General features: G+C 40.1%; 1 protein-coding gene and 1 pseudogene across 1 annotated transcript; one reads left to right on the top strand and one right to left on the bottom strand.

Annotated features, from left to right (window-relative positions):
* Window positions 1-26,380: 26,380 nt before the first annotated feature.
* GSC (goosecoid homeobox) lies at window positions 26,381-28,520 on the bottom strand. The gene is made up of 3 exons (XM_027856595.1): window positions 28,143-28,520; window positions 27,185-27,444; window positions 26,381-26,789 (listed from the first exon to the last, which is right to left on the bottom strand). The coding sequence occupies exons 1-3, from the start codon at window positions 28,480-28,482 to the stop codon at window positions 26,637-26,639; spliced, it is 753 nt and encodes a 250-aa protein (XP_027712396.1). The 5' UTR covers window positions 28,483-28,520; the 3' UTR covers window positions 26,381-26,636.
* A 3,689-nt stretch (window positions 28,521-32,209) lies between these two features.
* On the top strand, window positions 32,210-68,756 carry LOC114038987 (annotated as a pseudogene).
* The last annotated feature ends 3,333 nt before the right edge of the window (window positions 68,757-72,089 follow it).

Raw genomic sequence — 72,089 nt, 5'->3', positions numbered from 1 at the left:
AATGCTGGGCAGTTTACCTCGAAAAAGGACCCCAGTGTCCGGTATCTTACCCTGCCAGGCAATTTTCAGGATCTTCCTAAGGCAATTCAAATGGAATCGATTCAATCTCTTGACATGGTGCTGGTATACTGTCTAGGTTTCACAGGCATACAACAATGAGGTCAGCACAACGGCTCTATAGACCTTCAGTTTGGTAGTCTGTCTAATACGTCTTCTGTCCCATACTTTCCTTCGGAGCTTTCCAAACACTGAGCTAGCTCTGACAATGCATGTGGCAACTTCATTATCAATGTGCACGTCTCTGGAAAGGACACTACCAAGGTAAGTGAATCTATCCACAGCATTCAAAACTTCCCCATTTGCTGTGACCAATGGTTCACATATGGATTTTGTGGTGCTGGCTGATGGAGCACCTGTTTTCTTGGTGTTGATTGTTAGGCCAAACTTAGTACAAGCAGCAGAAAATTGATCCGTACTTTGTTGCATCTCAGCTTCAGAGGCTGCATTGAGTGCACAATCATCTGCAAACAGAAATCATGCACCAACATTCCCTCCACTCTGGTCTTGGCTTGTAGTCTTTTCAACTTGAAGACTTTACCATCAGTGTGGTAGCTGACTTTGATGCTGTGGTCATCCTCACTGAAAGCATTTGACAAACATGACTGAAAACATCATTCTAAAAAGCATGAGAGCAAGCACACAGCCTTGTTTCACTCCATTGGTAACTGGGAAAGCATGAGAGGATTGTCCATTATCCAGAACCTGGGCAAGCAGGCCCATCATGAAATTGATGTACAATGCTGATGAACTTCTCTGGGCAACCAAATTTTGACATAATTTTCCATAAGTCCTCATAACTGACAGTATCAAAGGCCTTGGTCAGATCTACAAATGCTGTGTATAGACCTCTATTTTGCTCCTGGCATTTCTCCTGGAGTTATCAGGCAGCAAACACCATATCAACGGTTCCTCGGCCCTTCCTGAAGCCACACTGGCTCTCAGGAAAATGACCATCTTCCAAGTGAAGGATCAGCCTATTAAGGAGGACTTTAGCAAGAATCTTGCCAGCAATGACTAAGAGAGAGAACCCCCCCCCCCCCGTAATTGTCACAGGTCAATCTATTTCCTTTACCTTTGTAAAGATGGACAATGGAGGCATCCTTGAACTCCTGGAGGATAACCTCCTCTAGTCATAAAACCTGGAAAATTTCAGTCAGCTTTTATATGAGCAATGGACCCCTTAGCTTGTAAATCTCAGCTGGAATAGAATCAGCACCAGGTGCTTTGCCACACAAAAGGAACTTAATGGCATTCCAAACCTCTTCTTCAGTTGGAACTTCAGCTGGGGAGGGATTGACTTCCACCTGAGGTAAATGGTCAATGGCCTCAGCATTGATTGATGATGGTCTGTTGAGAACATTATGGAAGTCTTCAGCCCATCTCTCCAGGATCATGTCCTTATCACTAATCAATGTGGCTCCATCAGCACTGAGTGGTTAAGAGGCATCACAGGTCCTTGGCCCCTAAATAACCTTCAGGGCATCATAAAAGTGCTTTGGATTGTTACTATCAGCATAAAACTGAATTTCATCTGTCTTCTTACTGATCCAAGAATCCTGCATCTCTCTAAGCTTCTCTTGTACTTTACTTTTAATGGAATTAAATGCTGCCTTCTTAGAGATGGAAGAACTATCCTGCTGGTAAACCCTGTGGAGTTCTAGTTTTTCATTTAGCAGCTTCAAATTTTCCCATCATTTTCATTAAACCAGTCTTGGTGTTTGCAAATGTTCTGAACCAGATGAGCAAATGCAGTGCTATACACCCGATCTCTGAAAGCTGCCAACTCCTTTTCTGCTCTGCTGCTGTCAAATGTGTTGACTCAACGCCAAGTTAGCAGCAAACTGTTTCTGCCCAGAGAAGAGCTCTAATCTGTTGGTATTGATTCTTCTGGTAGTCATTTTGCCTTGAGGATGCCACTCTTGTTAAATTCAAATATTTAGCTTAAAGAGGAAATCTATGTTTGGTTCAGCACTCTGCGCCACAAGTTGCCTTCATCACTCTCACATTCTGTCTGTCTCTTCTCCTTACAATCACATAATCTAATAAATACCAATGTTTGCTGCGAGGGTGCATCCACAAAGTTTTATTACATTTAACTAAATGGAAGACAGCATTGGTGATGAGAAGGTCATGAGACGCACAAGTCTTTAGTAGTAAGTGACCATTACTATTGCTGTTTCCAACTCCATTCCTCCCTAGGACTCCCTGCTAAATCTGGTAGTGTGAGTCTACTCTAGCATTAAAGTCACCCAGAATTATAAACTTGTCCTCTTTTGGCACATTGATGATAAGGGTCTTCAGGTCTTCATAAAATTTTTCTTTGACCTCATGAGGGTTCATGATGGTGGCAGCACAGGCGCTGATGATGGTGGCATGACATTTTCCCGCAAGTGGCAATCGCATTATCATAAGCCTGTCATTCACTCCTGTTGGTAGGCATACAAGCTTGTTGACTAGATTAGTTTTGATTGTAAAACCCACACCAGCCTCACAGCACTCCTCTTCACTTCAGCTACTCCAGAAAAACGTGCCTCCAGCTCTCACTTCAGTAAGCTGGCCTTCATTCGCCAGCCTTGTTTCACTCCGGGCTGCAATTTGAATGTGACACCTGCTGAGTTCTCTTGCAACAAGAGCTGTTTGTCTTCCAGGTCTACTATATTTTGTGTTGTCTGTAAGCGTGCATACATTCCATGTGATGATGGTGAGTGGAATAGTCTTTACAGATGTTTTTGTACATTTTTTTGTGTTTTGACCTCAGAGTGGAATTCCCTGCCTGCTGAGGTAATCAGGCCAGGGTTGGGTAAGCAGACAATTTTTAAAGCACCTTTTCTAGCCCTTTTCTCACACCAGGAGGTGAGCAGTGCAATCCTTAAAAGATTGCTCAGGGGCAGCTAGGTGGCGCAATGGATAGAGCATTGGGCTTGGAGTCAGGAGGACCTGAGTTCAAATCCCAGCTCAGACCAGACACTTGACACTACATGTGTGATCCTGGGCAAGTCACTTAACCCCAGTAGCCTCAAAAAAAAAATAAAAAAGTCTGCTCAGACACCCAGGGAGCTGCCGAATTCCACTGCTGCTTCCAGTGAGAAAATGACCCTATGGCCTGGGCCACCTGTGTGTAAGATTGTGACTACAGCTCCCGGTGTGTCCACACCTGCTGCTTTGTCACCTGCCTGTTGCCACAGGACTTTGAAATAGCTAAAATGGTAAAATAATATGGGTGGTGTCTTTTGATGTCTTTTAGTCCTTTGCCATATATGATCCCTAAGTCTGAGTTTATCTTCATAGAGGTGAGAGACTGTGTCACAGATTTTTTTCAGGGGGAGGGGAGGGAATGTCATATACAAACTGCTCTTATTATATTACCTTAATAAATACCCCTTTCTAAAATCTAATTTGCTGCCTGAGTCACTCATAGTAACTGACAATCATGGTAAGAACTAAATTTAGCACTAAAAAGACACTACTGGAATCCCTCAGGCTACCCTGAGAGGAGACACTGGGGGCAATTGATTCATCCATGGAAGTAAGAATTGGAATAGTACCTCACCCTTCCTTTTCTCAATTTAGGTAAAATCAGGATGTGGAATCCTTCCTGCCTCACTCCACTCCACCCTACCCCAGGGAATCTCATCATACTTTAGTGGCATTAATTTGTAATGCCCCTTTCCCAGAAGCTCTTTTCTTACTCTTTTTCCTTTCTCCTTCTAGGATACTCTAGGATCTACTCCTAGGAATGTGCATTCTTCATGGAGTCAGTGATACAATGGGGAATATTCTGTATCCCTGGTCTGAGGGGTCCAATCTTGGTCTTTACCTTTTCCCTTACTACTTATCCCTTTTTGTCATACCATCCTATGACCTTCTGTCTAGCCTTCTCAGATATCTTCTGGGGGTCCCAATCACTTTCTCCCCTCTAATGGGATTTAATACTAAGATTTGCAGCCCTTTATCATAGAAATTGATCTCTTAAAGTCTTAGCCTCACAATAGAGTTCATTGCAAGGCACTGGTTTCACATCCTCTCCCCTTTGTGGAATCATTTTTGTGATGCTGCCAAATTGTTTACTTTCTCCTAGGTATGCCCAACTCATACTCTTCCATCTGTGATATGCTTCAGTATTCGTCCATCTTTATTCTCCTACTACCGCCCAAACAGGAAGATATTGAAAGCCCAGTCTTTACCTGAGATTCTTTGTCTTCTCTCAACTGAGAAGACTATCTCTTTATTATCCTACCACCTATAATATTGACTTACTAATGAAAGAATACATTTTTCCCACTAAAATTCTAATTTACTACTTCATCTACTCTACTACTGATTCATGGCCCTATTACATGAAAATAAACATTTCATTTTTGGATCTTTCAATGATAGCTAAAAAAATTTTAATGATGGTGGTGGGGAACCAGTTTGCAGGTTAAGTAGTGTAATTGAGGGGAAAGACTGTCTTGCTTGTGTTTATGTCACCCACACTTAGCACAGTAGTTAACACATAGTAAGCACTTAATACAGGTTCTCAATCTACCTATTTATCTATCTATCTATCTATCTGCCTATGTATTTATTCCTTTTTTGGGGGGCTAGGCAATGCGGTTAAGTGATTTGCCCAGGGTCACACAGCTAGTAAGTGTTATGTGTCTGAGGCCGGATTTGAACTCAGGTCCTCCTGAATCCAGGGCCAGTGCTCTATCCACTGCACCACCTAGCTGCCCCTCTATGTATTTATTCTTCTACTTAACTACCTACATTCCTGCACAACCTATCTACTAACCCACCTAACTAACCTTCAGAGGTGAAAAAAATAATAATTGGATTATTAAAGGAGCAAGGCAGTTACTGAGGAGGTAAAGAAGTCCAGAAGGTAAGTTAGTTGGACTTTACAAGAGAAGTTATCATGCCTGCAGCCCCTCCCAAAATGGTGGTCTGGGAGAGGGAGTCACCAATCAAGAGAGTGGGCCTCAGGGCATAGTTTTCTCAAGGGTAAGAATACAATTGTCAAGGAGTTAGGGAAGGAGTTGTGAGAGCGATTTGTGTCTGAAAAGAAGTGAGTATGGCTGGAATATTTTTTTTTTTGGTGGCATACCAACTGATATTTCCTCTTTGGAATATTTCCTTTCATTTCTTTCAACCACTGAGAAATACTATACTATGTTGATTAGCTATTCTTGTAATTTAAAGATTTTATTTTTTCCCTTGTTGCCTGCAAAATGTCTTATCTGATGTTATAGTTCTGAGGTCTGACTTCAATGTTTCTAAGTGAGTGAAACTTGGGTTTCTTATGGTTTGTGTTCTCATTCTGTAATTTACTATATGCTTCCAAAATTTCTGTGCAATTTCTCTGTATGATTTCCTGATGTGTAGTATTTAAGTTTTCTTTTCATTATGTTTTTCTGGATGACTTACACTCCTTAGCTTAATTCTCAACAGATCTTCAAGTTCAATATTCATGTTTGGCAGAGCTCTTATATATTCTTCCAATCTTGATTTGGAATTTTTTTTTTTACTTTGCTTCACATTTTTCCTTCTGCCTCCAAATTTTTGCATTCTAATTCTGTTGTTCTCTTTTTCAGAGAAATGTGTTATTATAACATAAGTTTTCTGTCTTGTTTTAAATTTTCTAGTCTTTGATTAGACTTGATGATTTCTTACTTATGAGTTCTCATGTCTTAGTCTATTTCTATCCTTATCTTTTTGACATTTTCACTTAATTCTTCAACTGTTCTTCTGAACAGGATTTCAAAACAGTCACTGCATTGTTGTTTCATTGGTCCTCACAAAATTTTTTGTAATACCTTCAACTTCTGGGAATTTTGAGTTAATTTCTTTAGAAAGTGGCATGGTATAGTGATTTAGTAGAAAATGTGAAAGAATGAAAGTTGGAGAAGCTAAATTCAAATTGACTCTGGCCACTTTCTACCTTGCCTGTTCTTGGTCACTTAGGTCACTTAATTTTGTATAGACCACAGTTTCATCATCTATAAAATGAGGGATTGATATAAAAGGTCTCTTTGATCTCTGAATCTATAACCCTGTGATGCTTGGTTACAAAATACTTGTCTCTTGAGATTTCTCTTTTCTTTAAATGTCTGCTCACTTCTCCTCCTCAGTAAGCTTTTGGCTGTTTTTTATCATTCATTCTGTTGATTTTTCTATAGTAGCCTTGCAGTTAACATGCTTTTTTTCCTGTCAATCCTTTTCCTTCTGAGTGCCCAATACTGTGGGCCTTCTCCAAAACTTGCTTCCTGATCAGTTTTCTCAGACCAGGTCTATGTCACTCATGGGGAGAGGGTGACCAGCTAAGACACTAAAGCAGAGGGATTCCAAACAGCCCCTGTAATTGGGGCCCTCCAAGATGTAGTTCTCCCCTGAACTGGTCCAGGCCAAAGCTATGAGAGAAGGGGGAGCCAGATGAGAGACCGGAGAATTTGTCTTTAGTTATTTTATCCATAAGGTAAAGATTACCTTGTGACATGTTTTTCACTATTCCTTTATCCATCAACACCTTAATGTATGTATACACACATAGGTATACCTATATCTATCTATGTATATGTGTATTATGTGTGCATACATGCATATAAAACCTTAATTATAAGTAGTTAGTAGGTGTGATGTGTTTTAACCTGAGTTTATGACTTTATCTATTTATGTAGAGGATTCCTAGTGTAAAAACTCCCTCTACTGATGGAAGTTAGCAGTGTTTCTGCCACTTTTAGTCTTAGAAAATCATGCAGAGAACCAAGAGGTTGAGACTTATCCATAGTCACAAAACTAGTTTGTGTTGGAGAGGGAATTTGATCCAAGGTTTTCCTAACTTGAAGATCAGTTCTCTATCCACTATGCCATGCGGTGCCTGCACAACTACATTATTTGGGGAGATAATTGTATACTTTTAAGACGTCTGTATATTTTTTGTGCAGTTTTCTCATTTTTTTCTATGTTGTTTATAGGAATTATAATACTGTTATTTTTTTAAACAATATCTTTTTTCTTTCTGGATGCTTGGAGAATCTTAGCTCTGAAATTGTAATTGTGTAGTTCAACAACTATGTGCCTCTGCAGAATCAGTTCAGGTTTCACTAAGGCAATCTTTCTCCTATGGAGTGTTGCCTAATCTTGAACAGTCTCAAATTTTTTCTCTAATTTGGCCTTTAAATATAGTGTCTAGTTGTTTATTTTTTCCTAGTGCTTTTTAAGATGCTAATTAATTTAGTGTTTTCATTTCTTTCTTTGTCTCCCAAAGCTATTACTTTGTTCTGCATGACGCAAGACTCTTAGGATCATAGACTATGTTTAGAGCTGTAATGTAAACCAATCTAGTCCAACTCCTTCATGTTACAAATGAACAAATTGAGGGGCAGCTAGGTGGTGCAGTGGATAGAGCACCGGCCCTGAAGTCAGGAGGACCTGAGTTCAAATCCAGCCTCAGACCAAACACTTGACACTTACTAGCTGTGTGACCCTGGGCAAGCCACTTAACCCTAATTGCCTAAAAAAAAAACCAAATGAACAAAATTGAGGCCTAGAGAGGTTATGTGACTCATCCAAGCTCACACAGTTGCTTTTTAAGTTCTGATACATCTTGGCTTTGTCTTCAGTCTTAATTTTTTTTCTTCTCAACTTCATTTTATCATTTGCTCCTTCTATTGATGTGTTTAATTTTTAGATGTTACTGTGCAATTTCCCTAATTTTTCTTTTACCTTTTCATGTACATTTTATTAAATTCAAGTCTTCCTTTAATTCCTTAATATATTCATTATTCAATTTAATTTAACTTGATATTTCTTCCTTCCTTCTTTCCTATCCATCAATGTTTGAACTTGCCTTCCTGGGGGGAAAAAGTTTCTTTCTTAGATCTTTTAATAGAATTTGCTTATTATATCACATTATTAAAATTTTATTCATTTTTTTTTTCTGTTCAAAGATTGGACAATATAGCAATGGTGACTCAACCAAAAGAAGTCAGAGTTTTAGCTCAAGAGACTAGGGGACAGGGGGAAAGAAATGGGGAGAAATCTCAGTCTTTTGATTTAGGATGAAAGGTACAGCCATAAGGACCTCAAAGAACTTAAGCCTCTGAATTAGGACCTGGAAATGTGAGTTGTGGATATGAACAACCAACCTGGTTGACTAGCAGCTTCTGGTTCCTAAAGCTATGTAAGCGTAAGGTTGACATTGTGATTACTTTTTGAAGCTCTAACAGTCAGCCCGGCATAGTTAGAGACAGTACTTTAGAAATAAGCTGTCAGTCTGATGGTTAAACATTCTGGAGCTGAGATACGGGATACCGGACTTGGTAGATGTAAGAATCTAGAATTATGGTGGTAAGTAGTTGTCACAATCATTACTGGAGTCTGAAACCTGGCAAGTATATAGCTGGTCTAGTGAGTGTTGGAATCTGACACCATAATGGCATTCAATTGGTCTGTGAATGTATTATTACATATATCATCTTACTAAATTTTCATAATTACCCCGTGAGGTAGACAGGACAGGAATTATTCTCTCCTCTGCCCCATCCCACTTTAAAGATGGGAAAACTGAGGTTCAGAACAATTTAAAACACTTGCACAAAATTAAACAACTTTTTAATTAGTAGTAAAGCAAGTACTAGAACCTGGATTTCCTGATTCCTATCCAATACATTTTCCACTCTACTTTACTACATCTCACTAATACTGTGATTGTTTACTGCATTGTTATTACTACTAACATAAATATAAACACCTAGAGTAAAGATTTGTAACTCAAAGATTCTAGAATCTTAAGGTAGAGAGAGAGATCTCTAAGATCCATTTGATTTACTGGTCTCCAACTTAGATTGAATGTTTGTTTTACATTTTTGTAAGAGAAGGACAAAGAACAAAAAAATAGGATATGACCAGACACTGGAGACTTCAATTTCCAATATATTTTGAAAAAATGTTCATTCAGGTCCTGGATGAGATCAAATGCTAGATTGTGGGGATACAAGGATACAGGTTGTCCTCATAAGAAACTTACAGGAGCAGCTAGGTGCCGCAGTGGATAGAGTTCCGGCCCTGGATTCAGGAGGACCTGAGGTCAAATCCGGCCTCAGACACATAACACTTACTAGCTATGTGACCCTGGGCAAGTCACTTAACCCCATTGCCTTAGCCAAAAAAGAAAGAAAGAAAGAAAGAAAGAAAGCAACTTACAAACTAACAGGGGCAGGCATGCACACAGATACACAATACAAATAAACATAAAATAGGAGGACTGAGATGTATGCAAAAAGGTCTAGGAAAAGTGCCATGAGCAGTTTGAGAAACAAAGGCTCCCATTTCACAAATGAAAAGTTGCTCTATACAGTGTCTGAAATTATTTTGATGTAATTCAATTCCCTGAATTGATAGATGAATCCTATGTACATCATCTCTGCCATTTGGTCATTTAGCCTCTGGTTGGAGGTCTACAATAACAGGGCACTCATTTCCTTCAGGGCCAGTTAATTTCATTTTTGGACAACTCTTAATTGTTAATTGAGATGGAATCTGCTTTCCTGCAATTTTAAATGGGATCATAGATTGAGAAAGGAAAGAGATTTTATGGATCAACTCATCTAACCTCCTCATGTTACATACAGGAAAATTAAAGTTTGGGGAGGCTGTGTCTTGCTCATGGTCACATAGGTCATGATAGTGCTACTTATTTTCCAAACGGACTTTCGCTGTATCCCCAAATCTGGCAACAAGTTTCTTCATTCACGATTTTGTTCAAACCTACCATTGCCACTTTATATGCTCACCTTACACTGAGAAGGATGTGAAGATTAGGTTCAGGAAAAGGAGATTCCTTTTCACCAGCTGAAGCTGCTTTATACCATGGCTGAGATTTTTGATGTAGTTCGACTCCTTGTATTGATGGATGAATCCAATGTACAATTCAGCAGTTATCCTATATATCAGGGTTGTGTTGTATAAGGAATCAAAAACCAAAACCCCAAAGTGATTTACTTGGCTCGAAATGTAAATATTTATTCCCTAAATGCTAAAAACAATGCCATCCTTGCAATTCCACTGCTATTTCAGCCATATGGCCTGTACTGGTATGAAATTTTTGGATAAACAAAGTATCTGTGACTGTGCCTTCATAGTGCTTTTATAACTGGGGGTAATAACAGAGGAATGATTCATTCAATTGACCTTCAGGAGTTTTCAGGGAAGAGCTTTTGGAAGTCCAATATCTCACTTTCTAGGGGGCTTTAAAGGAAAGATTAACCTCCATAGCCCTCTCATACTGAGGGCCTATTAGATGTGCCACCTGAAGTAAATAATTTGTTTTGGATACAATAAAAAGCATGTGTCTACCCTCCCACTAGCTAAAATAGTGCATTGTTGGAAGCCACAGCTGTGCCTTGCCAGCTGCTTTAATGAGGTGACTATAATGTTAAATGCACAGGCAGGTACCTATCTGGTATGCCTCTGAAACCATAAATTCCCATGTCCCCCCTTCCAAATGCACAAACCTCATCCTTCTCTGTAGGCACTGGGCCCTTGACAGCACATCTCAGCCTTGTCCAACACCAGGAGAGTGCTCCCGTGTGCACTGATGTACAAATGAAAGTGCTTTTATGGCAGGTTCCCCCGCACCTGTGGCCATACACAGCCCTGACTGTGACCCTCAGCCCACCAGGGGTTGACACCTTCTGAAACAAAAGGGAGAATAAGGAGGAAAGGGAGAAAAGTGGGGGAGAAAAATCAGAGGGAGAGAGAGATGGTGAGAAAGAGAAGGACAAAAAAGAAAGAGAAAGAAGAGGAGACACAGAGAGAGAGAGATCTAAGTCTATTATAACTATATGCCATATTCCAAAGAAAAATCAGGAAATAATAGCACTGAGGAAGAATTTCAGCCTAGACTTAAATTTCCCTTCCTGTACCTGACACAACTGGCACTTAATATAAGTCCTCATTCCACTAGTAAAGCACTCAACACATCAGTGGCTTTTAATCTTATTTATTACAGCTCAAATTGTTACTACTCAAACTATCATCTGTAGATCTCAAATCAGGTTAAATGATTGCCCCAGAGTGCTACAGATTTTTGACAAAAACCTGATCTCTAGATTCAGTCGATGGACTCTTAAGGATTTTAAAATTAGGAAAACATAAAGCTTGAATGGACTGAAATCTTTAGGGATTATAAAGAAAAAAATTCCCCAATGTTCTCATTTTTTCTGCGCCTTCTTTCTTTGCAGTATAAAGGCATGGGAACAAATTGATGAAGTTGGAATCTGAAAATTATAGACTCTCTCCTCAAGCTGTGGCAACCTCCCAGAATTCACACTCTTTCTTGACTGGGTCACTTGAACAACAGAGATGGTGTCATTTATTTTCCTCAGGCTCAGAACAAAAGTTCATATCAAACAGAGGTTGGCATATTGTGCCAGATGGTCATTGGTATAAACACTATTTGTGTGGCCCCTTTTGTTGCCGAACCACAAAGAGATTGACCTCTTTGGATGAAAAGAGCTCTGGACCACGACAGAAGAGACCAACATTCACATAATGTAGTAGAGAAAACATTAGATTGATAATCAACTCTGACTTTGCGATTCAGGCAATGCAGAACCTTAAGTAAGCTGCTTCCCTTTCCAGGGCCTCATTTTCTCTTTTTTTAAAAAACAGAGATTAGACTACATGCTCTTTAAGTTTTCTTCCAGTTCTATGCTATTATGATCCTTACTTTGTATTCCACAAATGATAACAAAATACAAATGACCATTTTTTATGAAAGACTTGATTTTTCTCTTTTTCCATACCTCAGAAACTCTCTCTCTGTGTTCACACTTGTCCTTTCCTCCTTTGTGGCCATCTCAGAGGAAGAGATGATCTTCTTCTATGCCAACATCAACCTTTCCATCTGGGCCCTTCATCCAATGACTCCAACTCAACTTGAAAGGAGATGCAAGTATTGCACCCTATAGAACTGTGCTTAGTCCTATGCTTAGAAAATTATTGGTTTTTTTAAATCAATGACAGTGATAAAGTTATCTATGCTATCCTTCTATTTGCAAACCAAGGTGGGATAGGTACCCTATAGGATGACAGAGTTAGACTCCAAAGAAATATTGACCATCTTTTAAACATAGGCTGAATCTATCAACATGAAATCAAACAGTAATAAATGTGAAGCTTAACATTTAGGTTCGTGAAATTTATGGGATTGGGGAGGGATGGTTTGACAACAGTTTGTTTGAAAAACAGCATTAGGGTTTCTAGTAGCCTACAAGCTCAGTATGTCAACAATATGTATGATATGACAGCCACAAAAGCAAAAAGCATCTCAAGTTGCCTTAAGAGAAAGGAACCAATCCCAACAATTTAGGGATCCCCAAAGGCTACCTAGTCTAACACTTTCATTTTGGAAATGAGAAAACTGAGGTCCAGGGAAGTTAAGAGGCTTGCCCAAGGCCAAAAAGGTACTAAGCATCAAAGATGGCATTTGAACCCAGGTCCTCTGACTGCAGGGTCAGTAGTTTTTCCAAGCTGCCACTTTGAGAAAAACATATCTTTCAAGAATTATGAGGTAAGTGTCCCACTGTACTCTGCCTCACTCAGTACTGTGCTCAGTTCTGGGGACTATTTTAAAAAGAAAGTTGATAGTTGTTTCTATTAAGATGGCTGCCTGAATAGAAGGCTGGCTGCAGCTCCCATGTAACTACCTCAACAAAACCTTCAAGTTTGCACCAAATCAGATAATAATTTTTAAAATCCAATTTAAAACTACAGTAAGTGACTTCTTATACCCCAGAACTTTACAAAAGTGAGTCATTTCAGAAAAGTTGGCACTAGCTAGACCAGAAACGAGACAAGTGTAGTCGAAAGAGTAATGGGTTTCCATGAGAAAGCTCCAGATTGAATATAAAGTCCAGGGCAGGAACTTTGGAAGCCTGCGAAAGTGGCAGCACTCAGACCTGGACAACCCAGATCCAGGATCTTTGAGGTCCCTACCACTATGTGCTCAGACATAAGAGAGGGAGTTGAAGATCTAGAGCTCAGAACCTCGAAGATCTGGAACTAAAGGGGAACTAACCCTGCAAGATGGAAGTCAGTGGATCCCTGGAGATCCAAGCCAACACTAAGCAGATACTGTCATTTCACCTCAAAGCACAGCAGGATCTGGCACAAGGCCCCTATTAAGGAACTAGATGGGACGATGTTTAAAAAAAAAAGGCACCGAGTAACATCAAAAATTACCGCAAAATTTCAAACATTTCTCAAAAGGAATGAATAATTCCACAACAACTGCAAGCAAAAACACAAAGAAAAAAAAAATTTTACAGAAGGACTACATGAATACCTAGCAAAAATAAAGCAAAAGATAAAAAATGAAATTAAAGCTCTGGAGGAAAGAACTGAAAGGAGAATTAATAGTTTAGAACAGAAAGTGGTAAACCTCACCCAAGAAATAAACTCCAAAAACTAGAAGACACCAAACAGAAATCAATGAATGTGTGTATATGTGTGTGTATGTATGTGTGTGTGTGTGTATATATATGTAATATACATATATGTATACATAAAATTAAAAGATTAGAAAAGAAAAAGATGGTAGATATGAAAAAAACTGACCTGGAAAAAATGTCAAAGAGAAATAATTTAAGAATCATTGGATTCCCTGAGTACAGTGATTTTTTGTTAATGAGTACAAAATTTTGATAAATCAAAAAAGAAAACTGTCCAGATCTATTAGAATCAGAGGAGAACAATAGAAAGAATCCACTAATACCTCCTCAAAGAAAGCCCCAAAAGAAAAGTCCGAGGAATGTTATAGCCAAAATTTAGAGGTCCCACTTCAAAGAAAAAACAACTGCAAACATCCAAAAGTTCACATAAGACCTGGAAACTTTCTACTATAAAAAAGAGATCTTGAAATACAATATCCCCGAAGGCTTAAGTCTTTTTAGTCTTACAACCAAGAATAACTTACCTTTCGAAGCTGAATTTCATCCTTGGTGGGGATGGGGAGTGAGGGGTGAGGGCAGGGAATGAATTTCCAATGGAATAAAGAACTTTTCAGCATTGCTAATAAAAAAAATCAGAACTGAGTAAGAACTTTGAAATATAAGCACAAGAGTCCAGAAAAACCAAAAAAGGTAAACTTATTTGAGCAATAGGAAGGAACTGTATAAAGTAGTGCTAACATTCTAATAGAAGAAGACACAATACCCTTCAAAAGTGTCTTCAAAAGGCATTGAGTTGCTGGGTACAGGGCGGTATTACTTCTGTTCTGAGGGTTTTAAACTGGGAAAGAGGAAAAAAAAGATTAAAAGAATGAAAAGTGTAAATAAAAGACAGACCTTGCTATTTCTCATAATTGGGGTGTGTGAGAAGAGCACACAAAGATGAAGGGATTGGGGCAGGGGCATCAGATGAACTTTCTCTTTTCTGAAACAGACAAAAAAGAGTAGAACACATAGAGCTTAGTGTAGAAATACAGCAAACTCAACAGAGAAACAAGAGAAAGAGGGAGGGGTTAAGAGGAAGAATAATACTAGAGAGGGAATAATCACAAAACAAGCTTCCTGATCTTCAAGGGAAATAAAAAGAAAAAAAGAAAAGAAGAATAGAATCTAAGACACTACCTTAAATTATCTCTCAGATAGCTGAGGATAGCTGGCTGAACAAGTTATGATATACAAATGTGATGGAATATTATTGTGCCATAAGAAATTTTGAGGGATGATTTCAGAGAACTCTGGGTAATACAAATGGGTGAAAAGTGAACAGAAAAGATCCAGGACAATAATTTATATCAGGACAGCAACATTATAAAGAAAGACAATTATGAAAGATTTAAGAATTCTAATCAATGCAGTAACCAACCTTGTCTCCAGAGGACCTATGATGTTACCCATATCCCGCTAGAGAAATGATGGACACAAAGTACATAAAGAGGCATACATTTTTAGATGTGCTCACTCTATGGATTTGTTTTATTTGGTTATGTTTATTTGTTATAAGGTATTTTTCTCCTTTCTTCCTCTTTTTTTTTTAAATGGGGCTAGGTATCACCACGATGCAAAAAAAAAAAAAGAGGGCAATTATTAGGTTTTTTTAAGTGTGCAGAAGAGAACAGAAGGAAGTTGAGAAAGGAAAGACAGAGAGATGGGATGGTTTTGAAATAAAACAGTGTAGGATCTGTTATAAATATATAGGACCTGTGTATAAATATACACATCTGCACATATATTAAAACAAGGGATATGAAATCAAGATTCACTCTTTCGTTGTGTGACTCTGGGCAAGTCACTTAACCCCAACTGCCTCACCAAAAAAAAAAAAAGATAAACTCTTCATAGAGATTTTGTGTATGTATGTGTTTCCATGTGTATGGAAATGTTCTCTTTTTTGATGCTTAAGTTAAAAATGATGATAAACTAGAACACATCCAGATGATGACAATAAGAAAAATGAAGGGCTTTGAATCCATGCTAAGAAGAATATCAATTGAAAGAGTTGGAGATGGTTAGTCTGGAGGAGGTGAAGATTGGGGGTAGAGGACAGTAGCTCTATCCAAGTTCAGTTACTTGAAAAAGCTTTCCTATGAAAGAGGGAGAGGGCAAAAATGAGAACCATTGAGTAGAAATTGGAAGCAACTTTATTGAAAACAAATTAGGCTTGATACAAGGAAAAAACTTCCTATCCCAAAGTGAAATGGGCTGCTTTTGAGAGGCAGTGGTTTCCCCAACTCTGGAAGACTTCAAGCAAAGTTTAGACAACCATGTGAAGTGTGTAGTAGTAACTCTTTCTGAGTATAAGTTGAGACTAGATACCCACTGAACTCTCTTCCAACTATTAAATTCTGAGGTGCTGTGATTTCTCCCTGGTCTGTTCCATTGCTCATCCAATCTTTCATTCTTTATCAATTTCTATTTTTCCCTTTTAGCCACTTCCTCTATACCTGCAGACATACTCAGATCTCTCCAGTCTTCAAAAAACAAATCTTCCCTTGATCCTGCCGCCCCCTCAAACTATCATCCTATCTTTCCCTATCCTTAACTGACAAACTTCTAAAAAGAGAATTTTACACTCACTGCCTACAATCTCTCACTACTTGATCACCGTTCAATTCCTGTCAGTTTGGTTTCTGTCTCTATCAGTCATTCATTCATTCATGGTCCTCTTTGAAAATGAAGGATGAACAACATCATTTATTAAGAGTTTACAAGGCAGCTAGGTGGCGCAGTGGATAGAGCACCGGCCCTGAAGTCAGGAGGACCTGAGTTCAAATCTGGCCTCAGACCAAACACTTGACACTTACTAGCTGTGTGACCCTGGGCAAGTCACTTAACCCCAATTGCCTTAATTAAAAAAAAAAAACAAACCAAAAAAAAACAAGAGTTTACTATGCGTCTGGACTTACAAAGAAAGGTGAAAACATAATGTTTACTCTCAAGGAGCTCACATTCTAATGAGGAGAAAAATTTTTGAGTAATTGTCCATAGAAGATATATCTAGTATAAATGACAAGTAATCTCAGAGAGAAGAAACTATCAGATTGAGGGAAGGATAGAAAGGAGGGAGGGAGGTAGTAGAAAAGGTTTCCTGAAGAGGTGGGATTTTAGTTGAATCTTGAAAGAATCCAGGAAAGCCAAGAGGCAGGGCGAGAAGAGAGAGCATTTCAGGTTTGGGGGACTGCCAATGAAAAGGCACAGAGTTAGAAGATGCAAGAAACAGTCAGGAAGGTCAAGATCATAGAGTTTGTGAAAGTAAAATGTAAGATAAGTAGAAATGTAGCGAGAGGTCAGGTTGTGAAGGGCTTTAAATGCCAAACAGAAGATAATATATTTTATCTTGGAGTTAAAGGGCATTCATTGGGTTTTATTGAGTGTGGGAGGATGACATGGTCAAAGCCTCACTTTACAAAAATCACTTTGGCAGCTCAGTGGAAAATGGGCTGGATTAGTGAGGGACTTGAGGTAGCAGAAACAACCAGAAGTTGATTGCAATAGTTTAGGTGCAAGATAATGAGGGTCTATATTAGGGTGGCTACCATGTGAGTGGAAAAGTAGATATCCACCAGAGATATGGTAAAGGATGAAGATGTAGCTGTTGATTGGATATACAGAAAGAGTGTGAATGAGAAGTCGAGTGATATAAAAATTGTGAGCTTGACTTGTGACTATAACATGGTGGTGCCCTTGACAGTAATAGGGAAGAGGGGAGGATATGGAGGAAAATAATGAGTTCTTTTTCAGACATGTTGAGTTTGAGATGCCTACACATTCAGTTGGAGATGTCTAAAATGCAACTGGTGATGTAAGACTAGATGTCAGGAATTGGGGTTAGATCTGAATAAATAGACTGGGAATCATCCAAATAGAGATGATAATTGAACACATGCAAGCTGAGGAGATCAATAAGTAAGCTAAGTATAGAGAGAAACAAGAAAAGGATCTGGGACAAAGCTTCGAGGGACATCCATGGTTAGTGGGCATGACATGGATGAAGATCTAGTAAAAAAAGACTGAGTAGTTAGATAGTTAGTAGGAGAACCAAGAGAGAATAGTTTCATGAATGTCTAGAGAAGAGAGAGAGTATACAGGTGATCATGGGTATCAAAGGCTACAGAGAAGTTCATTAAAAAAAGAATTAAGAAAAGACATTACATTTGGCATGAGGAAATCATTAGTAATTTTGGAGACAGCGGTTTCCATTGAATGATGATCACAGGTCAGACTACAGAAACTTATGACTAGAGTGAGAGGAAAGAAAAGTGGAAACGCTGATTGTAAATGGATTTTTAAAAGAATTTAGACATTAAAGAGATAAGAAATATAGGAAGGTAGCAAGCAGGGATGGCAGGACCAAGTTTAGTTTTTTTAAAGTGTGGAAAATAAGCATTTATTGGGAACCTACTATATGACGGGTAGATGCTATTATTGCCCCCATCTTACAGTTGAGGAAACTAAGCCAGACGGAGGTTAAGAGACTTGCCTAGGTTCACATAGGTAGTAAGCATCTAAGGCTGCATTTGAGTCTTCCTGACTCCTGGCCCAATAGTCTGTTTTCTACCTTACCTAGGTGGCAGGGAAGTAGTCCAGATATAGGGAGAGTTTGAGGATTAGTAAGAATGGGAAGATGATAGAGGGGTCATTCTTCTGTAGAAGAAGAGTTTCAACCGGATCACTTGTGAATGTACAGGGCTTTGTCTTGGCAAAAAGGACCACCTCTGAGTGAGACTTGTGAAGGAGAAGAGATAATGGGGATGAGAGGCAGTTTGATGCCAGTCTCTGACATTTACTAGCTGTGTTACCCTGGGCAAGTCACTTGCCCCATATGTGTCTCAGTTTCCTTCAACTGTAAAATGATAGTAATGGCTAACATTTATATAGTGCTTATTTTGTGCCAGGCACTGTGCTAAATGCTTTATAAATATTACCTCATTAGATCCTCAGAACATCCCTGGAAGGTAGACGCTATTATTATCCACACTTTACAGATGAGAAAACTGAAGCAAACATAGGTTAAGTGACTTGCCTAGTATCACATAGTCAGTGTGTATCTCAGGTCTTCGTAACTCTGGGCCTAGCACTTGATCCACTGCACCACCATAAAACCTACCTCCCAGGGTTGTTGTGAGGACCAAACAAGATAATATTTGTAAAGCACTTTGTACAGTGCTTGGCATATTGTAGGTGCTTAATAAATGCTTGTTTTCTTCCTTACTGGTGCAGGAACACAACCAAGTGATTGAAAAGAGGGGGAGGGGCAAGAAGCTCTCCTCTTTGGCTTCAGTTTTTTCAGTGAAGTCCTGGTCTCAGAGGGTGGGAGGGTGGATGATGTGGGAGGTTTTCGGAACTGAAAAGTTTTATCTACGGTCACAAATTCTTAGTTGCTAAATCTAATAACTTTTTCCTAGTCCTCATCCTCCTTGAACTTTCTATAATATTTGGTGCAATAGAAAAAAAAAAAGGATCCAGGTTCACATACTACCTCTGACTTGTTAACCATGAGACCCTGGCCAAAGTCACTTATCTGTCTAGTTCTCAGTTTCCTCATTTGTAAAATGAGAGGCTGGACTAGATGATTTATGAAATCCATTCTAGCTCTCTGAGTTATGACCTTACGGCATTGCTAACCACCCTTGGGGACACCCCCTAATAACAGGTCTCTCTGTCTCTAGTTTCTCTCTTTTCCATTTCATCATTTATACATCTGACAAATTAATCTTCTTAATGCATGTGGTTCTGACCACATCATTTACTTGCTCAAAACCCTTTTATAACTTCCTAATATTTCTATGAGAAAAATGTACCCTCTTTTGGCCTGGTATTTAAGGCCCTCCAGTACTTATCTCCAACCCATCCTTTCAGCACTATTCCACATAACTCCTCTTTAGGCAGCAAGGTGGTCCAGTAGATAAAGTACTACACTTGCAGTTAAGAACACTTAAATTCAAATCCTTCCTCAGACACTTAATAACTGTGTGAGCTTGGGCAAGTTACTTAACCTTCATCAGTCTCAGTTTTCTCATCTGTAAAATGGGGATGATAATAATAGCATCTACCTTACAAGGCTGTTGTGAAAATCAGATGAGATAACATATAAAAAGTATTTCGTAAGCTTTAAAATGCTATATAAGTATTATTATTATGTACTAAAGTATGTATAGAGTACAATTATGTACTCTATATTCTAGTCAAAATGTGATATCAAAGACTAGGGTATTATATGTATATATATGTGTGTGTGTGTGTATGTATGTATGTATATATATATGTGTGTATATGTATATGTGGGTAAAGATACACACCTGGGAATCATCTGCATAGAAACGATCATCGTACCAATGGGAGCTGATGAGGTCACCAAGTGAGGAAGCATAAAGAGGGCTTAGGGGAACACCCATGGTTAGTGGACCTGACAAAGATAAAGATCCAGCACAAGAGACCTGAGAAGGAGTAGTCAGACTGGTAAGAGAACCAAGGAGGATAACATCATGAAAACCTAGAGAGAGAATTCAGAGAGGATTATCAATGGTGCAAAAGCTGCATAAAGGTCAAGAAGGATTTAGATTAGAAAGGGCAATTAGATATGGTAATGAAATCATTGGTTATTTTGGAGAGAACAGTTTTAGTTGAATAATGAGGTAAGAAGCCAGATTTCATAGGTTTTAGAATCAAAAAAGAAGTGGAGATACTGATTGTAGATGGCTTTTTAGAGTTTAGCTGAGAGGGGGAGGAGAGATACAGGATGACAGCTAGTAAGTAGGTAGGCTCTAGTAAGAATTACTATTTTTTTAAGGATGAGGGAGACTTGGGCATGTTTGTAGGCAGCAGGGAAGGACCCAGTAAATAGGGAGAGGTTGAAGATTAGTGATAGAGTAGAAATGATGATGGGAGAAATCTGATGGAGAAGACAGAGAGGACGGAATGGGAACCAGCCTACACACACATACCAGGGTGGTCCTTGGCAAGCAGAAGGGTCACTTCTTTATTAGAAACAGGAGTAAAGGAGACAGTGGGAGATGATATGTCAAGGATGTAAGGGGATGGGGAAGAAAGGGAGCTCTTGGCCTTTTTTTTTTTGATATAGTAATAGGTGACCTCAACTGAGAGGGTGAGAGGAAGAATAACGTGGGAGTTTTGGAATAGCTACTGTGATAAGTGGAATAGGGATAAATTAAGGAATTGTAGTAGTGAATGCTGGCCTTACTGAAGTCAGAATTCAGGTAAAATGAGATAGCATAAATGTTTAATACACAGTTTCATGATTTATTTCCCAGTTTCATTAGGTAGACTTGAGTAGGACTGAAGGAGGTGAATGGTGGGAGTCATCCAAGGTTGGGGTTGGGAAGGCATGATCAGTAACAGGACAAGGGAACAAGGATTTTGAGATTAGAGAAGGGTGAAAACTGGGAAGAGGGGAGAGTAGAGCCAGACTAAAGTAATATCCTAAAATGGTGTTGAGGGACAGGGGGACTGGAGATCATGAGATAAGTACAGAAGGAGCAAGGCAGATGGAGAAAGACAGATAACACTATGATTGGGCTACCAACTATTTTCCAGTCTTGTCCTTTACTCTCTAGACTTTGCCTTTGTGTTGGCTCTTCCCATTCTGGAAACACTCCCTTCTCAACTCTTCCAGTGGATATCCTTCTCTGCTATCTAGGCCACTAAGTTTCCCAGATATGCACAGCTTTGTCCCACCCCTAGCTCTAAGTGGTATTTCCCAACACAAATTATCAGAGCCTCTCCTTTGCTTTTTATCACATTCTTCCGTATTTATGTAATTAAGTTGCATCATCCCTTAGTAGATTTGCAAGCTCCTTTGCAGGGACCCTGCCTACTTTCATCTTTCTACGTACATAGCAGAGAATGGTGCCTGGAGCAGAAGAAATATGTAATCTTTGTTAAATGAAGATAATAACAGATAGCATTTATATAGGGTTTAAGGTTTGCAAAGAGTTTTACTTGTTTTCTCATTTGATCCTCACAATAACCCAGAAGGGAAAGTGCTATAATTAATATTATCTCATTTCATAGGTGAGGAAACTGAGGCAAATAGAGGTTAAGTGACTTGCCTAATGTCACATAACTAATAAGTGTCTGATGAAGACTCAGACTCAAGTTGACCCTGAATCCAGGCCTGGCACTCTATGCACTGGGCCACCTAGCTTCCTTGAAAGCCCCAAATACATTTTTCTGGACTACTAATTGCACCTCTTTTAAGGTGACTCCAATCCATTTAATCCTCTCCCTTCCCTACCCCATAGTATACATTAAACTTTATTAGTTTGAGGGTAGGAATTTGTATTTTTTTTTAATCTGCATCCTCAGTGCCAAGCACTAGGCCTTGCACATGGTAGACACTTAATATTTGTTAATTTAATGAATTGTTTTCCACATCTTTCATAAGCAAAGAGAGATACCCTTAAACTTAACTATAATATTTATCAAAATTTTTTCCAGCTTTCAATCTTAAAACAAAACAAAACAAAAACAGACCTTAGTAATCTTATTGAACTCTAATTGTATCTTTTTGCCCAGTCTCCCCTCTCTACAAAACATCTGGCCTGAAGCCCTAACACAAGATTACATCCTATCGTTTGTTATCAAGCAAGCCCATTTTCTTAAATATACAACATCACACTGACTTCATCAGAATTTATGTGAGGACTGTCATTGTGGTTAAGCCAAAAGAAACAACACATTCCTGAATTCCTAATTTAAATCGATTTATGCAAGGCCTTGGTCTTGCTGATTTGAGATTTCATGTATGTGTGTTATGTTATAATTTTAATATGCTTACCTTTGGTTCACTTAAGGATGAGACAGGGACAGGGTAAATAAGGACCAGGGGGAAATAAAAGGGAGTGAAAGGAGGGAAAGAGAAGTTCCTTTAAATCAATTGCTCCAATTTCTGATCTGCTTTTGCAGTTGAATTATTTAAGTTATACTCCAGGAAATGATAGCCCTATATCCTCATTCCACACCCTACCCCCACTTGTCATACATTAATGGCACACCCGTGTGGCTAGAATAAAAACCATCAAAATGCCTGCTAGAAAGGGTTTTTTTTAAGTCCCTCTTTCTTCTTTAGAAAGATTAGTTTGAAAGACAATAAGCCACTCAATTCTAAGTGAGTCTATTAACAGAAAGTTAGGAGTTGGTGTAATCTGTACATTTTGAAAGATGCATTTCCATAATTCATTCAACTGCTACCTGACTCTCAAGGGAAACAATCAATTAGTTAATTAGTGTTAGCAAGTCTGCTTACTTCTCAGGGCATATTTTTCCCTCCGACCAAGTGTAACCAACTAAATTTTTAAATTTAAATTACATAAGCCTCTAAGATCAGAAAAGTTTTCTGACCATCCTGAATTGTCAGCTGACAGTAAAAGGTCAGTGTTCTGGAGTTCATCCAATTGAAGGGATTACCAAAACTACCTTCTATAGCCCCATCACCAAAATGTGATTATTCTCACTACTAGGAGGTGGGGGCAGGGGAGGGATAAACTGTCTTAAGAAAAATGCAGTCAAGTAATGTCAGTCTCCTTAAGGAAAACAAGAATTGTACAAATAAATTTTTTTTAAAATCATAAATACTCTTCCTTTGAAATGTATCTAAATCTTTACAATGATTGTTCTCACCAGAGCTATTTTTAAAGCCCAACAGATGATCACTCTTCTTGCACTTTTAGAGGGTAGTTTCTTCCATTGCTCAAAGTTTCCACTCACACGATGTGGGTGCATTCAGCACCCCTTCACTTAGGCAATAAAAATCCAACATTCTATCTTGGTGAGGGGGGCATTGCAGAAGGGTCGATCCAATCACCCTAAGGAGAGGCTGAATAGAGAATGTTGCTTTCTTATTGTTTTTCTTTTTTTAATCTCTTCTTAGGCCAACCACAAAATGCTCTACTTAGATCTGGAGTAGAAGACAAGAATAACTTTTCTTCTTCAAAATTACACACAAGAGGTAGGAGGGGCTGCCTTCTCCTCGCTTGGGAGCCTCCCCTATCCCCAGGTGTGGCTTTATGGGAAGAGTAAGGAAGACCTCACTCTCCAAACTCTGGGTCAACCACTTCTTCAGCTTTGTGCTGTAACCTGACCCCAACCTCCATCTCTACTCCAAGCAAATGTATTTCACAAAATTTAAAAAAAAAATGATCTCCCCTTTCACTACTGCAGCTGGCACTGATCGATGTCACACCACACTGCCACGCACTCGACAACGGGAAACACTTTACACTACTTGTGTGGAAAGCTTTTTGTGCCCTCCCTCATCTTTCTGAACTAGAAGTTAGTGTGTCCACTTCTGTCTGTGACAGCAAGACCTAAGCAAAAAGATAGATACCCTGGGAAAATGTGGTTGTAGAAAAAGAGACAGGAACTCAGTAGAGGTCCTTTCTATGGAATCTTTGGAATAACACAAAGATTCCCCAGTAGGTGGAGAGGAAACCTACTTTATGATGTTATGGTCTCCAATCTTAAGCATTGAAATGGAATAAATGTGAAATGAGTTTCTGTTAAGGAGAGATGTGGGGATGGTACAGAAACTTTCCCGCTATTGCAGTGACCTTTCTGAAAGGAACGACAAGTTTCTCTTCTAATAAAGTGAGGTAGCTCTCCAATCTCCCACCTCTATTTCATTATGGGACGTGAATGTCTCAGAGAAATGCAAAAACTGAGACTCTGACAAGATGGTGGCTGCCAAACAGACATTCTGTGTTTGTACTTTCATTTCTAATGTCTCTGGCTAAAAGACCTGGTCTTCTTCCCTTCAGAATCCTAGATGCTTACTGTTGGGGAGGGGAGACGGATTCCCTTCAGAATCTGCAAAAGACAAACTTATTCACCACTGGAAAGTCACCTCACTATAGGTGAAACACAGAAGTTGAGTCATCTCGGTATAAATGTCCTATCAGCCTGCTTAAAAAAAAAAAAGTATATCATTTCCTTTTATTTTAAAAGTGCACAAACATCCTTGCTGTGAGGGGAATTCTATGTAAAGCCACGACTCACCAGTTCCAAGTACTCTAAAGGCCCCACAGGAAAAAATAAGAGCATTGGGGAGGGGGATACCCTGAAAATCTGCCTGAGGGTGAAGAGCTTTATATTGAAACTAGCAAAGCTGGAAGGTGTTTCTTATCTACTGTCACACAGCTTCCTGGGCTCTTTTGGTCAAGAGATGCAGTTTAACTTCATGGTCTCCCTGAGGGGAATGGGAACAATGCTAACAAGTCTCTTGAACTTTGCAGAAGATCTCAGGGTAACAATTTATCTTCCTTCCACACCCCCACTGTACCGGGGAAAGGGAGGGTGGTGTAGGTGTAGGCCAGAGGTATTAGCAATATGGATGTATTTAAAAGTAATTCGTGTCCATGTGTATGTGTGTGTGTGTGTGTGTGTGTGTGTTGTGGGGGGAAGGGTGGCATTGAATTAGAGGCCACAGAATAGGACAAAAGATTTTATTCTGGAAAGTGAATTGCAAAGTGGAGGGGTTGTAGAGAAGCAAGGAAGGGGCCTATAGGCCCATAATAAAATCCCCAGAGTTTATCTGGTCCTGAGTCATAGATGGCTTCAGGTTTCTCATTTTCTGCATCTTACAGTCTAGTGATCCGGCAACAGAACTCGGTACCGCCACCCCACTTCATTCTGGTGTCCCAGCAGCAGTCAGGGGCTCACTCAGACCCAGAGAAGATAATTTTAAAAGGGAGAGGGTCTGAGAGGCTTTGGAATGGGGATGGAGAGGGCTCTATCTGTTCAGGACACTTCCTGCTGGACATACAACTCTAAAGTCTATGAGAAGAGGGGCACCCGAGATTAGAAACTGGGGTCACACTATCCAGGGCCAGTGGCTCTGAAATGTCTCCTGTTGCAGGAAGTCAATGGGGTCAAGTTACAGAAGGTAACTTGAAGGAGAAACTGGAAGCGAGAGTGTGGGATTTTCTTTACCAGTATCACTTCTGGCCAGTATGGACCCAGGCCTCCAAAAGCTACTGGCTAGGGGCTAGCAGGCCTTCCTTTCATTCCTCCCTTTCTCTTGGTCCCTGGACACTCAGCTCCCAGCCTTCACCACTCTTTAGTTAAATAAGGATGGGTCCTTCGGGAGAGCAAGGACCCTCCTTTCCCCAGGTCTGGCTTCTTGGAGGCATCCAGGAAGTAATCAAGAGAAATCAACACAATCTTTTTAGTGAGGAAACTGAGGCCCAAAGAGGTTCAGTGTCTTGCCCTAGGTCACAGCAATAGTAAGCAGCAGAACCAGGATTCAGCCTCTTTTCCATTAAACCACATGGAATCTTGAGTGTCAATAACATGAAGGTGAAGGTTTTGAGTGAATTGAATTTAAGGAATAATACACATGGGAATTATGGAGCACTCTTCAGTCTCCGCTATTTCATTCTCTAGACCCTCTAGGACTGCCCAGCAGACTTTTTTATTCCTTCTTTCTATCTTGCATATAGACTCAAAGAATCATGAACCATTAGAACCATATCAAGAGACCTCAGACATCACTGGACCTAATTCCCTTGTATTTCAGATAAGGAAATTGAAGCCTGGGATGGGGGGTTGGGGAGAGAGAATGATTTGTCTAAAATCTCTCCATTAATTAACCACAGACCTGGGACCAAAATGCATGTTTCCAGAGGCCCATGGAAGTACGATTCCCTTCTTGACTGAACTTTTTGTAACATATTAAAAAAACAGCTCCTTCCCAACAATAACCTCAAACTAAAAAGTTAAAAATCAAGGATTGAATTTGCTTTCCACTGTCAGTCTGTGAAGGAGGTGGTGTAGGACAGATAAACATATTGGATATTGGTGCATTATATTTCGCCACCATCCATTTATTGTATCGTCACCTTTAATTTAACTATAAATACTACAGAATAGGGTGGGAAAAGGGGGGTTGTTAGACTGGCCGAGCCTCTCTGCAGCCAGTTCTATACAAGAAACACCAGGAAATATTTACACCAGTTACAGTTTTCCTCATTTCCCTTCCTTCTCCCCCACAAAGGCAGCAAGTGTGCAAGATAGTAGCATTGTATGTGCAAGTCTCTAAAGGTATGCAAATCCCAAAGTTCCATTCCGGGGCTATCAGCTATCAGAGTCCAAATCGCTTTTACCTTCCTCTTCCCTTTTCTCTGGGGATGGCTTCGAAGCCTTGCTCCATTTCCGTGCGTTTTCTGACTCCTCTGAGGACGACCTTTTCTGCCGCCTCCATTTTGCTCTTCTATTCTTAAACCAGACCTGTTGAGAAAAGACAACAAACAATTAATTGGTGGAGATAAAATCCCATAAAATATCAAACATCTAGTGAAAGAAGAGCAGAAACTTTGGAAAATCATCATATAGAAAATTCCGGCCTATTTTATTTTGGGTCTTCCTTGGCTCAAAGAAAACAATAAATACTGGGAAGTGGAAGGAGGTGTATTTAAAAATTTGGTAGAGATTTAAAGAGGAATCCTGGGGATTTGAACCAGGTATTCGCCCGTGTATTAGTGGCCTACTTATGAAAAAAAAAAAGCTACTAAAAACAGCGTTAGAAACTGGACTAGCCTCCCAAACTCAATACATGGAGTTGCCCCAGACAGCTTTCTAGCCAGCTGTCAACATTTTGTACAAGGGGCAAAGAAGGGCAGTACCTCTACTTTCTCCTCCCTCAAGTGCACCCTCCGAGCCAGCTGTTCCCTTGTGCCCACGTCGGGGTACTTGGTCTCCTGAAAGAGGTTCTCCAGAGCTTCCAGCTGTTCATCCGTGAAAATAGTTCGGTGCCGCCGCTTCCGCCGGCAATGCAGCTGGTTGAGCAGCTGCAGCTCGGTCCTCGACAAGGTGCCTACGTTCATATAGGGCAACATCTGGTGGGGGACCGGGGACATCAAGACTGAGCCCGAGCCGTCGTAACCTGCAGCAGGCGGGTAAATGGGAGTTAAAGAGAGAGTGGAGAAAAAAAAGGGTGGGGACGAGATGCTTACAACCCCAGAATCAGAGTGAGCTCTCCTCGAATCTGGGCTTCAAGACCACTCACACCATAGCCCTCCCGCTGAGACGAAGCCCGCCCGCCAGCCTTAGCCAAGGGAAACTGAATACAACGTGAAGAAATTTAAGGGCTCCACGATAATTCTCACAACCCCGGATCCTGCATCATTATTGTATTAGTAGTATGTATGTATGTATGTATGTACGTATGTATGTATGTATGTATGTGTAATGGTATTAGTATTAAGGATGTCTGAGCCCCTTCTCCGAAAAACAGGGACGGAACAGAGCTTCCCCGACTTTTGCCTAGCTTGTCTGCGAAAGTTTGCAAAAGCCTAAAAACTGAATTGGCGAACTCTTGGTAAGGTTAGGAGCTGCTACAAAAGTAAAATAAAAGTCCGTGTACATGGAAAAGAATAAAGAATAATTTCTTCTCTGGGTCCCCAGCAGCACCTCCTCCTCAGTTCTGGGAGCCACAGGTTTCCCAGCGCGTACTTTCGCAAAAACCAAAAACAAACAAACAAAAACCAGTGAGTGAAGAAAGACTTGGAGTTTCCAGAAAACTGGATGTGGGGGTGGGGGTGGAAGGAAGCAATTGGGAGAGGATGGCCAATATTCCCCTACCTGAGGACGGAACGCAGGAACACTGCTGGGCCCCCAGAGGCTGCATCGCCCCACAGCAGGATGGGCCGACGGGCGTCGCCTGCACTTGCAGCTGCCCATAGTAGTAACTGTTGTAGCCCAAGCGGGAGCCACCGACCGCAGTCTGGAGGCCGGCTCCGCTGGGGGCTACTGCACGCGGGTAGAAGCTGCCGTAGTCTGAAGCACTGGCGTAGAGAGAGTCCCCGTGCAAGGCCGGGAAGACCACCGGAGCCCCGGCGCTAGGGGCCAGAGGCAGCACAGAGTCCTTACAGCGAGGCCGGGCGGCGAGAATATTGTCGATGCTGAACATGCCAGCAGGCATCCCCGAACTCTTCTCGCCGGGGACAGGAGAAGGAAGAACCCAAATAATGATAATAATAAATAATAAAAATTATAATAATAATAAAGAATAATAAAAAGTACCACCCTCAAAAAAAAAAAACTAAAGTACTCGCACGTCTGATAGTGTTTTCAAACCGAAAGAAGATCCTGAGCTGCTCAACTCTGTCTCCCACTCCCTCTGCTTTCTCCCTGTCTCTGTCTCTATTCCCGTCTGTCTCTATGTCTCTGTGTCTCGCGCTCTCTCTCTCTCCCTCTCCTTCTCCCTCACCCTCTCTCTTCCTCTCTCCCTCCTCACTCTCTCTCCCTCCCTCCCTTTCCTGCCTTCACTGAACTCATTCCAGAGTTGGATGAAGGATATAGTAGTCCAGCTGAACTTCTTCCCTTTTTTATACAGGGTCGACGTCATCCTAGATTTAGTTCCTGGTAATATGCAGATGACAAACAAAACCAGATTTGATTCCTCTCTCTCTCTCTCTCTCTTTCTCTCTCTCCCTCTCCCTCTCCCCCCCTCCCTTTGGTAGGGATAGTGGTGGTTTGAGAATGGGAGGGAGGGGGGCCAGGTTGGGGGAGAGTCTAAAGGAGGGGGTTACACAATGGCCTGAAAGGAGACTGGTCTGTGTATTGAGAATTAATTAAATTAACCTAATCCTTTCCTTTACTGGGCTCTCTGAAGGCTGTGCAGCTCTGTTGGCCAAGCTAATTGCTCCTGTTAATCTGATTAATGCCATTGTGCGAAAGCCATTAACAATTCCCGCCCAGTCTGTTACACACCCACTCGTTTTCTCAAGTTGGGTTCTACTATTGCGGGCGATTTCCTCAGTCAGGGGCTCACTTTGTTGGTGGTAGGTAATTTTATTCAATTTTGTTTTACTTTATTTTTAAGAAAGTTATCCCGGCAGCGTTTGCATTTAATTCTGCACTTAAATCATTGCCCACACTACCCTCTTCTCTCCTTTCATTCTCTCCTCTCCAGAGAAGGGTTTGTCTCCTTAGAACCCCTTCCTTTTTAGAGGGAAGGAGAGCGCCTTGGGGAGGTCACTTCAAGAAGAACGAAAAGGTACCAAGTTTCTAAAACAAACTAATATTTCTTGCAACGACTTTGAGGTGGAAAATGCACGCACACACCACAACCTGAGTTACTGCGATTCTGTTTTGAAATCTTTACCAAGGCAGTATCCTACAGCTACGCTTCTTTTCCAGTTCGGTGTGAAGGATATTGGTTTGGGGGGGGGGGGGCTGTTGGAAGTTACCTCTCTTTATCCAGAGGTCAGTTTCTCCTTATACGGAAATACGGGCGGGTGAAAGTTGTCCCCTATTCGGACTACCTTCTTCCACCCCACCCCACCCCCACCTCCCCAAACTCTGCTAGGGATACAGGCACACAATATTTCACAAAGCTTACACTCCCCCTCAAAAAGTCGCCTGCTTCTCCACTGACGAGCCCCGAGCTCCCCCACCAGCAGGTTGCCCAGTGATTTGCACAATCCTTGGTCTGTCACGACTGGCCCTCAGAATCCACAGGAGGTGGACTGAATCAGATTAGACTATTTACCCCATCAACGCTGCGTCAGAAAAGGTAGGAAATTGTAACGTGTAACGAAAGCAAAACATTAGCCTTTGTTGGCCAGGCACAATTGATTTTGTCCAGCAAAGACTGGGTTTATATTAGTGCTTCCAGAAAACCAAACTGGATAAACTCCCCCGCCTGACCTAGGCCAACCCGACTGCCCGCCGACCCGGGAAAGATTACTGAGCAGGAGGACTCAGTCGGCTGCGAACGTGTTAAATGTGATTGTCTCTGGTGCCACGAAGGTCACCTTAAAATATCTAGATGGGTTTTCCGGATTTCTCCTTGCTTTTTTTGGACCAGTAGTTATTAGCCAATTAAGCACTATTCCTTATTTTCTGATGCTTAGATCAGGGGGAACTCAGAAATTACTTCCAAGTAGGTTGGAAATAGTTGCCGGATGGAAAAGTAGGAAGTTTATAAGTTAGTAGTAGTAGTCTGTTTAGAGTAGACTAACCGGCTAGGGGTTTGGTAATTCTCCGACACAGTCCAAGCGACCGGGGATCAAACGCAAGCAGGCTGAATTAAACGAGCGGTTTGAGGATCACTGCAAGGACAAGAGGAGATTTTTGTACACTCTTAGAACTCCTGCAGGCCCTTACTTACCGCCTCCCTCCGACGCTGCATCAGGCCAAAGGCTGGCGGTTGGTCCCCAATTGAGTGCGCGTGCTTGGGTGTAGGCTCAAATGGTTCACTTTCCTTTCCAGCTGCAGCCCGAGGCTCCCCGGCAGCGCTAAACTGCTCTGGGCAGAGCGCTACTACTCTTGCCGCAGGCAAGCCAAGGAGTCCGCTTGGTCTTCTGGGCGAAGGTGAAGAGGAGGGTCGGAGATGTTTCTGAAAATGGGAAAGCATTATATTTTTTTGATTTATTAAAAAATCGAAAAGCTCCAGTGTGGCCCGTCCCCTAGGACAGCAATAACTGTGCCTCAGGGTCACATCGAGGGGAGAAAATTGCTCGAGCGCTTTCTCTCGCGCGCTCTCTCTCATTGGGGATACAAGCCTATTTTATTTTTCCTATCAGTCAGTGTAAATCGTGTCTTACTCTCGGCCCATGCTCCCCGTTGACCTTTCCCAGGTTTTAAAACTAACGGACCATTGGCGAGAGAGGCACATTTACAATAACTCGTAGAAGTGAATTTTCTTTTTTCTTTTCTTTTTTTTTAAATTTTCTTTTTAAAAAATTAATTGACATCATCTTAGGAGAATGGCCCAGGGGATGGATACCGTGTGGGAGCCCTAACTCGACCGTTGGGTACTTTAAATCCTCTCCAATTGGCCCTACTCCTATTGTGGGTTGGGGTGAAGTTGGATTGGGAAGTCCCAGAGACAGGATCCTGTGAAATTCCTCCCTCTGGGCACGTTTTTTCACATAAAAGATCATCTCAGAGTTTAGAAAGCAATCAGTTTGTCATTGTACTAGCTGTGTGACCCTGGGTAGGTCACTTAATCTCCATGAGATCAGTTTCTTTATCTGTAATTTGGGGGAAAATATCGGGCTACTTATCTCACACTGTTCTTTTGGGGAAAGCGCTTTGTAAACCTAAACGATTTATAGGAATTCTCGCCATTTAGCAATATTACTTTCTTCTCTCTCCTTTCTTTCAAAATCTTCACTATCTCCGTTGAGGATGATGATGATGATGATGATGATGATGATGATGATGATGATGATGTTATCAGCTGACTTTTATGTAGCGTTTTACAAAGGACTTTACATACATTATCTTATTGTCTCTTATTCGCTGTGGGAAACGAATTGAATGGCTTTTCCAGTTGTATTCGATGAAACGAGTCCCTTCTCCCTTAACCTCCCATACCAGGGCAAACAATTTGCAAACGACCCCCGAAACGAATGGCTACTGCTTATAATGCCCGGTCAGGGACTGGTCCTGGTCGGGAACGAAGGTGCGGGAAGAATTCATAGGTGACATTACTACTGGTCCGTTCTTTTGGGGCAGGAGGCCGTCCCTATGGGTCACTAGGTCAACCTGGAACGGCCGCTACGTTTTTTCTCAACTTCGGACAGCCTGGCCCTAGGCTCAGGGAGGAAAAACTTTAGATATGTTGCAAAATCTACGCCCTGGTTACCCGCCCGCTTCCCCCCCACCCCCCCCTCCCCCCCCCCCCCCCCCGCCCCGTCATGTTAGAGGACAAATTAGAGGTGCACGTTCCCCCTTTGCGTCAACTTCGCAGAACTTTCCGGGAAGCCGGGGTTTGCAAGTGAAACCCCCCTTTTCCTCCTGCAGTGAATTCTCCTTTTGCCCTCCCGGAGAAGACAACTTACAAAAGTCATAAATGCACTAAATAAACAATCAGTTGTCCCGCGTCGTCAGGGTGAAATTGGAATAACAAATGAAACTCAAGCAAATTGTCCTACCTAGTGTTGCTAAGCAATTGTTTGTTACTACTGCAAAGTCTCAGCATGAGAGGAGGATGCATGTAAAGAGGAGTATAGAGACGGGTCCGACAAGCTGTTAGATGAGAAATACAGTAAACAGGGCATTGATTTTCAATATTATCCCCCAAACACGATTTCATACAAAGCAATCACCATGCAGAAGTCTATGAAAATGTGTTTGTTGCGAAGTCAGTCATTCTAGTAATATTCCTCATTTTTAAGATATTAAAGAATAGATCAGCAGATACAAAATGCATCAGGTATATTGCCTTTCAGTTTATCAAATCTCTTTTGTGCAGCGGCCATAGTCAAATTGATTCATAAAGGTTAGATTAAATTGTTTCTGTGATTTGAAATAGAGAGCAACAAAGTTGTGGGGCCCCTGCCCCCACATACACACACTTTTCTGACTTGATGTTTCTATCAGGAGAAAAACTATTCCCCCCACCGTCACTTTCTTGCCCTCCCCCTCCCCACCCTTCTGTTAGCAGTCAAAACGATGTCTGTGGGCCCCCCAACTTCTCTTACAAAGAACTTTGCCTTCATAATTTTCTTGATAGCTCCCTGACACGGATCGTACTTTATAATGTTCAATTGGAGATTTTGATGCGATTTACATAAATTTGGCACATTGTTTTAGGGAACAAAATGGCGTCTTTGGCCGTGAATTTGTTGGGGTCAGGTAGGGTTCATTTGCCCCCTAATTAAAGAATAATGTATCTAAACCCCAGGGCATATTTTTAGTGAAGAGGTGGAAGGGCGGGTAGGAATTGAGCCGAGTCTAAGGGAAAGCAGGACTTCTTTGAGACAGGCAAATCATTCTGTTTCAGTGTTACCCTCCAAAGTGAGCATTGTTGGCTCAAAAACCTCTCCTCTGTCCCCAGCTGGGCACATACCGTTTCTGTGAATTCAGGGCATCTGCTGGACAGACCTGTCTGTCCCAGGAGTTGAAGTCTCCGGGGTGGATTCTGGGAAAGAAGCTTAATGGATGTGGAAAATAAGTTCAGGAGCTGTGGATTAAATAGGGTGACAGTACCAATATACTGTGAGTCTTGGTTTACCTTTGGGGTTGGGGTGGGAGGGAGAACTCTTCAAAACTATTTTTATTGATTTTGTCCAGACTTGGGGGTCCTCTTAATGAGGACACCTAAGTACAATTTCATTTTTTCTTTTCATAATTTTTGAAAATGTGGAATTGATAGGAACACACAACCCATAATACATAGATCTTCTGGAGAGGATTAATGAGACAATATGGCCAAGAATCACAGAAGATAGAAAGACAGGAATGGGAAAAGGCACAGGGTATCAGTGAGATCAGACTCATTGAGGTTTAAGTCTCTTAGAAGGGAAGGATCAAGAGTCCATGAGATGGAATAGGAAAACCAGCAACCTTGAAGAGGAAAAATAAAAACTAGCTACCATAGCCCTCTCCTCATTTACTACCTGAAGAGCCAAATAACTTGATCTCAGAGTCTCAGTTTCCTGATCCCTAAACTAGGGATAATAATAGAATCACTCAGACGATTGTTGTCAGGAAAATGCATTGGCTATAGAAATGTAAGCTACTATAATTTTTTTTCTTCTGAGCTTTTTTTGATGAAAAGGCCTTGAGATGAGTTGCTGTTGTTATTTTCTCTTCGGGTTTTTCTATTCGGTTCAGATAGAGACCATCCTAGAACAAGTAGCTATCTTGCTATTATTCTCATGTATGTAATGTTCTATGGACTATTACACAGGTGGAGAAAAAAAACAACCTGCTTTTTGTAGTTAAAACAAAAATATTTGGATATAAACTCATCCTCTGTAGGCTCACTGAAAGCATCCTTGTTACAACTCCAGTAGCAGACAGGACAACAGGGATGATATTCATCTCATTCTAGTGCCACATGATTTTAATCACCTCTATTAGGTCTCTATATTTTGAAATGTTTTGTTGTGGTCATTGTTTCTCTCCTCTTGTTTTAACTTTTTCCTTGTCCTCTTCTTAAGGAAAAGGCAGAGGTGGATTAAAGTAGTAAGTGGAGTCAGGAAGACTTGAGTTCAGGTTCTAGCTCTGATAAATACAGGCTATGGGACCTTGGGCAAGTCACTTTACTATTAAGTGCATTCAAGGATCTCTTGAAGACTAAAGTTTCTACACTTCATTGAAAGAAGAGATTTTCTCATCAGGAGTTTCTTATACCAGGGAAATCAGAGGTCTGGACCAAAACAATAACAATAAAAACGACAACAACAATAACACATTTGTCATAACACCCAGAGAGACAAAAAGAAGGGTGAACTCAGAAGAAAACCTCAGCAAAAAGCTTGGTCTGTTCTAGTGCTGCATTTGCCTTGAATTCAGCTATCACATTTACCCAAGTTTGTTTCAGAATGATTGCACCACTACTCTGGTAAATCATACATTGTAAATGATGATAATTTGTTCTCTGAGAAAATTTCCCTTGAAATGATTAGGAAAGTCAGTCATTTGAAAATTAGACCAAATGCATAGGCAGGTCCCAGAGCTTCCCCCTAACAATATCAGCTTCTAAAGTTTTCATTCATATAAACCTTATTAATGAAGATCTTTTAGTTAAATGTCAAGGGGGTTTGAAATTTAGAGTAAATCATGAAGCTTGTATGTCTTGCCAAGTCATGGGTCAAATGCATTTGTGAAAAACTGCTAAAAGAGCATATGGTTTTGAATTTTTCTACAATGACTAGTGTTTAAATAAATTGCTTGTACTGCTTAACTTCATGTATAATTTTGACAGAAATTGGCCTATAGCCTTTTGATATGTAAACATTTCAGCCTTTTATGCGGTATAAAAAGACACTTGCTTTTTAGGATCAGCTAAAGCCGTCACCCTGTAATTCAGAAAGCTGGCACCTAACATTACACTCTTGCTACTTTTCAACTTTCAAGTGGCTGCCTCAGAAAAAGAGGATATTTCAAAAGTATTGTCCATTTGGAATTAAAAGCTGCAAAGGAGGTGAGAATGTCATTTACTCTCAGAGAGAAATAGTTGATACCATAGCATTAAAGCACATCTTCTGTCAGTCTTGTCTATATCAGGACACTTAAGTGGTGGCTAGGATTGACTTGCATGACATTAAATTATGTCTTGTATCCAAACCTATCAAGCAGATGCACAAATAGGCGTTAAAAAAAAAAATCTAGGTAACACTTGGGAATATAGCATCAGAAAATGGTCCGGTGACACAGAACCCATTGGGATGCAAACCCAGGACAGAATTCTCTGTTCATGAAATTCTGGACTCAAATAGTACACATTAAATACAGGACTTTTTAATGACGTGCTCCAACCACAACTTTGGTCAAAAATTCTGTGTTCCACAGTGCTCTTAGTAAGGAGGGAAAATTTTGGGACTTGGTCTCAAGGCAACCTCCACCCAAGTGATTTTTGTCTGCATATAAATCTGACGGGCTACTGAATAAATCCATTTATTTCTAATATATCTACCTCACGTAAATAAACCTTGCAATGTTGATTGGACGGATGGCTCACCCAGTGGTAGACAGACCAAGTCCCTGAGAGCTGCTTGGTGCCAGACAGTTCAATGTGTTTATTTCCTGTGTGCTCAAGCTGGGGTGAAAACTGAACTTGGAAGGGGCTTTCAATGAACTATATAATTTCAATCTGTTACTGTAGTAAAATTCATATTTATTGTATATGTCAGTTTGTCATAAACAGACTTTTTTGAGATACACTGCCCCTTTTGTTAACTTTTAGAGGTATTCGATGGGGGGCAGGGGAAGAAGCGAACAAGGCTCCACAGACACAGAATGGAATTTAGAGACTATAGCAAATTGAGGCACTTTTAATAAGGGCGATTATTCCACAGTGAAATCTAATTAAGAAAATAGAATCATGGAAAGGCCTCTGCTGGTGCTGAGAGGAGGTGTTCTATTTACATTTCTTATGCATTCCAACACATCATATTGTGGTCAGCAAACAGAAAAGGATACATTTCAAGATATAAAGAAGACATAATCTTTTTTTCCTTCTGGTCCTACATTCCAGGCTAATCTCTGAATTCGTTCTGAAATGAATAAGGGTAATCGTTTCCGGGTTAGTTGTGCTTCCAAAGCTGGTGGGAAAACAACTAATTTGCAAAACTCAATGCTCCATCACTGCCAGCTCCTTACTTTGAGAGAATCCTTACAAAGCATTTTTTTTAAGTAGGAATATTCAGAATATTTTAGTAGGAATATTCAGTCACCAATTAGTCACGCAATAGTTGACACCATTTTGGCTCCCCACACACCAATGCAACGTGGAAGGCAAGCTTTTTGTTAAGCTTCAAAATAAAACTAACAAAAAAGAACAAACCAAAAAACTCACTCATTGAATAAAAGTGAAAGTCATAGGAGAGCAATTTCCACAATTGAAAATTCATTAAATGAACAATTACCTCAGTAGGTAAAGAAATAGAATTTCATCTTAGGTTTTAATTCTGGCTCTGCTACTTAGTCCCTTATGTGACCTTGGGTAAATTACTTAACCTCTCTGGGGTCTCAGTTTCCCAATCTGTAAAATGAGTGGCTTTGTATTAGGTGATTCCACAGGTCCATTTCTAGCTCTAAATCCTATGATCCAATGATTAAGTAATAGCTCGAATTTACAAAGTACTTTCTTCATGAGAATCCTTTGAGGTGGGAAATGTGTTATTACATGCTCTTTACAGATGAATAAACTAAGACTCAGAGGAATGACTTGTCCAAAGTCATACAGGAAGGAAATGTTAGAACCATGAATCAAATTCAACTCTTTCAACTTATTTTTGCCCTTTTAAAAGAAGGTTTGATGAAATGGTTTGTCATTTAATCATCTTAGAAACCAGGAAAGATCATGAAAATTCTTACTAGGATGCAATACTGATCACATTTCAGAAACATAAAGGAAAAAGTACTATAATATATGGATTGTGACCATTAAATAATGAGACTGATTTTTTAACACACATACTAGAACTTATAAATTCAAATAAGTATTGTCCTGTAAGAAAGTTTTTAAAAATATGGTTCATATAATTTCATCCTCTTTAGAATAAGCATGTAACTTCACAAAGGAATTACTTTGAGAGATAAATCATTTGGATGTAGAGGTTCTGGTCTGCTTGTTAAAAAATCATTACCTTATAGTCACACATTATTGTATACTTGCAAGGGTCAAAAAGAAAGTCAAGAAGAGTGTGAGTCAAATGCAGAAGTAGAGAGGTCATGGGAAAAAATGGCAAAAGAAAATGAAAGAACTTTCATGGAGTTTACTAGAACTGGGAGAGGCTTTAGGACAGAACAAGTTAGAGCAAAGTTTGAGTTTGTTAGAAATCTGAGTTTGTAGAAATCATCTCATCCATCTCCTTTACCTTACAGATGAGAAAACAGAGAAAAAATGAAATGATTTACCCAAGGTCACACAGTTGATTAATAGAAGAGCCAAAACTAGAATCTATGCCTTTTGACTGCCAATCTTATTCATTAATTTGTTTAATAAACATTTATCATTATTTCTCCCAATCCAGTAGTCTTCATACTATATCAGTTATCTTTTCCCAGAGGTCATTATTGATTTTTTATAGGGGTGGATAATGTTTTAAACCAATAAAATTAATAATAGCTCCCTCATTATCAATGCAAGAGATGATGTCTTGGCTCAGCTGCTTCATATAAACATGTAGATACGTATACAAAGTTGATCTATTATTAGCTATTCCATATAACTGAGGCTAAACTTCCTCTTGTCTTTCCCCCTCATTAATTTATCATTCTTTTCTTTCTCCTCCTTCTTCCTCTTTCTCTTTTTTCTTATTGTTCTCCTCCTCCTCTTCTTATTCATCTTCTTCTTTCTCCTCTTCCTTTACTTTTTTCTTCTCTCTTCACAAACTCTCTTAGATATCTATGTCAAGCCTTCAATTAGCTTGACCTAGGTGGCATAGTAGATAGAGCGCTGGGCCTGGAGTTAGATTCATATTCCTGACTTAAAATCCAGCCTCAGACATTTAGTAGTTGAGTGACTCTGGACAAGTCACTTAGCGCTGTTTGCCTCAGTTTTCTCATCTGTAAAATGAGTTGGAGAAGGAAATGACAAACCACTCAGATATCTTTGCCAACAAATTTCCCAAATGGGGTCATGAAGAGTTGGACACAATCGAAAATGAGTAAATAAGTTGACACAGTCATTTATTTAACTGTTTATCTCATGATTTATTTAGGGTCGTATTAATCAATTTTTGCATAATCATTCTGGGTATTAGGCTGTGTAATTAGAGGCATAATATCTGAACAAGTGAGTTAATGGTCCTATTGTTCTCTGCCCTGGCCAAACCATATATCCTGGCTATTATTTTCAGTTATGCACCCACATTTTAGGAGGGAAATTATGGAGTGTATATATAGGAGGGAAGCCAGGATGGTGAGGGGAATTGGAAACATGTGATATGCTAATCAGTTGAAGAAATTGGGTATAATTAGCCCAGAGAAGAAAAGATTTAGAGAAGATAGAATTGGTATCTTCCAATATCTCCCTGCAAGTTTTTATGAGAGAGAGAAAGAGAGAGAAAGAAAGAGGAAAAGAAAAAAAAAAAGATTTATTCTGTTTAGCACCAGAAGGCAGAAGTAGAACCAATGAGTAGAATTTAGGAAGAAAAAAAAAAAAGAAGCAAATGTCCATTCAATATAAAGAGGAACTTCCAAACAATTTGTATCAAAGAGGAATGGGTTATCTCAGGAATCAATGAGTTCTCTGTCAAAAGAGACAGAGAACTTTAACTGACAGCTAAGTACCTTGGTGCTAGAATTTGTCTTGGACAGGATTCATGCTTCTGACAGGGATTGAGCTAGATGACCACTGAGGATTCCTTCTTTTTCAAGATTCTGTGATCACAAGACCAGTAATCAGCTCTGGAATAATTTGATCCAATTCAGTTGATAAGCCCATTTGCAAACACCAGATTGATTTCTCTATGGTAGTTATTGTTGTTGCCATGTGGGCATGGGCAATACTAAAAGAGAAAAACCGATGGATGACATCTTGGGGATAGCTTTCACTTAACACTGTAAAAATCTTGCCTGAGACCAGAAGGTCTTCAGTTAAAATCACAATAGTTCGACTCCTATGTCCTTGTGTTATTTCTAATTTATTTATTATGGGAAAAATAGTCTATTCATAGTAACGATAGTTTGGGGATTCAATTCATGAGCCAAAAACTGGACTAGCTGAGCTAGAAAAGTCATGTCTACATGATACTGTACATTTCTTTTTACAATTCCCTGAAGGCCTTTTTTCCCCCTCCATTTGTAACATTTGTGGATTTATTCATTTTCATCACTACTTAGTAAGTCAACACAAAATTTGCAAATGAAATGGTGAAGTAAAAAAAAAAATTAATCCCAAATAATGACAAGACTCACTGTGAAACTCTAGAGTCAGGGAATGATTTGGATCATAAAATATCCTTAGTGCTTTTCAAGACACTAGCATACGTTTTTGATTATACTATTGTAAAACTATCCACATACTGATTTCAGCAGTGGCCATTTCAGAACTTTCAGAAAGTCCCTTTCCAAGTGTGCCCAAACTAGTGTGATTGTGCTCACATCAGACTTATAATAATTTTTAAAATAACTCCTAGAATGCTCAGGCCCTTTAGTAAAGGCCTCTTCAAAGTATAACCAAGGATACCTGCTTATTATCATTACATGGTAATTTATGATAAGAAATGAAGATTGAATATATGTGAGAAATAGATCCTATTTCTTATTTCAGGGAAATTATTGGATTCTTTCTAGTGTGCAATGGAGTCATTGTGAAATTCCACCCATAGCACAATAGACCTTAGAATGTGAAAACATATGGGGGGGGGTGAGGGAATTTTCCCCATGAGGCATAAACTGCATAGGTATCTAAATTCTGCCCCAGTATACCCTAACATTCAACTCAATCCTTTTTTATTTAAGTACCCTGTGACATTACGTCCCTTATGTCTATGTTCCCTTGAAATGCATTGTTACATTGGTGGGGTGCAAAGTAGGCAAATGAAATTAGGGCACATATCTATTGCATGTAGAATATTAGCATTGGAAGGAAACCTTATCCATAAAATGTTAGAACTGACTTTCTCTCTCAATCCCCACAGTAGATATTCCAAAGCTAGGGGTGGGGAACCTGTGGTCAGGAGGCCACATGTGGCCCTCTAGGTCCTTAAGTGTGGCCCTTTGACTGAATCTAAACTTCACAGAACAAATCCCCTTAATAAAAGGATGTGTTCTATAAAACTTGGACTCAATCAAAAGATCATACTCAAGGACCTGGAAGGCCACGTGTGGTCTCGAGGCCGAAGGTTCCCCACTCCTGTTCCAGACCTTCTCTTCTCTCCTCAAGCCTCCCACAACACTTCTTCTTTGCTCTCCTCTCAGTAGAAGATCTTGCCTACTAACTTACTGAGAAATATAGTCCATCTATCCTGAGCTCCCTCCTCTCCCCAATAGTATGCTTCAAAAGCCTTTTTATATCACCTATTCTCTTTTCCTCTGCTGTAGTTTCTGATGAAGAAGTGGCCCCTTTCCTTGCCAAGGCCAACCCCTTTTCTCATGTCCTTGCAACTTTGAAGGTAATGTGGTATGTTGGATAAGGCACTAGACTTTGAGTGAGGAAGACTTGAGTTCATATCTGGGCTTAAACACTAGCTGTGTGACCCTGGGCAAGTCCTGATCCTATCTGGTGTCATGCACTGTGCTAAGTGCTTTGTAAGTATTATCTAATTTGATCTTCACAACAACCCTGGAAGGTAGGTGCTATTATTATCCCCATTTTATAGATGAGGGAACTAAGTCAAACAGAGATTAAATGACTTGCCCAAGGTCTCATAGCTAATAAGTATGTAAAGTTAAATTTGAACTCAGGTCTTCCTTACTTCAGACCCAACGTTCTATCTACAATGCTACCTAGCTGCCCCACAAACATGCCCTATCCTTTATCCTTATAAAACCTTTCATTTAACAGTTCCATCCCCTCAAGCTGTCAGCTTATATCTCTTTTCTTTTTCATAGCCAAATGCCTAGAAAAATCTATAGCTCTAGATTTTTATATGTGCTATATACAGTTATCCCTTCCACATCACAGAGGTTAGGGGTGTGGTGCCCCCACAATCTGGAAAATCCATCAGAAAATCCACATAAACTTTTTTGGCCTTCTCCTTACCAGAGAAGAAGTCTGATTTTTTTCTTTTTCTTTTGTGGAGTGTTTACAGTACTTTATTGTAAAATTTGGGTTAAGTATCTGGTCATAGGCTATATGTAGGTCAGTGCTAAGTAAAAATACTTTTTCTGTGTCATCTGCTGGCTTTCGAGGGTCATCTTTGATTTCTGCAAAACTCCCCCAAAATTCCCATTTAATTTCTTATGCCAACTTGTGATAGGAGAAAATCACGATGTGGAAGGGATGCAGTCTATGCTTGTTGACCCCCTCACCACCCCAGTCATTTCAGTCATGGTCCCTTGTATAAGTGTCCTCCTCTCTCTGTGCCTCAATTTCTCAGTCTCTGAAATGAATTGATGTGTGTGTGTGTGTGTGTGTGTGTGTGTGTATGTTCAAGAGGTGGGGGTGGAGGGGATGATCTTTAAAGTCCCTTGGAATGCTCAATACATATGACTCTGTCTTTCCCTTCAAAGACAAATGTTTTGATGTCTGTATATACAAAAGTTACTAAAATGGTATATGTATTAAAGAGGACTTTCTGGACACTCCACACATATTGAATAATTAATTGATTGATGACAGTCAATTAGATTCTGAATGATATTTAAAAGATAGTCTAAAATAGGGTTTCTAATTTTTTTTACATCATGGACCCCTTTTGCAGACTGAGGAAGACTATGGACCCCTTCTCACATTAATGTTTTAAAGTGCATAAAATAAAATACATAGAATTACAAAGGAAACCAATTATATGGAAATAGTTATCAAAAATTTTTAAAGAAGGGGCAGTTAGGTGGCGCAGTGGATAGAGCATTGGCCCTGAAGTCAGGATGACCTGAGTTCAAATCCGACCTCAGACCAAACACTTGACACTTACTAGCTGTGTGACCCTGGGCAAGTCACTTAACTCCAATTGCCTAAAAAATTTTTTTTTAAAGAAGTCCGCAGACCCCAGGTTAAACTCCTGTTCTAAAGACTGAGCTTTATTTAGTCACCTTCCCTTACTTTCTTGGCCCTTTCTAGCAAATGATAAAGACATTATATTTAAACTAATCATATGTTATACATACTATATTATACTCTCAAAGTTCAACACTGAATTTTATTGTTGTTGTTCAATTGTTTGTTTTTGTCAAAGATATTGGAGTGGCTTGCTATTTCCTTGTTCAGCTCATTTTATAGATGAGATCATACACAGGGTTAAGTGACTTGCTCAGGATCACACAGCTAATGCCTGAGGCTAGATTTGAATCTTCCTGACTCTAAACCCAGCACTTTAGCCACTGTGCCACCTAGCTGCCCACTCCATTGAATTACCCTACCTTATACTACTAACACTATACTAGTATACTATACTTACTATACTATACTATACTATACTATACCATACTATGCTATACTGTGCCATACTATGCCATACCATGCCATAACATCTGTATTATACTACTATACCATACCATACTGTACTATACCATACTGTACTATAACATAATATACAGTATAGTATACTACAGTATACTATTAATACTATTGCAGCATTGTTACTTTGAGCTGCCCTGTGCAAAGTACATACACAACTGAACTATATACCTGTGTAAGTGGACTCTTACCTGTACAAGGTGCTTGGGTTGTGTACTTTCTGTGATATTCACACACATTTACTAAGTGGAAACTTGTGTGTGATGGGGTCCCACATGTGATGTGGAGCTTCAAGTGTAATGATAATGTTGGCCCCAGAAATAAGAATTTATAAAATCCATGGCTTCTCTTACTCTAAGGAATGATTTTGATTTCTTCACTGAGAGATCCTAAGGTCCCCTGAGAGAGGGAAGAGAAGCCGTTTGAGAAGAATCAGTCAGAGAGACAGGAAGAGAACCAGGAAAGAAGAGTATCGCAAAAACTCAAGTAGAAGAAAATATCTAAAAAGAGAAGGAGTTGGGGGCTAGAACTGGGAGAAAGCATCAAAAGTTGCAGAGTGGTTGAAAAGGATGAGGACCAGCAAAGGTCTTCTGATTTAGCAATTAGGAAATTTCCTAATAGTGCTCATATAGTAAACACTATGTAAATGCTGGGGCAGTGGATAGATTGCTGGACCTGGATTCAGGAAGACTCATCTTTGTGAGTTCAAATCTGGCCTCAGACACTTGCTAGCTATGTGACCTTATGCAAGTCACTTAACTCTGTTTGCCTCAGTAAAATGCATCTGTAAAATGAGCTGAAGAAGGAAATGACAAACCACTGCAATATCTTGACCAAGAAAACCACAAATGGTGTCATGAAAAATCTGAAACAATTAAAAAGCAACAACAAAATGTAAATGTTAGCTATATTATATCATTGTTGTTACTATGAGATGAGAGAATATGATCAACCAGGTGTCCTCATTCCCAGGTCAATGCATTTTCTTCAGTAGTCTATATCTCACTTTGAGACAGTGATTTTAATCCAGATTTTGTTAAGCCCTGGTGGTGAAGTTGGGAGAGAGTTTCTATCTTAAGAACTATAACAAATATCTCAAAACATAATCAACTTGAATCCATAGAATACAAAAATGTAAAAATCCATAGAATGTAAAAATCAAGGTTCACAAAACTCTTAACATACATTATCTTATTTGATCCTCATAAGGATTATTCCCATGTTAGAGTCACAAAACTAGCAAATGTCAGAAGTAGAACTCAAACCTTTCTCTCCTAACTCCAGGCCCAATGCTTTCTCTTCAGCATATGATCTCTGTTAGGAGAGATTTGAGAGATCTAGGGGATCAACTAAAATATTCAGTCTTATATCTTTTTTATCACATGACCCAGAAGTCCCAGGGCACTTTATGCCATATAACATATCTTAAAGTATTTGTTGTTCAGTTGTTTTAGTGGTGTCTGACTCTTTCTGACCCCAGTTTGGGATTTTCTTGGCAAAGATACTGGAGTGATTTGCCATTTCTTCTTCAGTGGATCTATTTTTTCAGGCAATCAGAGGTTAAGTGACTTACAGTAAGTGTTATGTATCTGAGGCCGGATTTGAACTCAGGTCCTCCTGAATCCAGGGCTGGTGCTCTATGCACTGCACCACCTAGCTGCCCCTGACGTATTGAATTCTAATACAGTATTTAAATACATTGATGGGTTCCTGATCTCATAGATTTGCCAACCCCCTCAGCTAAAATAGATTACAATTACTCTCTTCACAAATTGTAGCTGAAAAAAAAATACTCATCTGGTGGTCTGCCTTTTGGCAATGAGCCCTTTCTGCATTTAGCCAGGCTGGTGTGCAGAAGACTGATACAAGGTCATCTCCAGGCCTGTAATTAATTAACAAGCATTTATTAGCCTACCACTAACTCCAGCACTGAGCTAGCTGCTGGGGATACAAAGATTAAAATAAAACAATCTCTGCTTTTATCAGAGAGACAATGTTATAAAGATAAACATGTGCACCATACAGACAAAATAAACACAAAGTAGTTGTTGGGAAAGGACCGGCAGCTGGGGGCTGGGGTGGAATGGGGAGGGCAGATCAGGCAAGGTCTCAAGTTGGAGGTGGAGCTTGAGCTGAGCTCTGTAGGAAGCTACGGACTGGAAGAGGTGGAGGTGAGAAGAGGGTATATTTCAAGCATGGGAGTAGCCTGTGCATGTGGAGAGGAGATGGAACACCATCTGTGCAACTGAGCAAGAAAGTCAGTCTGGCTGTGCAGGATGGGTAGTAACGTGTGTGTACGTTACTCAGTTTGGGGAGTGCCCTTGCCCTGCAAATGGCTCTTGCTTGGGATTCATATGGACTTGGGTTTAGTCCCTAGGGAGCCTAATCCCAAAAAGAGAAGATTCAGGCTTTTTCTTGCATTCATTTTCTTGCTCATTATGCCTTTACTCCAAAAATTCTGGGAAAAATCTCTTAAATAAAGCATATGCATGGCTCATGTCAAGAATCTCCCCTAGGGGGGCAGCTAGATGGTGCAGTGGATAAAGAATCAGCCTTGCAGTCAGAAGGACCTGAGTTTAAATGTGGCCTCAGACACTTACTAGCTGTGTGACCCTGGGCAAATCACTTAACCCCAATTGCCAAAAAAAAAAAAAAAAGAATCTCTCCTAAAAGGGATTAATAAGGTCTCTTAGAGAAGAGTTGCATTCAAATCTAGCCTCAGATACTTACTAGCTGTGTGAATCTGGGCGAGTTACTTAACCTCTGTTTGCCTCCATTTCCTCATCTATAAAATAGGGATAATAATAGCACCTACCTCCCAGGGTTGTTGTGAGGATCAAATGGGATAATATGTATAAAAAGGGTTTAGCACAATTCCTGGCACATAGTAGGTGCTATATAAAAACTCATTGTCTACCTTCCCTTCCTTCTTCTAGAAAAGTATTCAATGGATGAAGTAGGTGTCTGGTATAAAATGGCTATTTATTTTTTTCTGCTGTAAAACAAATATTCAGAACACAAAATATTCATATGTACACATAAACACACACGAACCAAACCATAACCTATCACCTCTATCATATTCTCACAGGAGGTAGGAAAGACTCCCAGGAGAGTCATGGGGCTCTTAAACAGGCATTTCAGGGTCAACTCAGATCTGTACTGTGAGCAGGAACTGAAGGTCCATATAATCTGACCAGATAGACATGCACGGCACATCAGCCTGGCAGCGGGCATCTCTTCTTAGAAGACCATGGCTGTAGGAAGCTTCTCTTCCTGAACAACCAGTATCCAATTCAGTGACTTCCAGAGTTACAGGAGCTGGATATGTTTATCCTTTAGGATTGTTGTTTAATCACCTGTGCTCAGGGAAAGAGGAAGTCAAGGACTTGAGATCCATGTTCAGGCTTAACTAGGCTTTTGTGTATTCATACTTGTCATAGTTGCTATCAAATATTTCACCTCTCTTCCCCTCCCATTCTCATCCTCACATTTCTCCTGTAGGAAGTCTCAATTGATACATTCAAAAAAAGAAGGAGAGGAAGAAGCTAACTTTGGCCTCTCCTTTTCAATGCTGCTCAGTGTATGGTTCTACCTGGTATCCAATTATCTTCTGCAGATCCCCGAGTCACAGAAACACAACCATGCTTGACCTTTAGCAAGAGGCAAATTCTTCCCCCTTCTTGAAACCATAGTGCACATGCCCAGATTCATGAGAAGCGTTAAAGTCCAATGCCCTGTTACCTATAATAAGCCTGGAAAGGTAACTCCGAGCCAGGTTGTATAGGCCTTCAAGGGCCAAACAGAGAAGTTTGTATTTGTGCCACTGCAGTTTATTAAATCTTTCCAATTCAGCCAAACCTGCCAGAGCTTTCAGTCTACTAAGAAATATAGCCTCAGGGTACAGTCTACATTGACCACAAATAGGCATCAGAAAGTGACCTTAGTGGGGAATTTTGGGATAGGGATGGTGACAGGACCAGTGATTTCATTGGTATAGGGAACTCCCAGTTGAGAAACCTGCCTTTAATTAATGCAGATTGGCTTATGGTTTAAAGGGTTGTCTAGGGCATTGAGGCTTGCCCAGGGTTACATAGCCAGTATGAGTTAGAGGCAGTACTTGAAGCCAGGTTTTCCTGACCAGCTCTTTATCCACTTGGCCAAGCTACCTCTGTTTGTGGTGCATATGCATATGAAAAATGCATCCTTTTTAAATAAATGGACACATATGCACACATATATGCGCATGTGCTCACACACAAACACACACACACACACACACACACACACACACACACACGCACACCAAAGAGAATGGCATTACTGTTCCTCAAAATAATCCCACTCTGTGAGCTGGCTTTGGAAACTGAAGCTGGGGTAAATGTAGTTCCTCCGCCTAGGACTGGCGGGGCTGGGTGGGGTGGGGTGGGGTGGGGGGAAGGTACTGAACAAATTGAGACTTCGAGTTGGGCCAAGTTCCCTATTCTCTTGTCCATTCGACTTGGCCCCTCCTGCCACAAAGTCATCACATCATGTCAGTCTCCATCTCTGCAAGGTCTTTCCAAACCATGGTTTGATAGAATCAGTGAATTTTGAACTGAAAGGAACATTAGGGGTTGATCTTCTAGTCCACCTCACCCCCCTCATTTTACAGATGAGGAAACTGAGCCCTAAAGTGGTGGGCTACCCTGCCTACACAGCATTATTAGGATTAGAAGCCAGGTCTCCCGACTGCCTATCCAGAAGTTTTCCTGTAGCCTACTTTTTTCTTTACTTTGAAAACACTAAATTGCCTTAAATGATAAAAGAGGTAAAGGGGAGGGGGGGTGAGAAGAGAGCTAGCCCATTTTTTCCACTGTCCCATTGAGTAACTGCTCTCCTCTTCTCATGCTTCCTGACCTTTCTCTTCTTTTTCTCTGGGGAAATGTGAATGCTCTCAGAAAGGAAACACTCAGAATTGCTTCCAGCTATAGCTTAAGCTCAAATCAGTGGTTTGGGGGTTTGATGGGACATGGGCCAATACCTGGAAGAATGCCCAGAGGTACATTCAATTAGATAGAAACCTGTGGGATTTAAAGAGCACAGGACTGGGAGTCAGTATACCTAGGTTCTCCCGTCCATTTCCCTCATGATCAGAGTTACATGGGCCTCCTTGCTGTTCCCCAGCACATGCCACTCCATCTCCCAACTCCTCTCCCAGCTCCAGGCCTTTTCATCTGCTACCCCCCCCATGCCTGGACTCTTTCTCTCCTCATCACTGCTTCCTGGCTTTTCCCCGCTACTTTAAAATATCAGATAAAGTTCCACTTTTTGCAAAAAGCCTCTCCTAGCCATCCTTAATTCTCATGCCTGCGTTCTGCAATCATTTCTAATCATCTTGATTATATTTTGTTTGTAAATAGTTGTTTATAAGTTCTCTCCCTTTAGACTGTGTGCTCCTTGAGAGCATGGACTGGTTTTTGCCTTTATTGGTATCTTAGTGATTAGCACATTGCCTGGAATATTGTAATAAATGCTTCCTAACTAGTTTTAACTTTTTCCAAGGGTGGGGAACCTTTGGCCTCGAGGCCACATGTGACCCTCTAGGTCCTCAAGTGCGGCCCTTTGACTGAATCCAAACTTCACAGAACGAATCCCCTTGTGAAGTTTGGATTCAGTCAAAGAGCCATTTTGAGGACCTAAAGGACCACATGTGGCCTTGAGGTCACAGGTTCCCCACCCCGGTTGGTTCTACTGCAAAGTATTTATGTGAGCTTTAGTAGCCACTTTATTCCTCTGGGTCTCAGTTTCCTTCCCTGTAAATGGGAGGGTTGGCCTAAAAAGATTTCTAAGGCTCCTTCCCTTGGTTTTATGAGGCAACACCATCAAAATAAAGCGGCATATTTCCTAAGAGTCCAATAAGATATAGTTCTGAAGATCCAAATATAGAGGGAGGTCAGAGAGGAAGGGAAAGAATTATGCTAGGTCTTGTTAAATAGGTAGACCACTATGTCCAGTGATCTGTGGCTAAAGCAAGTATATTTGTTTAAATCATTTCTGAATTTTTCCTTTCAGGACATTAGAAGAAAACTGAAAATTGATTTCTGTCTAGAAGAGTTAACATTGAAAAATATCTTTCTGTGGATGAATTTAAAGCACCCCTCATATCAAAGGAAGTGAAGGAAGTATAATAAGAAAAAGCTGGAAAGGTAAGAAAGCTGGGGTTCTAATCTAGGCAGTGTTGTTATCAGTCAATCAACAAGCATTTACCTGCCCACTATGAGTCAGATTGACACTGTGCTTAGCACTAGGGGTACAAAGACACAATGAAACAGCTGTTCACTGGACAAGACGTCCCATCTTGAGCCTCTTAGCAGCTGTCCTCCATGACTGCATTTCCTCCTCTGCTCAGTCTGCTCTGAATCTTTATCAGTGTCATCTCCTCTTAAGCCTTTTCTGAATGTATCTCTCTTTTCAAATCACCTTATATTTACTTGGGTAAAGCAGGTAAACAGCAGGCCCCCGTGGTCTGATCAGGCTGTAGCATACCCCATGGGGAGAGGAGCCTGTTCCTTGGTTACTTCTGGAGAAGCATGTGGCTCAATGCTGAAGGGATTGTCACTTTGGCTAATGCAGCAAACCTTGGGTGGTCCTTTGGTTCCCTAAATTGTGATGGTTGGAATATGGAGAGGTTTTGCTGAATCTATGGTCAAAGAGGCCCAGGAGAGGGCCATTTAGTGTATCTTAAAAGGAGTGACTTCATCCTTTGGCTCTCTCTCTTTTCCCCTTGAGGGGGCATGTCAGGGCTTTTTGAGACCCTTCTTGGAGGGAAGAGGGAGGACTTTTTATTTTCCCCTCTGCTAGCAGAAAGAGCACAGGGAAGTTAGAGTACTTATGTTGGCTTAGATGAGCCTAAGCTTGTACTTTAAACTATCGTATTTTCTTTTTTCTCTTTTTCCCTGAGCTTAGGTGACCAAACAGAGGTCCCAAGATGGATCACTGTCCAAACTTAGAGGCAACCTTGTGAATTTGGGTAGTGTGAAGATAATTGGCCCCTCAGTCAGAACTAACTGGAAACAGGAAGAATTTCTGCACTAAAGAGGATGACCACTTTCAGGAGGATAAAACCAATTCCTGGCCTGCATAGAAGACAAAGACTTGGAGGGAATTGTTTGGAGAGTGTCAAGGTAAAATATGAAACAGCAATTTAACAGTCCCACAAACTGCTTTGATAGCTTTGGATGTCAACCTCTTGGGAGAGTATTTTAGTAGTTATGTTACTGTATGCTGTTTTGAATCTTTGCTAATATTTGCTTGCATATTAAACATTTCTTTTATATGGATGAAATAGATAGCTGTCCCATACATGATTTACATTCTTCATTGAATTCTTTCTACTCCTCTCTTGATTCTTTGGGAAGGATCAAGACAAGATCCAACCTTAAGGTTTAAGTAATTTCCCCAGGGCTTTGGGAAGTGTAAAGTACCATAGATTACCAGGAAAGAGCCAAAGCTCTATCTTTGCAGTCCAGACTCCACCAGGACTGAACCTAGTCTACCTAAATGGGCTTGGTCTGAGAGAGACCTCTAAAAGGAGGGAAAGAGAGGAAAAAGACAGACAGAGACAGAGACGGAGAGAGAGAGGGACAGAGAGAGACAGAGAGAGAAGGAGGGAGACACACACACACACACACACACACACACACACACACACACACACAGAGTCAGTCTCTCCTCACTGGGCCCAGAGCAGTCATTACTATTACACTTTTCACAGATATATTATATACTGCCAGTGAAATGTAAGCACTTTGAAAGAAGTGACTGCATTGTTTTTTTTTTCTTATTTGTATTCCTATAAGGTAGAACATATTAAGCATTGCATATAGTAGGCATTTAATAACATTCATTGGATTGAACTGAAGTACATAGGATGTTGCTAAATGAAGAGGGGTGGCTAGGTGGTGCAATGGATAGCATGCTGGGCCTGGAGTAAGAAGGGCTTGAGTTTAAAATGGGCCTCAGGCGCTTACTAGCTGCGTTAGCATGGACAAGTTACTTAACCCTGTTTGCCTCAGTTTCCTCATCTGTAAAATGAGCTAGAGAGGGAAATAGCAAACCATTCCAATATCTTTGCCAAGAAAACCCCAAATTGGGTTAGACACACCTAAACAATAACAGTAACAAGAAATGGAGAGGTATTAGGTAAGGAAAGAGCACGCACAGACTCTTACATAGAACTTTGCATGACATATGAAGAGGAGAATGTGGAAACAGGTCTAACTGGAGTGGATGGTCTCATGTTATAATCTATAGGACATAGGGGGAAGGCTAGCAGATGAAGAGCCTTGAATCCCAAATTGAGGAGGCTTAATCTGTCATAGAGCTGTAGTAAGCATTAATCATATATCTAGAACAGGAGTGGACCTCAGAAGTGGTGCAGGCCTAGCTTCCGTTTTACAGATAAGAATACTGAGGGCTAAGTTTTGCTCAGGTAGCAAGTGTCAGAGATGGGATTTGAATTCAAGTCTCCTGAACCCAGAACCTACCACACTCTCCTGGATAGCCATTGCAGTTTATTTGAACAGAACACCTGACATGAAAATAATAATTTACAACACTGTAGTATTTTATAGTGCTTTCCTCACAACCACACTGTGAGAGGAAGGAGTAAACTAGATAATCTCAAGACATTGTGGTAAAATGGGAAAGGTAACTGGATTTAGAATTAGATCGCCTGATTCTAAATCCCTCAACATCTCACCTTTTTTTTTTTAAGACAAATATTGTCTCATTTGATCCTCACAACAATCCTGTGAGGGAAGTACTATCCTCTTATTGCAGATGAGGAAACTGGCTGAAAGGGATTATTAAATGACTTGCCCAGGATCACAGAATTATAAAGTTCTGAGGCAGGATTTGAACTCAAGCCTTTGCTAGATGCATCACCTCATTACCTCAAGTCAAATAATGTCCAAGGTGGAATAGCTAGGGTCTCCTTACTCCCAGTTCATCACAAGTTTCCTACCTGCCTTTCTGATTAAAATATTCCCCATCCTCTCTCTGCTTTAGGGGTTAATCCAAAAGCTTTCCATCTTCCTAGAAGGAGCCTTTATTAAGAAGGTAACAGGTAACCCAGAAAGATTAGATCATTAAGAAAACTAGGCCTTTTTGTGGGAGCTCTTCTCTTGGTATCCCAAAGCCCTAGAGATTTTCAACTACTTTTAAGAGAGTAAGAGTAGAAGGGTAGGAGGAAGAGATTACCTTTTAACCCAAAGTAGCTCAGACAAGATAGATTTGCCAATAGGATCATTCAGTTCTCTGTAGGGAGAAAGGATTATGTTATGGGACAATACTCAAGTTTGCTATTTAGCAGTAAAGATTAAGATAGACTATCAGTTCCTTCTCTGCTTACTCTACACCAGGTGAGATTTCGGGCCCTAAAACCAATTGAAAGCCTACGAGCAGAGCAGTGAGGCTAATGTCCAGAAGAGGGGAAAAGAACATCAGTAGTTGGGAAATAAATGACTTTTCTGAATCCTCTTCCCTCCCCCCCTTCCTTTCTTTAACAATCTGAATTAGTTATCACCCTAGAATGGTATTATTTGGGTAGTCTCAGGGATGTTAATGGAAAATTCATTGCAGACAAACAGAATCCGGTGACTTTAACTCCATTTGATAATGAATAGTTCCCTAAGGCTTCTGGAAAGGGAGAGGTTCAGTTGACACACCTAAGACAGCTGTTAATCAGTTACAATTACTATTCCCAAGGTTACACCTTTAGAGCCTTTCATGAAAGGATCCTTAGAGATGATGATGATCATTATAATCATCACTGAGATTTATCACCGGGGCCCTTTGAATCTAAACTTCACAGAACAAATCCTAAGGCTTCAGTCAAAGGGCCGCACTTGAGGACCTGCAGGGCCACATGTGGCCTCGAGGCCACAGGCGTCCCACCCCTGATATTACTTTGTAAAACACTGTTCCTATAGGTAGGTCCCCATTTTATAAAAGAGGAAACTGAGGCTCTGAGAAAGAAAAATGTTCAAAGGGGCTGGATGAGCTCTCATAGGGGATATTAGATTTGATTTGGACATTTACTGAATATCTATTGAAAGTATATTGTTGGCGAGGTTACACAGTTTAATGGAACAAGTCCTGAGGTTGGAGGAATTTCAGTTCAGTTCAGCAAATATTTGTTAAGAGTCTGCCACATACAAAGCACTGTACTAGGTGCTGGAAATACAAAGACAAAAAAATGAAACTGTCCCTAAGCTTAAGAAGCTTATATTCTCTTGAGTCAGAAACTTGCTTTTGCACCTTGCCTCTGTCTCTAAGAATTTTCTCATCTTTCTTTTCCTTTTCCACTTCCCTTCTTTTTTTTCTCCTTTCCCCTTCTTCTCTGCTTCTTTCTCCTTTTCTTCATCCTTTTTGATTTTCTCCATTTCTGACCTGGTCCAGTTTGCCCATCCTTAGGAGACTGGTGGACTCCAGAGGGAGCTTACCTTATAGGAGTCTGAATTAGTGTAACCAGTAGATTAGTTTAGCCTATGATAGCTCAGAACTCCTCAAATTCAAGAGATCTCACAGCCTCAACCTCCCCAGGAGCAAGGATTACAGGTGTGCACAAAACTCCTAGCTCTAATCTTATTTTTACAGTTGGTGAAACAGAAAATAGAAACTGGAAAACTAGTTGCCTACTGGTCAGTTGCCTAGACTAGAGTCTAACCTGGATTCTATCTGCTGGGTCCATGCTTTTCCTGCTAGATGATAGGATATATGGGATGGCAGGAGGACTGGCATCGCTGGTGTGAGGGCTTACTGAGCCCTTTTCAAGTCTGTTCATTCATCTTTGGGATTCCCCTGATTCATCCAATTCTTACCTGTGGCTCCAAGAAGCTGTAGCTTGTGCACTGGCCACACTCTGGTAAAACTCAGCAGACAGGCTAAACCATGTTGAGGGTAACTGATAGTTCTCAAACCCTTCAGTGAGTTAGGGGAATATCTACCCCAAGCACGTGAAGACTTTCCCTTACGAATGATCAGAAAACAATTTGTTCCAATGGCTGCGAAGGTGGCTGAAAAAGTCACAATAGAGTGCTTAGAACTTGGTCAGGTATAGAAGACTCCAAGGTCATCTGCTGCATCTTTGGGCCACCATTCATTTTGACTCTTGTCCTGTTACTGGACTTCGATGATTCAGTAAGAGAGAGTAAGGTTAATGACTTTATGTAACTCTGCTTCCCTTAAATCACCCCATAATGTCATTGGTCCTCTTCAAAAATGAAAGACAAACAACAACTAGACCATATGGTTCTTGATTCCTTCTAGAACCATGTAGAACATGTCTACCCTAGCTTGATTATCCTGATTTTATCTCCTAAAATCCCTTCCAGCTTTAACATCATCTTACTCAATGTCTAATGTTCTCTGTTTCGAGGTTCCTTTCAGTTCTAACATTTTACATTCTGTATAGGAAGGGGACAGAGATCTTTGCTGTTGTATAGGCAAAAGCCTCCAATTCTTCCTCTGTCTTCTCCAACATTGTTAAGTGCCTATCTGAGCTGTATCAGCATTTCATACTAAATTGCATGGTCCAGGTGCTAGCTGCCTGCGCAATGAAAAGATTTGAAAAGAGTTCATTTGTACTATCCCAACTGGGAGGGAGGGCTAAATACCTCACAAATGTGAGGGAGAATTAAATGAAAAGTAGGTAAAAAGTCTTGATAATTACCATAAGAAAAGAAAAAAGGAAAAAGTTAGATGTGACACTTCAGGTTGTGCTGTCTGGAGTCCCCAGTCTTGGTGTTATAAAGGCATATATACTCTGGCCATACTTCTCAAGTAATAGAACCCAGCCTTGACCTAAGTAGAACCTGACCTCACAGTGCCAGTTCTTGGCAAAGGACCTCACTCAGCCCGGCTGACATGCTTGAACTCCTGAAACAGACCCAAGTTCTTGTCATTGAAAATTCAGCTTGAATAACACAATCCATTAAACATTCCCCATACAGTGACCTTCTTCTGGTGAGGATGTCCAGGGAGAAATGTATGACCAAGGACTATATGCAGAGCTGCTATGAAGAACCTTATCAAAATAAGGTTAACATCTTAGGTAATTCCCTTCCCCTTCCTCCTGTAAGCCTTTCCAAAAATAAAATCATTTTCCCAACTTTGTCTAGTACTTTTGAAAAGTGCCTCCTTAAGAGACATTCTACCCTCTCTTAGCAGCCCTTTGGTAAAAACAAGACAATTCAGCTGAATCACAGTGTTACTTTAGGGCATAAAATGTTAGGATACAGATATTAAGTAAGGCTCCCTACATGACTCTGGAACCATTCTTTATCTCCAGATTAGTGTAGAGTGTTTTGTGTAATAAAAATTATGCAAATATAGCTTCAACCTCCATTTAGCGCATTTTCTACCAATGACTAGTCAGGAACCATAAATTAAAATAGCAAAGCATTTAATTGGGACCCAATAGCAAAGTAAATAACATAGAGAAAATTGAACTATAAGATCATTCTCTGCCTCTCAAACAAAGAAGTACAAATCTCTCATGGAAGCCTATGTTAATGTGAGGAAAAGAAAACAATTCATACTCTGTGGTGATTGCAGCACCTCTTATGGCTCCATCTCCTGACAAAGGAGCCTGATGTGTCTTGAAGCATTCTTTTCTTTACCTGCTGTCTCTCCCTTGGCACGATCCTGGCACTCCCCTTTCTGCTGCTACTCTACTCTATCTTTGCAGCTCTCACTCACTGAAGTCCCTCTTCTCTCATTGCTCAATATCTTCTTTTCTCTCTCTCTCTCTCTCTCTCTTTTTAGTGAGTTGGGGTTAAGTGACTTGCCTAGGGTCACACAGCTGGTAAGTATCAAGTGTCTGAGGCCAGATTTGAACTCAGGTCCTCCTGACTCCAAGGCTGGAGCTCTATGCTCAATACCTTCTTCATTGAATTGCTAAAACCTGAGTTGTTGTTTCTTTTGTTTTTTTTTTTTTGTTTTTTTTTCTTTTGGCAAGGCAATTGGGGTTAAGTGACTTGCCTAAGTCACACAGCTAATGTTATGTGTCTGAGGCCAAATTTGAACTCAGGTCATCCTGACTCCAGGGCTGGTGCTCTATCCACCGTACCACCTAGCCGCCTTATCCACAGGTTTTTTTGTTTTGTTTTGTTTTGTTTTTTTGGCGAGGCAATTGGGGTTAAGTGACTTGCCCAGAGTCACACAGCTAGTGAGTGTTATGTGCTTGAGTTGTTTTTTACTTCCTTTTGTGAGGCCAACATATCTCAGGAGCTTACGGTTCTACTTGGGTCAAAGCTGGGTTCTATCATTTGAGGAGTTTGGCCAGAATATATTCTTTTGACTTGAATTCTGGCAACTTTCACCTATGCCTTTATAACACCAAGGTTGGGCACTGCATACAGCATAACCTGAAGGTATGCTCAGTTACTTCCCACTTAGTTCCAGATGGGGTGGAAGTATGCTTACTGGGGAAAAACTAGAGAGTGACATGATAGAATGGAGGAGAAGGAAATGGGAGAAAGTAGTAGAAATTTCCTTACTCATTTTTTTATTCTATGAATAGAATAAAGAAATAAAATTATTTGATTTATCCATTCAGTTACTATGCACAGTGAGGTACGATAGAAAGCCCCTTGGACATGAATTCAGGATGCCTGAGTTAAAACCTGACATCCCCAGGCACTGGACAAGTCATCCCAGATCTCAAAATCTTGATTTCATCACGTGTAAAATGAGGGCATTGGCCCACATGACCTCTAAGGTCCCTTCTAATTTTAGACTTCTCTAGTTCTAGGTCACCTCATCTCTCTTAGCCTTGATTTTTTTTTTTTACTTTCTGGCCAGCTTGGTGTAAGAAACTTTCAGTTTCAAGGTTACAAGACCCATATTTAGCACAAAATGTTTTTTGATTTTTTTTTCCTGAGAGGCAGTATGGTCCAGTGCAGGGGTATTTTGGAGCCAGCTCATGCCTGTGAGAGTTATTTATTAAATTTTCAGGGTGAGTATTTGCGTCTTGGAAATTGGTAAATGTCACAGATCAAGGCTTGCTTTATAGTTTTGTTGATTGTCTAGACTGAAGAAAGCGATAGAGAAATATTAATAATGAAAAATTTAAAATGTGTATGCAAACTTTTTTTTTTTGGTAAATCTAGTTGGTTGTTAAATATTTGCCAGCACACCCTTGGTCCAGTAGAAAAGAACACTAAATTTTGAGTGAGAGAATTAATTTCAAATCCCACTTCAGATATGTATTAGTTATGTGGCAAATCACTTAATTTCTATGGGCCTCTGTTTCTTCATCTGAAAAAAGAGAGGTTGGACTAGATAACCTCTAAGATCCCTTTCACCTCTAAATCTGATGAACCTATGGTCTATAAAATGAACATAATAATACCAGCCCTGCCTGGCATGCATGCTTCACAGGGTGGGTTATAAGTAGAACCTTTGTAAAGATTTCCTCCTCTAGGGAGATACTTCACTGGATTGTTGCTCCCACCCAAGTTGTACTAGGAATATTCATATTTGACACTCTCACTAAGGAGAGCCACCAGTTCCTCTTATAAGCACATAGACCCATAAAGGTGAAAACATAACAAGGTCAGTTGTGAATTAATGGGCAAATGAAGGACTTGGACAATAGATCCAAGCCCACTGGTTGGCAAAACCCTTTGCCCCCTCCACACATGGACACACCATGGGCAATTCTATCCCCAGAGACCTGTTCAGTCTTTCAGATTATGGTACAGCTTTGGGGTAGGCTCTAGCAAAAGGTGGGGTGGGGGAAGGGAAAGAGGCCAGGGTGTATTGTTCTCTGTTGCTCTCAGCCTCTTGTAGCTTCCTGTGTTGCTCAGCTGGTAACGGTTACTGCTCACAGACCCCACTCTCTCTTCTTCTGTAGCTTAGTTAACAGCACCATAATCCTCCCCAGTTTCACTCCTAGTTCAGCACCTTTGATGAGGAATCTTTAGTTGCGTCACTCCCCAGTAGATGGAGCTCTCCACATACCCCAGGATACCAGCTCTTTGCCCTATTATGGACTGACCACTTCAGAGACCCTGCCTCACCCAACTGCACTAAAACTCAAACACACCTCAGGGTTAGAATCTATCCATCCCTTTGAACAATGTTTGTTAAACACAGATCTCACAAATCCTCTCCCTTTCATACTAAGGGTTCTCTCTAGGTGCTCTCTTCTAGAAATAGCACTTTTCTCATGAATCTTTAACCCCACAGAGGCTTGTCGATCTTTTGCGTCTTCCTACCCACAACACTTCAAGACCCTTTTGCATCAATGCCTGCCATCCACCAGGATTTCTACATTTTCCCCCAGGGCTTGCCATCCTCGCTAGGGCAGTTGGGCTGAGTTAGTCAAATTATCCTCCAGCTGCTTTGAGTAAGTGTTTCAAAAGAGAGGGGGGAGGGACAGAGCCATATGATTCAGGTGTGGGTGAACTAAGAGAGAAGGAAATTTGCAATTTTCAGAACATAAGGATCAAATTCTTTAAAGATTGAAAAGCAGTTTATAACTGAATAATTAATTCTCAACGTACTAATAATTAATGCCTCATAATAGAAAATAGAGATGTTACCTGTGGCATCAGGGGTGCCCCTTTCCAACGGGGGGCGGGGGGGGGGGGGCGAATCCCATTATGGACTCACATGGATTCAGTTCAGTTCTAGGTGGAGCTTGACTCCAAAGAGAGACGGTCTGGCTTTTCTAAAACTCACTGCCTCATACACCCCTATGACAGAGTAGAACTCCAAAAAAAAAAAAAAAAAAAAAATCTTAAACAAAGTTCAGATATGGTTTCTGCTAGGGTCTTCAACAAAAGAATTTACACAGTCCCTTCTAGAAAAGTTACCTAATGTAGAAAGTACTAAATATCAGGTGTTGAACAGTTATTTATTTCCTCCACCACAAAAGAATAATTAAAATGAAAAAAACCTCATAAATGTACATTAACACAAGCTGAAAATAAAAGTTGTAATCCACCACTTCTATCATTCTCTCCTGGGAGGCAGGAAGGACTCCCAGGAGACTTGAGGGTCTGCAGAATAGATTTTACTTTCACGTATTTGCACTGAGCAGCAACTCCAGCTCTGGCCAGCCAAAGAATAACTAACCCTCCTGAAGGCACTGCTCTTCTTCTATGAGAAGGGCTCCATTCAAAAAAAAAATCATCTCCTCATGCCAATCAGTGCCTCAAAACTCCCAACCTCTCAAACTGTGAGGTTACTGACAGCTGGAAATATCCACCTCTAAGGACCGTTCTTTAGTTACCCGTGCTTAGGAAAGGAAGTACATAGCTGAATTAACAGTTAGGAATATGTTTGACATGATTGTACAAGTATAACCTATATCACATTGCTTGCTATTTTGGGGAGGGGGGTGGGAGAGGAGAGAGGGAGAAAAATTTGGAACTCAAAATCTTACAAAACTGAATGTTGAAAACTATCTTTACATGTAATTGGAAAAAAAATACTATTAAGTACAAAAGAAATTAGAAAGAAAAAAAGAAACAATCAGGGACTTGTGGTCCAATTCCAGGCTTGTTCAAGCAAGCATGTGTTCTCACTGTCTTGTGTTTATTATCATCATAGTTGCTTATGGGGAGAAAAATGGAAGATAAATTTTCTCCCTTCCCCCACTCTAGAAGGTCCAAGAAAAATGACTTTGTCAGGGTAGCTAGGTGGCACAATGGATAGAGCTCTGGCCTTGGAGTCAAGAGGACCTGAGTTCAAATCTGGCCTCAGACACTTGACACTTACTAGCTGTGTGACCCTGGGCAAGTCACTTAACCCTGTTTGCCTCACCAGAAAAAAAAAGAAAAGAAAAATAACTTTGTTTCCATTCCAATAAAGAGGTTACATCTAAAAGAGATGCCACAATCCTTATGGCCCACAGAGTGAGCAGCCTTTCTTGACTCCATCAATCCCAGACTCCCTTGTCATGGTGACAAAGGGAGATTACAGTCATGCATGCCCTTTAGCAAGGGGCCATATGCATATATCCCTTTCCAAGGAGTCAAATCATACCTGATCAGTTCTTTGGGAGATGCTCCAATACAATCCTACTACTACATTCTTCTCCCAAATTAAATTTACTGTCCCAACAAATCAAATGAACTACTTTTGGCACATTTGTTCACATCTTCAATTCTGAAACATTCTCGGGGGGGCGGGGGAGGGGGAGTCTGGAGGTGCTTTAGCATTTTTTTTTCAGGTGCTTCCCCCATAGCATTTCACTAGAGTCTCAACAAAGTCCATGTGACACAGTTTGTAAAGACTTCCCGAATAGAGTTGCAAGCAGTCCATTTAGCACAGTTCATAGACAACACTTAAATGACCAGTCTTTACGATGACCAGATTGACCATAGTTGGTGGGATTAGAGATTACAATCACTTCCCAAACAAATTTATACAAATTCAACAACATTTAATAATGTTCACATAAGTTACCACCTGGTTGGTACTTATAAGGGCCCAACCAAAAATAATTAGAAAAGGACAAAAATTAAGACTGAAAATATACAACTAAGAAAAGTGAGGGCAGGACGGGGAAGAAAGGGAAAGAAAAAGTGAACTTCCTCTTTCAAGAACAAAGTATAATGCTGAATAAATTCTCAGTGCATATGGAATTCTCCCAACAGAGATGGAGAATATAGAATTTACTGGAAATCACTCTGTCACTCTCAGGTGAGAAACCAAATTGTTTTGGGTAAAAATATCTTCTTAGGTCCCTCCAGCAAATAGGGCAACCCATTAATTTCCCTATCTGATCCCCTGATAATTCATTGGACAAGCCAGATGAAGAGCAGATAAAATCTTTCTATGGGTCCATGCAACAAATAAATCACCTAGTGTATACTTGAAAAATCATTGGCCATTCCAAATGGAGGTCTGAACTCACTTGAAAATAGGGCAAGTAGGGTAGTTCAAAAGAAAGCAAAGAAACTTAGATGTGTGGGGTTTTCAGAAAGAGATTCATCATTTGGGGTTTATTGGACTCAATTATATTAGAGATAAGCTTCCAGCATATCACCCATAGTCTGGGATGGGGGCTTCCCACAAGGAGCTCTGGCCCTGGGCTCAAGAAGAAATGGGTTTGGTTCTGGAACTGGATCGTTACAGTTCTACCCCAAAGTAGAACTCAGGGGAACATCTATTATGCAAAACTTAGGTATGACTGATGTCTAAGATCTCCTAAAAAAGGATTAATAGAGTTTATTCTAGAAAAGTTACTCAGTGTATGAAGTAGTGGATATCAGGTATAGAGTAGCTATTTTTTCTGCTACCACAAAAATAAGCGCTTAAAAAAACCCAAATATCTGTACTGTTCTATAGCAATGTAAGGTCCATATCTTCTGGCCAGCCAAGGATATATGGGCTCATCCTCTTGGTGGTAGTCATCTTCTCTGAGAAGGGTACAATTGTAGGGAGTACCTCCTGCTGACCAACTAGCACCCAATTTAGTGACTCTGGACCTTTTGAGCACATGAGGTAGCTGCAAAGGAAGGAAAAATTCATCTCTCAGGACTGCTGTTTGGTCACTTGTGCTAAGGGAAAGAAATACAAAGCAGAAGAGGTAGCTGGGGACTTGAGATCCAATCTAGATTCACCTGGGCAAACACATGTTCTCCCTTCCATGTGTTTATATCTGCCATAGCTGCTGCTGGGGAGGTAGAAAGGAAAAAAAATCCCTCTGCCTTTCCTCTTGATGGAAGATCAAGAAAAAGCTGGCACTGGTTAGGTCCCACCCAAGAAGCCGATTTATGAGACAAGCAAGTGTCTCTCCTTGGTTTGTATGGACAAAAGAGTGGGCAACTCTTCCTGGATTAGTTGTCAGTCTTCTTTGCTAAAAACCATGCCCTACCATAGTCCTCCTATCATGGGGATCAACGGGTCACTTTGGAGTGTCACATATTCCTCCCCTTAGAGCTAAAGTATGCATGCTCTGTCCCCATGGCAATTCAATTTCTTCCTTCCCCCATCATCCTCCATCCACCTCCCCACTACAGAGACAACTAAAAATGTTTGTAGCAGCATGGTATTAAGGAATGATGTACCTTAACACCTCCCTCATTCATTCTCCCTAATTCACTCACTTACTCTCATGACCATTACCTTATTTCATTCCCTTGTCACCTGTTGCCTGAATTATTGCAATGACTTCCTCAGTGGTATCCCTTCCTTAATTCTCTTTCCATTACACTCCATCCTCCACCAAGTTGCCAAAGTGATTTTCCTTATATTCAGTTCTGAACTAACCTATTCTGTAAACTCCAGTGTCTTTCTATTGCCTTTAAGATTGAAAAACAAATAAACTCCTCTGTATGGCTTTCAAAGCCCCAGTCTCTCCATATGCATAGTACAATATAGGTATATTCTGTCTATATATGTATATGTTTATATCACATATATGTATATAATTATGATAATATATAATTTAATTTATAATTAAAATACTATGTCATTCCCCATTGCAGACTAGTTTAGGAAAACTGGCCTTGTTTCACACACACACACACACACACACACACACACAGAGTCTGGTCCATCCATAGAAAGTGTTTAATAAATGCTTGTTTGACTGACTAACTTCATTGCATATCTCCATGTGCCTTGGCATTAGCAGAACCCCATGCCTGGAATGCACTTCTTCCTCACTTCTGGCTTGTAAAATCCTTCACGTCCTTGAAAGGGAAGTTAAAGGAACAAGCTTTTTATTAAGTGCCTACTAAGTGCTGCCTTCAACACTAAATTTCTTGATTCTACCCCCTCCCCCCCCACAACTGCTAGTACTCTCACTCCCAAAATTAATTTATTTATTCTTTATACATTTACATATGAACATGCTTTCACCACTAGTAAAATGTAAGTTCCTTGAAAGGAGGGACTACTTCATTTCTCTGGAACATAGCAGGTGCTTAGTAAATCTTTGGTGATTATTTGATTGATTGATTGAATGATCACAGGAGACTATGTTCACATCTTATGCCTTACATTTTTTAGCTGTTTGTTTCTGGGCAATCACTTCAACTTTCTGTTTCAGTTTCCTTATCTGTAAAATGGGGATAATGATACTTACCATGCCAGATTCACAAGGCTGTTGTGAGGAAAGAACTCAGAAATATGAACTAGTGTTAAAGGAAGATTGGAGTTTTTTCTAAGCTACAAAGACCAGTTTATTCCTTTAAATAAGAGTATGTCCTCCCTCTTCTAACATGTCAAAATTAAGACCTAAGCCTTCTTCAGGAGCCCCTGATCTGTTGTGGAAAACAGACCTCTGAATCCAGTGAAGCTAATGAGGTATAACTAGCTGCTTTTTTTTTCCTTTCATTTTTAAAAGGGGCATTAAAAGGCTTTTAGAAACACTATCCAGAGGAATTTGATTTTTAAAAGGAACTACTTTACATTAAGCAACATGGAAAGACTACCCAAAATTTAACCATTCTTTCTGGGGAGCTGCCAAAATTGGAAGGTTATATGTTGTAGTGAAAAGAACTCTGACATTGGCCTCTAAAGCTATGGGTTAAAAAGCTGGCCTTTCCACCTGCTAACTATGTGACCATTGGCCAATAACTTACCTTCAGCTCTGGGCATCAGTTTCCTCATCTGCAGAATGGACTAATGATACCCTGGGGTGTTGTGAGGCTCAAATGAAATAATGAATGTAAAGCACTTCACAAACCTTAAAGTGCTATATAAATGCCAGTTATTATTAATATTATTAGCCTACAGTAACCAGGCCTCTAGTCTGATAATGATTTCATTCCCTGAGGCTCCTATTGCACTCCTGCTGAGCTTAAGTCATGTTTGTAGAGCAATACAAGGATGTGCTGGTAATGTTTGTTTAACAATCAGCTCTCTGGGGGAAGGGGGGAAACCCTAAGCACATACACTTTCAACTTTAATCTGCATTATTAGCACTTTCTTAAGTCTAGACAATCAATAAACAATAAATTAAGCCCTGATTTGTAGCAGTTTAGAATTTCTGAAATGTAAATGTTCACACTGAAAATTTAACTCTCAGAGCTGGCTCCAGCACACCCTGATGATACCTAAGGTCCCTTCTACCTTCTGCAAGTCTATGACACAGAAATCATAAATATCCAAAACCAATTCAGTTTGAGAGATGAAAAGCTGGTATTTTGGGAAAGTCATGAATGACGTAATCTTAAAATCAGTCCTTGGAGTATCTTATGTATATATGGTTATGATATTCATACACACAAATCAATGAATAGAATAGAATACAGCATTTAAAAAGATTCTTGGGGAATGTAACATTATTAATATGTTTGAATTTAGAATTATGGAAATGTTTGCATTTAGAATTATGTGAGGACAATCCTAGACTGTTCATATCCTTTGACCCTGAAATTGAACTACTGAGCATATACCCCAAGGTAGCCAGACAGAAAGAAAAGTTATATATGTACCAAAATGTTCATAGCAAGGTAGTAAAAACCTTGAAAGAAAGTATGTTTCATATATTAACACTTTATTGACTCTATTACCTGCTCCTTCTGTTCTTTTGTCTACTAGGCTTGGAAGGGGTCGTGTGTAAAATCAATTGGTAGAGGTGTCCTGATCAGCTTCTCCTATATCCCCATATTTAAAGCAACACTCTTTTCCCCCCAACAAACCCACTCTTCTTCCAGACTTCCCTGTTACTGTCAAGAGTACCAATATCCTTCCAGTCAACCTCAAAGACATTCTCAACTGCTCACTTTCCTTTACCCTCCAATAAGTTGTCAAATGTTGTTTCTTTCTCCTTATCTCTCATATCTATTTTTTCCCCCTCTTTACTCTCTTAGCAGTCTCCCTAGTTCAGACCATCATCACCTGGATTATTGCAGCTTGCAGTAGCCTCCTAATTGGTCTCTCTTCCTTGTCTCTGTTCAGTTCAGTCAACATCCTCCATCCAGCTGCCAAAGTGATTTTTCTGAAGTGTAGATCTGATTACATGTCTTAATACAAAATGAGTAAAGTACAGTACAAGGAAGATCAGAGCAAATCAAGAGAGTTAGCAAATAAAGTAAGCTGGCTTTACTGAGGGGAGATGCTCACAATGAAGGGAAGTCAAAGATGATAGGTCATTGCTGTTATTATTCAGTGGTTTCAATCATGTCTGACTCTTCATGATTCCATTTGGGGTTTTCTTGGCAAAGATACTGGAGTGGTTTGCCATTTCCTTCTCCAGCTCATTTTATAGATGAGAAAACAGGCAAATAGGATTAAGTGACTTGTCCAGGGTCACTCAGCTACTGAGAGTCTGAGGCCAGATTTGAACTCAGAAAGGTGAGTCTTCCTGACTCCATAGCACTCTATCCAGTGTGTCACCTAACTGCCCCCCCTGACAGGTTGTAGGAGACACCATAATTAGTTAAGTTTGATGGGTTTTTATTAGGTTATTTGTATTACTCAGGACCATGTATTGGAGAGAGGGATCAAGGAGTGTGGACCTAAGGACTGGTCCTGATTTATGCTGGGGGAATGCTGAGGGAATTGTTGGCTAGTTGATATTCAAAATTCCCTACACAACAAACTTTTAGCCATTACTTCAGGTCTTACTTTGACAGGGTAATTTTAGGGTATTTGAGCTTCCTGGGTCTTCTTCATTTAGAGGGATGGGGAGGCTACTAAGGTCTTTATGCTGTATCACACTCCCTTGCTTATCAAACTTCAGGGGATACATATTACCATTGGATTTAGAATCAGAAGTCATCAATTTCCTGCATTTGACATCCAAATCTCTTCACAAGCTGGCCACAAGCATGCATTTCTGTATTTAAACATTACTCTCTTTGACATCCTCGATGGCCAGCCAAAGTGGCCCATTTTGGTCTTCTTCACACACAGCTCTCCATTTCCCATTTCCATGCCTTTGTACTGGCTATGTTTCCTATGTTCTCTCAGAATCCCTTTTTTCCTTCAAATTAAGCTCAAGTACCATCTTCTACATGAAACTTCCTGATCCCTAGCCCCAATTATCTTCAATTTATTTGATATATACATATACATGTATATGTACAGTGCGTCTCAAAAGTCTTAGTGATGGATTTTTTTTTTGATAATGTATAGAAGGGCTAATGATTTTTTTTTCAGGCAATTGGGGTTAAGTGACTTGCCCAGGGTCACACAGCTAGTAAGTGTCAAGTGTTTGGTCTGAGGCCGGAATTAAACTCAGGTCCTCCTGACTTCAGGGCCGATGTTCTATCCACTGCACCACCTAGCTGCCCTAGGGCTAATGATTTTTGTGGGGATGTTTTATAACCTGCTATTTTCCTGAGGTTATAAATTTTTTCTACTAATTTTAGTCAAATTTCTAGGATTTGCTAAATAATCTTATCATCTGCAAAAATTAATAAATTTGTTTCTTCTTTGCCTATGGTTATTCCCTTAGTTCTTTTTCTTGGCATTGCTATTATATTTTTAGAAATGTATTTTATAACTATGGCATTAATGGACATTTTCGCTTTGTCCCTGACCTTATTGGAAAGGCCTCTAGTATTTCTCCATTATAGATAATACTAGTCATTGGTTTCAGATAGATATTATATACCATATTAAGGGAATTTGCATTTATTCCTATGCTTTCACATCTTTAAACATTAAAAGATATTGCATTTTGTAAAAAAAATTCTGTATTGCTAAAAATTCTGTGATTTAAAAAAATTAATGTGGTCTATTATGTATAGCTTTGTTAGTATGGAGTCTATTTGAGCATGAATTCCTGACAGTTATTTCATTTCATTATAGTGCATAATCTTTTTAATAGCTTCTGTAGCTTGTTTTATAATATTGTACTTAATATTTTTGTATCAATATTCTTTAAAGGTTTTATTCCATCTGTTTCTTTTTCTGAGCTCTTTCTCCCTGGTCTGTGTATCAGTAACACAGAAAAAGTTTGGCAGTATGTCATCTTTTCTACTTTTTTCTTTTTTTTTTTAAGGCAATTGGGGTTAAGTGACTTGCCCAGGGTCACACAGCTAGTAAGTGTCAAGTGTTTGGTCTGAGGCCAGATTTGAACTCAGGTCCTCCTGACTTCAGGGCCAGTGCTCTATCCACTGCGCCATGTAGCTGCCCCTATCTTTTCTACTTTTACAAATAACGTATGTAAAATCAAAGTTGATTGTTCTTCGAATCTTTAATAGAATTTAATTATAAATCCATGCAATTTTGTCCCCTCCTCCTTTTGATAATTCGTTTATGTAGACTTCTGGAGAGCTAGTTATTTTCCCCATCCTCACTAACTCTTAAAAACTCTCCCAAAGAGGAATTTTATACCATAAGTAGAGTAGTTACAACTGTCTACACAGACCAAAACACCAAGAAGCCCTACAAAATGACAACCTCATGTATTAATGACTGAGAAAGCTAGTTACTAATTCTTTCACTCAGCGTACACACACCCCAAATAGCCCCCGTGCTCTGGGAGGGTGCATGATTTTTGTGCTCTGGAGTCCAATCAGCAATTTCTTTGTTACTACTGTAGTCTCTGCCCACACACCCTGCCATTCTGTGGCAAGTTTGTGGCAGACCAACTTTGTCCATCAACTTGTAGAAGAAGGGATATTACAGGAAGGGGAGTAGGGTGGGGATGGTGCCCTGCTAGGGGAAGGCAGCACTCAGTCAAAGAACTTAATAACAGAAATATCTAGGCAGGCACCAGCATGCCTATGGTTATGACTAAAGGAAAAAGAACTGTCAACCAGCCAGTGACAGTCTTGTTCCCTGAGAATATGGGGATAGGGACTATACCTTAGGAGACTGGGATAGGGACTAAGGCCAATAAAATGTGAATGTGAATTTCTTAATATGGGAGGGGATTGAAACAGCTTTGAGGTCCTGCACCTAGGAAGGAGTCAGAAAGTGAGCAATGGAATATCAAGAATAAAAAGACTAATGTCACCAAAGATGGGTTAAAAATCTAGGGATAAAAAGAGATAAACAGGGACATTAATAAAATAGAAGGGAAGGTATTGCAGCTTTGTACCCAGCTTTGGCATTTGCATCTGCTTGCAAAAAGGAGGAGGACATGGCACTGTTCAATCAGATGCCCTGAGAACCTGGCCACCCTGGAACACTATGTGGAGACCCAGGCCAAGGAGAATGTGTATGACCTGGAAGCCAAGATGGCCATGCTCAAGCTATACCAGTTCAACCAAGCCCTCTTCCAGACTGTAGTGACAGCCCAGATTCTGCTGAAGGCCTTCACCAATCTCCCTCACGTGGATTTCACCCTGTGCAAGTGCATGATTGAACAGGTTTATCAAGAAGAGCAGCCCATCAGTCAGTTCCTGTACTTGGGAGACTTGCTGGAGCCATTTGCAAACTTTCTGGCATGCCCTAGAGATGAGAACATGGATCTCTTTCTCCTTAATGGCATCATAGGCTTTGAAGACTCCATTTGAAAATTTATCTGCCATGTTGTGGGCATCACATATCAACATACTGACTGCTGGCTGCTAGCTGAGATGCTGGGAGATCTATCAGACAACCAGCTGAAAGTATGGATGAGCAAATATGGCTGGAGCTCCAATGAGACAAGACAGGTCTTTATTTGCAGTCAAGAAGAGAGTATCAAGCCCAAGAACATTGTGGAAAAGATCAACTTTGAGAGTGTTTCCAGCATCATGGTCTCCTCCCAGTAAATCCTTCTGCCTAATGTCTCCTTTTTTCTGCATTTTGTTTTCCACTTACATACAACCAGTTTCTTAAATAAAAGCCCTTTACTTCCTGAAAGAAAAAGTGGAAGGGAAGATGGCTGCCAATAAAATTAAGGTACTACAAATATCTCTAAATATTTATTATAAGACAAAGGAATTTGAACCAATACCTGATGAAATATAGGAAGATGAATTTCCAAGTAAGTGTGAAATCACAGCAGGATGTTTCCAAATAGTTTAGGAGAAGAAATAAAATCCTGAAACAAGTTAGAATGGAACAAATGACAGAATTTATGATCTTCACAGCAGAAATTAAGAGCAGAAGAGACGAACTCAAATCCATGGTGATGAGTCCCTCTAAAGAAGCAAAAGAGAAAATACAAATATATGGAAGTAAAGGGCAATCTGGGCAAATAAATGTGAAAGGAAAGAATGTTAAAAGAAAATACAATCTCTATAGAAGCAAAAAACATTGTGAAGACAAGATGCTTAAAGATCATAAGTCTCATAGAAGGACCAATACCCCATGTTAGAGAATTCACAGTCAGCTTTCAATAGCCTTAGTCCCTGTCTTAAATGACTCTTTAGGGGACAAGACTAGCATCCACATGTATGCTGGTGTCCTACCTTAGTTATTTCTGTTACTGAGTTCTCTACCTGAGTGCTACCTTCTTCTAGCAGAACACATATACCTATACCTATACCATCCCTTTTTCTGGAAGTTGGTGGACAGAGTTGAAGTCTGTTGCTTCTTGCCACAAAATGCTGGCATAAGGATATGGGCAGAGTGTGTGGCAGACACTACAGTAGTAAGAAAGAAATTGATGATGTACTCTGGAATCAAGTACAAGGGTCATGCACTCTTTTAGAGCATGGGTGGAGGCTGTTAGGGAGGAGTGCTCAGTGAGGGAATGAAAATGTAATGAAAATTCAAAAAAAACAAAACACTTTATTGCAGGAAAACAATTTATCATAATTTCTGAATGAGGATGGGATGGTAGAGGTGAAATAGAAACACTAAGAAAAAAAAACAAACAAACAAAACCTTGCGCTGCTACTGCAAGAGACACAGTGACTAAACTTAACAATTTCAATGATGGAAAATTCACAAGTGACCAAGAGAAAGAGAGACTACCAAATATAAAAGAAGGCAAAATCAAATAACACAAGACTATTCTGTATCCACAAGAAACCACAGGAAAGAATGGAATAATATATTGTGAAAAATAAAGGCCATCAAAACGCAACCTGAAATGACACTCTACAGGCCTGAACCTAATCAGAGAAAATGGACAATAAAAGAGAGGTATTTGAAGTAGTCCTTCAAAAAATGTAACGTGAGCAAATCATTCAATTTGTCAACACCTAAGCCAACAGAAACACAAGAAAAGTAAATAATCATAACTATCAAGGGAAAAACAAGTAATGAAATAAATTACTTCATCTCTAGAGATTATTAAAAAGAGAAAAAAACTAGAAAGACACCTATGGAGTTCAAAAAATAACATCACCAACAACAATAACACAGGGACAATTAAGGGTTTTCCTTCTAAAAGTATACAAGAGGATAAAGATGGAAGCAGAACTTAAAGAAATAGAAGTGATGGTAGAGGAACAAGCCTGAAACACCCGGGACTACACCTCACAATTCCTTCCCACAGGTAAATCAATGCATTTTGTGGATCTTAACTACAAAATGAGAGGGGACCTATAAGGGGAGGGAAAAGTAGAAGATACAGAGGAATGTGTGATTTCTACCCTCAAGGAGCTTACATTCTACTGGTGGAAGACAACACAAAAAGAAGCTAAAAAAGGGAGAGCTATGTGAGTAGGGAAATACCTACTCAGAAATAAGATGGAGAACTAAGTTTGGGAAGACATGGGTTTATCTAGATTTGAAGAGAGCATGAGTACTTTCTTAAATGCCTCCTCACAGAGGAACTCACCAATCAGAAGAGGACGTCATAGGATTAAACACATTGCCAGCATGAGGATATGAGTGGAGTTGATATCTCCATGGTCTAAGGAGTCATGGGCTGGTTTGGGTTTGAAAAGAGGAAGAAGATGGGTGTAAGAGAATGAGTGAGGTGGCAAAGGGAACAATTGAAATAGGGGGAAAGACAGTGGATAGATCACTGGCCCTCAAGTCAGGAGGACCTGAGTTCAAACCTGGTCTCAGACCAAACACTTGACATGTACTAGCTGTGTGACCCTGGGCAAGTCACTTAACCCCAATTGCCTAAACAAACAAAAAGAAAATAAATAAGGGGAAAGAAAGGAAGAGAACTTGAATCAGTGGTGGGAGAGGATCCCACTGAGAAATTCTCACTGGAGGACAGATATATTCTGTAACTGGAAGATGGAGATCTTACATTGGGTATAATCTGCAATGATTTGGTATTCTGAGAGACTGAAAAAAGGCTGTGCCTCTACTGATGCTATCCTTCCCCAGAAGGAAAATCAGTGCTCTAGGAGTAACTGATATCTAGAAAAGAGGAGAACATGGATCCAGATAGAAAATTCCATGGTAAAGGGGAAAGAAAGTGATCATGGGAAGGGTGGAGGTAGACTTAAATTGCACAATCAGGTGCACAGGGACATTTTAACCATGAGACAATATTTATATCCTCACTACCTCTGATATTTCATACTTCTAAGAGTGAGGCACAGCAGAAAAAATGAGAAGAAGAAGAAATATCTACAATGCAATAACATAGAAATTAAAATGTAATTGGAACATGTTTAACAAAATAAAAATATAATGCAACGTAGAAAATATTGATTTGTAATTTTCTAAGTCAATATTCAGCCACAGGCATCTATTTCTATTTGAGTTTGACACCATTGGTTTAGAAGACAGAACATAAAATGGGTACTTTAGAAGCTTTAGTTCTGTGAGAATTAAAGACTAAAATAGGTATAAATATATATAAACACCATGAACCAAAGTCTAAAAGTTTAGAAGTGACATAAAGGGAACAGAATTAATAAGGAGAGCAACATTAAGAAATCCTTTTTAACCCATGATGGAAAATGCTATCCACAAAGAACTATGGAGTCTGAATACAGATCAAAGCATACTATTCTCTCTCTCTCTCCCCCCTATCTCTCTCTTTTTTGTTTCTTCTTTCTTGTAGTTTTCCTCTTTGGTTCTAATTCTTCTTTACAACATGACTAATAGGGAAATATGTTTATATGATTGTACATGTACAGCCTATATCAGATCACACACCATCTTAGGGAGGGGGGGAAGGAAGAGAGGGGGGAGAAAATTTAGAACTCAAAGTGAATGTTGAAAACTAAAAATAAATAAATAAA

This window comes from Vombatus ursinus, unplaced genomic scaffold (genome assembly GCF_900497805.2).
Source record: "Vombatus ursinus unplaced genomic scaffold, bare-nosed wombat genome assembly UNPS02011572.1, whole genome shotgun sequence".
NCBI lineage: Eukaryota > Metazoa > Chordata > Mammalia > Diprotodontia > Vombatidae > Vombatus > Vombatus ursinus.
This window is presented reverse-complemented; position numbering and strand designations above follow the sequence as displayed.

Bases quoted from the DNA above. Each gene is read 5' to 3' on its own strand.
- GSC (XM_027856595.1), bottom strand. From the start codon at position 28,482: ATGCCTGCTGGCATGTTCAGCATCGACAATATTCTCGCCGCCCGGCCT. The intron at 27,445-28,142 runs GTAGGGGAATAT...CGCCTGCTGCAG, and splicing joins TTCCTGCGTTCCGTCCTCAG to GTTACGACGGCTCGGGCTCA. The intron at 26,790-27,184 runs GTACTGCCCTTC...TTTTCTCAACAG, and splicing joins TGAGGGAGGAGAAAGTAGAG to GTCTGGTTTAAGAATAGAAG.